Raw genomic sequence first — 70,338 nt, 5'->3', positions numbered from 1 at the left:
GGTAGGTCTCACCTCTGTTGGGATAGCAGGGAGTGCGTCCCCCTGCCCATGCCCATGACCTGCGAGGCCGCAGGTCCCTCCCCGGTCCGGGACAGCCCGCTGGTGTTGAGAGAGATGGAGCCCAAGGACCAGCCACTCATGGTGAGCACCCTCCCTCATGTCCCCGCCCCCCTACACTGCGAGTGCCCGCTGCCCGCCGCCTCCCAAGCCTGCAACCCCAGCAACCCCTCTGTTATCAGCCCAGTCTACTCCCCAACTTTTCCTCCCTGGAAGCTAGCTGCCTGCTCTTCCCCACCGCCTCCCCATTCTCGCCTTAAGCCTCCAGACACCCTCTCTACCCTCATCCCCATGCTGCTGGCACCTGGGCGTGTGGGCTCCGGGCTCCCCAGCCCCCTCCCCGGGCCCAATCCAGGCCGTCTGTGGGGGACTCAGAGCCTCTGCCAACTGGACACCGGTGAGCTGAGCTGGTGACTTGCCCCAGTCCTGTAGCTGGGTAAGAGATGCCAGTCATGACTGTCCCTCAGTCACAGCTGCTGTTTCTACCAAAAAACTGTGTCCCTTTTACAGAGGGGGAAACGGGCATCCTGGGGCCACAGCTCCTATGCAGCTGGGGTGGGTTTGAGGCCGCGATCTGGCCTTCAGAATAGGGGAGTGGGGAGGGCAAGGCCCACAGTTTCCCCTCAGGGAAGTTTCCCCTGAAGGAGCTCAGCGTCTCTTCTGGAGGTGGCAGGACCGGGAGATAAGGCCTTGGGCAGGCATTCCCCACCGTGTGCCCCAGCCTCCCCAAATGCTCAGTGAGGGAAGCCACGTCTTGTTGGGGGCATGGGCAGCCCCGTGGGAGTGAAGTCAGAGCCCACTCTGAGGGGTGCAGGGCTAAGCTGCTGCCTTTGCCTCTTCACGGAGACTGAATCCCAGAGCCAGAGGGCCGGGGGGGCGGCTGGGCTTCAGGGATGGGGGCCCGAGGATGAAGAGGGCCTGTGCAGCTGCCCTGGTGACCGCCTGCAGGTGGCACTTTGAATCCGCCCACCCAATGACGCAGAACTGGAGGAGGGAGCCGCGGTCATCACCCACAAAGTGGGGGACCAGGTGAGGCTGGGGTTCAGAGGGCTCTGTGCTGTCACAAGCTCACAGACAGGGCTCTGTCCCCAGGGGTGCTGCTGAGACTGACACCGGGCCCACCCCACTGGGCCCAGTTTCTAGCCAGGGTTGGGGACACACAAAGTCAGGGAGAGATGAGTGCCACCAGCAGAATACAGCAGAGCCCGCGGGGTGGGCAAAGTCAGGGCAGGGGAGCGGGCTGGAGCCCCCCAGCAGGAGCATGCGGGGAGCCACAGAGCGGGGAGGGGGCTGGGAGGAGGGCAGAGGCTTCAGCGGGCCCAGCTCTGAAACTGTGTGGCTGGAAGGGGCCTGGGTGGCTGCAACTCAGCAGGGAAGGGCGCCAGCATGCTGTCCGTCACAGAGATTTCTGCTGCTTCGAAGCAGGCTCAGAAGTCAAGCTGTTGCCACAGGTTAGGGATGTCTGTGCCCTCGGTGGTCACTCACAAGAAGAAATGCCCAACGTGGGGTGGAACTCAGTGTCGCCAAGTGGATCAGGTTTTCCCGTTTGTCATTAGAGAGGCCACTTCACAAGGAATGAGACATGGCCCCTGGGAGTCGTGTGCACTCAGGGGCAGGGGACCCTGGGTGTGTCAGAGGGAGCTCCCCGCTGAGCAGGGGGGCACCAGTCCTGGTCCCACGTCAGGAGGCTCCAGGGAATCGTTGTCTGCAAGAAGATTAAATGGACAGAAGGTCAGGTGCACAGACATCTCCAGGGGGAGTGGACTGCAGAGAGGGCAGGTGAATCAGTGCTGAGTTCATGGAAAAGCAAACCAAAGAAACCAGACAGGCATTTAAGTCTAGGGGAGACAGGCTCTGCAGGAAAGGACACGGGAGAGGGGGTCGAGACCCAGGGAATCAGCTGAGAGAGTGGGGACAAGTAGGATGGGAGAGGACAGTGACTTCATAGGATCTTTGCAGAGATCCTGAAGCTTTACATTGATATACCTGCATCATGGATAAAAACAATGGAAGTTGGCCAGGCACGGTGATTCACACCTGTAATCCCAGCACTTTGGGAGGCTGAGGCTGGCGAATCACCTGAGGTTGGGAGTTTGAGACCAGCGTGATTGGCCGGGCGCAGTGGCTCAAGCCTGTAATCCCAGCACTTTGGGAGGCCGAGACGGGCGGATCACGAGGTCAGGAGATCGAGACCATCCTGGCTAACACGATGAAACCCCGTCTTTACTAAAAAATGCAAAAAACTAGCCGGGCGAGGTGGCGGGCGCCTGTAGTCCCAGCTACTCGGGAGGCTGAGGCAGGAGAATGGTGTGAACCCGGGAGGCAGAGCTTGCAGTGAGCTGAGATTGCACCACTGCACTCCAGCCTGGGCGACAGAGTGAGACTCCGTCTCAAAAAAAAAAAAAAAAAAAAAAAAAAAAAAAGACCAACCTGACCAACATGGGGAAACCCTGCCTCTACTAAGAATACAAAATTAGCCGGGTGTAGTGGCGCACGCCTGTAGTCCCAGCTACTCAGGAGAGGCTGAGGCAGGAGAATCGCTTGAACCCAGGAGGCAGAGGTTGCGGTGAGCTGAGATCGTGCCATTGCACTCCAGCCTGGGCAAGAGTGAAATTCCGTCTCGGAAAAAAAAAAAAAAAAATGGAAATGGAACTCACAAGAAGGAACAGAGTCTTGCTCTTGTTGCCCAGGCTGGAGTGCAGTGGCGCGATCTCGGCTCACTTCAACCTCTGCCTCACGGTTCAAGTGATTCTCCTGCCTCAGCCTCTTGAGTAGCAGGGATTAACAGGCATCCACCACCACGCCCTGCTAATTTTTGTATAAAAATTACAGAAGTACTTTTAGTACTTTTTGTACTAAAAAGTAGAGACGGGGTTTCACCGTGTTGGCCGGGCTGGTCTTGAATTCTTGACCTCAAATGATTCTCCTGCCTTGGCCTTCCCAAGTGCTGGGATTACAGGTGTGAGCCTCCGTGCCTGACAAAGCCTGCTTTCTTAACCACCAGTGCCCTCCTGCTTCCCGTTGGACTCCTCCTGCAGCCCAGGCCTGGCCGATGGCCGGCACGCACGGTAGGGCTGTGTGGACAGGAGCTGCCCCGAGTCATCCTGCCTTTTGATTGTCTCCATCTTTGGAAAGAGAAAAGCATAAAGAAAAGGGACTTCACTTAGGTCGTGGAAAAGTGCTGGCTAGAAGCCAGGAGAGCCCTGGGGAACTGGCCCTAGCCCTGCCACTGACTCCCGAGAACCAGTGGCTGGCCCTGGTCTCCTGGGATCTCAGTTTACAAAGTTGTGAGCTGAGGTGGGGTGGGGTGGTCTGCCCGACAGTGGGGTGCTTGGTCCCACTCAGTGGTGCCTCCCTAGACCCTGTGGTTCCTCTTGGCCACTGGGGTCCCCAAGGTCCTCCCAGCCAGGAGCTCCTTGCTGGATTAACCAGCTGAGGGCGAATTTGGTTTCCAGTTGTCCTGTGTCCTCCTCCCAATTTCCTGGGAAAGGCTCCTTTGAACCTGTCTGTCCCCCAGGGACCCGAATACACTTTGCGTCATAATTAGGTATTTATATGAGATGGCCCTGGGGGCGACTGGGTGCTCAGAGAAACAAACAGCAGGGCTGGGGGTCTTGGCTGGGTCCTTTTTTATTTTATTTTATTTTATTTTATTCTATTTTATTTTATTTTAAGACGGAGTCTCACTCTGTCATCCAGGCTGGAGTGCAGTGGTGTGATCTCGGCTCACTGCAAGCTCCGCCTCCCGGGTTCACACCATTCTCCTGCCTCAGCCTCCCAAGTAGCTGGGACTACAGGCACCCACCACGACACCCGGCTAATTTTTTGTATTTTCAGTAGAGACGGGGTTTCACCGTGTTAGCCAGGATGGTCTCGATCTCCTGACCTCGTGATCTGCCCGCCTCGGCCTCCCAAAGTGCTGGGATTGCAGGCATGAACCACTGCGCCCAGTCGACTGGGTCTTTTATTTTTGAGTGAAGATCTCACTCTGTGGTCCAGGCTGGAGTGCAGGGATGCGATTCCAGCTCACTGCAGCATTGAACTGCTGGGCTCAAGCAGTCCTCCTGCCTCAGCCTCCCATGTAGCTAGGACCACAGGCATGCACCACCATGCCTGGCTAATTTATTTTTATTTTTATTTTATTGTTTTGAGATAGAGTCTAGCTCTGTCGCCCTTGTTGCAGCTCACTGCAAGCTCCACCTCCCGGGTTCGAGCGATTCTCCTGCCTCAGCATCCTGAGTAGCTGGGATTATAGGAGCCCGCCACCACGCCCCGCTAATTTTTTGTATTTTTAGTAGAGACAGCGTTTCACCATGTTGGCCAGGATGGTCTCAAATTCCCGACCTCAGGTGATCCACCCGCCTTGGCCCCCCAGAGTGCTGGGATTGCAGGTGTTATTCACCGTACCCTGCTCGGTCCTTTGTTCTCCCATTTCCTGTGTGTTGTGCTCAGCCCCAGTGAGCCACAGGAGACAGGGCCAGGAGTGGAAACACTCAGGGTCGTGCGCAGAAACCCCGAGCACAGCAGCTGGGCGCCAGCTCGGCACTTCCCATCCCCTTCCCATTCCCACCCCATGGGTTCATCAAAGGAAGCCCTGGGCCCCGAGTGAGGCTGGTGGGTGCCTGGGCTGCTGTCCTCGATGTGGTTTGACCAAGGCAGTGTTTCCCAGGTGTCGGTGTGGGTGCTGGGCTGCAGAGCCCAGCAGGCCCGGAGAGCTTCCCGCTGTGCTTTGAGGGTGCAATAGCGGTAAGCACTGCTCCTTAAAAGCAAGTGCAGAGAGTGCTGGGCTGGTGGGTGGGTGCAGGTCCCCAACCCTACTCCTGGCTCAACCACAGAGGTCCGCAGCCCTTCCTGGACCCGGACCAAGCCCCTTGGAGGGGTCCAGGGTGGGTGCTGGGACCAAGCCCCTTGGAGGGGTCCAGGGTGGGTGCTGAGCCTGGGGTCTGTCCAGGGTACAGACCCTGCCCTATCCTGACCAGCCTGGTCGGCTCGTTGCTTGCAGATGGTGGTACTCATGGATCCCGGGGAGGCGCCAGAGGATGTGGCGGGCACACACCGGTCCCGGGAGCGGACCTTCGTCTTCGACAGGGTGTTTGACCAGCACGCATCTCAGGTCTCCACCTGCCTCTGCCATCCCTGCGTCTCCCTCTGGGGCTGGAGCCCCCTGGTGAGGATATGGTGGCCAGGCAGTCTCGGCTCCATCTTCTCGCAGGGACAAGGAGACTGTGCAGAAAGCCCATCCCGGGGGTGGCAGCAGGAGGCCCTTTCACAGAAAGTCCATCCCGGGGGTGGCAGCAGGAGGCCCTTTCACAGTGCAGTGGCCACCAGGTTGCTGCTTTGCATAGGCTCATTTTTTTTTTTTTTTTTTTTTTTTTTGAGACGGAGTCTCGCTCTGTTCCCCAGGCTGGAGTGCAGTGGCGCGATCTCGGCTCACTGCAAGTTCCACCTCCCGGGTTCACGCCATTCTCCTGCCTCAGCCTCCCGAGTAGGTGGGACCACAGGCACCCGCCACCATGTCCGGCTAATTTTTTGTATTTTTAGTAGAGACGGGATTTCACGGTGTTAGCCAGGATGGTCTCGATCTCCTGACCTCGTGATTCGCCCGCCTCGGCCTCCCAGAGTGCTGGGATTGCAGGCTTGAGCCACCACGCCCGGCCACATACGCTCTTTCATTCATGCTCTCAGCCCTTCATTCCACCAAGCGGCCCTGTGTTCCGTGGGGCTAGAGTGTAGCCCTGCCTACACGCCCACATCCTGGCAGGGGGGCCGACCAAATGGAGAAGCAGGCGTGTTGTGAGCACACATGGTGTCAGCCAGAGCCTGCAGAGAGGCTGGACACTAGACCCGGGGGAGGAGACAGCCAGAGGGACGGGGATCCGGGCGGAGGCTTAATCGTGCCCATTTCACAGAAGAAGCCCCCGACAAGAGGTCGCATGGTGAGACCCGGAGCCGAGCGTTTGGACCCAGAGTCAGATCACACTCTCTCCTGGTCCTCCATGCCACCACCCTCTACTAGCGACAAATGCTGACACCTGACCCCCACCTGGGAGGGGGGCCACAGAGGGGAGCCAGGACCCAGGGAGGGGTGGTGGAGTGAGAGGCACCCCCCACTGAGCGGGGCAGGTGGAATTTGAACCCTGGCCTCCTGAACTAGGAGCGACAGACCATCACCAGGGTGAGCAGTCGGGGGATGTCTGGCCCCAAGACAAAGCCCAACGGAGGATTTCATGCTTCCTCCAGGCCCTGCAGCCAAGTGACCTCCCTTTCCGTGGTGAAGGGTAAAATCAGGGCTCCCTGTGCCCTTTGAACCCCACCTTTAACTTCTTTTTTTTTGTTGTTGTTGTTGTTTTTTGTGACAGGGTCTCACTCCATCCCCCAGGCTGGAGTGCAGTAGTGCGATCTCAGCTCACTGCAACCTCCGCCTCCTGGGTTCAAGCAATTCTCCTGCCTCAGCCTCCCGAGTAGCTGGGATTACAGGCACCTGCCACCATGCCTGGCTAATTTTTGTATTTTCAGTAGAGATGGGGTTTCACCACGTTGGCCAGGCTGGTCTTGAACTCCTGACCTCAAGTGATCAGCCTGCCTCGGCCTCCCAAAGTGCTGGGATTACAGGTGTCAGCCACCATGCCCGGCCCCCATCTTTAACTTCTGAGAAGCCACAGGTCCCAGGTGTGCACAGCTGTCCCCTAGTGATCAAAGATGGTTGCAGAACAGATCACTCCAAAGCCAAGTGGCTTAGAACTGCCATTGATAATCGTCTTGCACAGTTCTGCCAGCTGACCAGGACCTGCTGGGCAGATTCCCACCCGGCTGCAATCTGATGTCAGGGGGCTGCAGTCGTCTGGGCCACTTGTCCGTGGTGGTCCGTTCACATGCCTCTCAGTGGATGCTGGAGATGGCTTGGAGATCCGCTGGGACTGTCGACGTGAGAACACTCAGGTGTCTCCTCTGTGTGGCTTGAGCCTCCTCAAAGCATGGCGGCCTGCGGGCTCCAAGAGGGGCCAGGCAGAAGCCACCAGGCCTCTGGGAGGCATGGCCTTGCCTCTGCCGCCCTTTGCTGGCCAAGCCAGTCCTAAGCCTGGCCAGGTTCAAGGAGAGGAGAATGAGACTCGGCTTCCTGGTGGAGAAGTGGCAAAGAAGCTGTGGCCATCGTTAACCTACCACCCACGTCCTCTCTTGTCTTCCCACTGGAGCCTGGCTGCCGAATTCACACGGAGAGCTTCTTGGGAAGGATGCTGGGTGCAGGAAACGGGCCTGCTTTGAACACCCGGGCCGCCTATTGGCACCAGGAGCTTACCCCTGGATTCAGGACTCAGCATGAAGCTAGAGGATTTGCTCACCACGGCAGCTCCAGCTGCTGTCTCAGAAAACAGCTTCTCTCACTCTCCAGATCTGAACGGCGTGGAAAGTTACAGGCGCTCGATCGTTGACATTTATTAAGGCCAAGTGCAGTGGCTCACGCCTGTAGTCCCCACACATTCGGAGGCCAAGGCGGGAGGATCACCTGAGCCCAGGAGTTTGAGATCAGCCCAGATGACAGAGAGAACTCATCTGTACAAAACAATTTTTTTTTAAAATTAGCTGGGCACTGTGGCACGTGCCTGCAAGTCCCAGCTACTTGGGAAGCTGAGGTGGGAGGATCTCTTGAGCCCAGGAGTTCAAGACCGCAGTGAGCTGTGATTGTGCCACTGCACTCCAGCCTGGGTGACAGAGCAAGACCCTGTCTCAACACAAAACAAAAACATTGTGTGTTTTACTTACTTACTGAGTGGCTGCAACACACCAAGTGCTGTATTCAGGGCCTGGCACACACTACTTCAGAAGCCCCACGGCCACCCGATGACTCACACAGCAACAGGCCCTTGCTTCACAGATAAGGGAGCTGAGGCTTGGGGAGGCTGACGCCCTACCCGAGTCTCTACAGCTAGAGGGCTGTGGACCCAGAATTTGGTCCCAATCATGTATGTCCAAAGCCAGAGGTAAGCTGTGCCAGCCTCGGAGCCTGTGCAGCCCGGGCACAGAAGTAGCCTCTTCCTTCTGCAAGCTCAGTGACCAGACAGCGCTTCTGGGACATTTAAATGAGACAAAGGCCCCGGAGGGGGCGCCAGAGATGCAGAGGAAAGGACTGCTGCTTCTATCAAGTCCAGCCAAACCTACACACCCTCATGCACCAGCCCTGGAGGTGTCCTTGCTTGAATGCCCCTGTGGACGGGGAGATCACTACCTATCCTTCTAGTGCTGGGTATTGCTGCCTATGTCAACTTCTTCCAGCCTGAAACTTTCACTCCCTGGTCCTAGTTCTGTCCCAGAAAGAGGAATCATGGTGCTCTTTCCAGACTCACAAGTCTGTTGCCACCTTGAGCCCTTTGCCACTCTCTTCTGTTCTTTTTTGAGATAGGATCTTGCTCTGTTGCCCAGGCTGGAGTACAATTGTGCCATCACAGCTCACTACAGTCTGAACTCTCAGGCTTAAGCAATCCTCCTACCTGAGTCTCCTAAGTGCCTGGGACTACAAACCTGCACCACCATGCCGGGCTATTTTTATTAATTAATTTATCTATTTTTTGTAGAGACTTGGTCTGGCTGTGTTGCCCAGGCTAGTCTGGAACTTCTGGGCTCAAGCCATCCTCCCACCTTAGCCTCCCAAAGTGCTGGGATTCCAGGCGGGAGCCTCCGCACCTGGCCTCTTTACATTCTTTTTTTTTTTTTTTTTTTTTTTTTTTTTGAGACAGAGTCTCACTCTGTTGCTAAGGCTGAAGTGCAGTGGTGCGATCTCGGCTCACTGCAACCTCTGCCTCCCAGGTTCAAGCAATTTTTCTGCCTCAGCCTCCCAAGTAGCTAGGACTAGGTGCACACCACCACACCCTGCTAATTTTTATATTTTTAGTAGAGATGTGGTTTCATCATGCTGGCCAGGCTGGTCTCGAACTCCTGACTTCAGGTGATCCACCCGCCTCGGCCTCCCATAGCGCTGGGGTTACAGGTGGGAGCCACTACGCCGGCCTCTTTGCATTTTTTGGTTTTTCTCAATTCTTAGAGAAGCCCTGGAAAAAACTCATGTGTTTAGTACCTAATGCGTGGCAGGCCCCACGGAGGAGACATCACACACCTTCTCATTTAATCCCTCGAAACCGCCCTGCAAGGTCAGCCTCGTCTCACACCGTGAGGCTCAGCACAGCCAAGGCAGCGCGCCCAAAGTCACACCCGCAGGATGGGGACTGAACTCAGGGGCATTCAGTGCCTGCGCTGTTTTTAGCCTTCCCTTGCCTGAGTATGGCCCTGTATCTATCTGGAGGGATTGGAACCTGTGCAGACACCACACACCTGTCCTCTCCGAGCGGCCAGGCCCCCTGTACCTGTGCAGGCACCACACACCTGTCCTCTCCGAGCGGCCAGGCCCCCTGTACCTGTGCAGGCACCACACACCTGTCCTCTCCGAGCGGCCAGGCCCCCTGTACCTGTGCAGGCACCACACACCTGTCCTCTCCGAGCGGCCAGGCCCCCTGTACCTGTGCAGGCACCACACACCTGTCCTCTCCGAGCGGCCAGGCCCCCTGTACCTGTGCAGGCACCACACACCTGTCCTCTCCGAGCGGACAGGCCCCCTGTACCTGTGCAGGCACCACACACCTGTCCTCTCCGAGCGGCCAGGCCCCCTGTACCTGTGCAGGCACCACACACCTGTCCTCTCCGAGAGACCAGGCCCCCTGTATCTGTCCGGAGGGATTGGAACCTGTGCAGACACCACACACCTGTTCTTTCCGAGCGGCCAGGTCCCCTGACTGTGGCGGGGCTGTCCGTGTGACTGTGGGTCCTCTGTCTCTCCACAGGAAGAGGTGTATGGTGCTACCATCCAGCATTTGGTGGAAGGTGTCATCTCTGGGTACAACGCGACGGTGTTTGCCTGTGGCCCCTCAGGTACCATCAAGGGCAGTGTCCCAGGAGTAATCGGGGACTGTGACAGCAGGGTCTCGCTCTGTCGCCCAACTGGAGCGCAGTGGCATAGTCACAGCTCACTGAAAACCTCGACCTCCTGGGCCCAAGCGATCCTCCCACCTCAGCCTCCCAAGTAGCTGGGACTGCAGGCGTGTGCCACTGTACCTGGTTGACTTTTGTATTTTTTGTAGAGACTCACTCTTGTCAGGCTGGAGTGCAATGGCATGATCTCAGCTCACTGCAACCTCTGCCTCCTGGGTTCAAGCTATTCTCTTGCCTCAGCCTCCTGAGTAGCTGGAATTACAGGCATGCACCACCACGCCCAGCTAATTTTTGTATTTTTAGTATAGATAGGGTTTCACCATGTTGGCCAGGTTGGTCTCGAACTCCTGACCTCAGGTGATCCACCCACCTCAGCCTCCCAAAGTGCTCCCAAAGCATGAGCCACTGCACCGGCTTTTTTTAAAAAAAAAAAAAAAAAAAAAAAAGAAACAGGGTCTCTCCCTGTAGTCCAGGCTGGAGTGCAGTGGTGCAATCATAGCTCACTGCAGCCTCCAACTCTTGGACTCATGGGATCCTCCACCTCAGTCTTCTGAGAAGCTGGGACTACAGGCATGCAGCAATATAATATGTCCAGCTTTTTAATATATACACACACACACACACACACACACACACACACACACATACATACACATACACACATACACACACACATACACACACGTACATACGCACACACATACACACATACACACACATACACACACACACACACACACACACATACACACACATACACACACATACACACACACATACACACACACATACACATACACACACATACACACACACATACACACATACACACATACACAGACAAACCTGGGCAACAAAGTGAGACCCTACCGCTACAAATTTTTGTTTTAATTTAAAAATATATTAGCTGGGCTGGGCACAGTGGCTCACGCCTGTAACCCCAGCACTTTGGGAGGCTGGAGTCCTGCCATGCAGGGTGTGGAGCCAACAGCAGCTTGTACAGCTGGCAGTGGCTGAGGACAGGAACTTCAGGCTCTGGTTGGCTGCCTGAGGCCTTTTGCCTGCACCACAGTGGGCCCAGAAGAGTCAGATTTTACAGCCTCAGGGGCAACCCTCCTTCCAAAGGCCGGGAGGCAGTAGATTAAAAAATAGCCAGGCCAGGCGTGCTGTCTCATGCCTGTAATCCCAGCACTTTGGGAGGCTGAGGCAAGCAGATCACCTGATGTCAGGAGTTTGAGACCAGCCTGGCCAACATGGTGAAAACCCACCTCTACTAAAAATGCAAAAATTAGCCGGATGTGGTGGTGGGCACCTGTCATTCCAGCTACTCAGGAGGCTGAGGCATGAGAATAGCTTGAATCCAGGGGGTGGAGGTTGCAGTGAGCTGAGATCATACCACTGTACTCCAGTCTGGGCAATACAGCAAGACTCAGTCAAAAAACAAAACAAAACAAAACAAAAACAAACAAAAAAACCCAAAACAAACAACAACATAACCCAGCCAGGAATATTTGGAGCTCTGGCGGGACCATTCCAAGGGGGTGATCCACATAGTCTCCCGTAGCCCCAGCAGTCCCCTGTTCCCTAGCTGCACCCTACACTGGCTTTTCATGGTGCCACTCCCACATGGAGCTTCCCCAGTAAACTATCTCTGAGTCTGCTTTTGGGGAGCCCACGCTGAGACAGGAGGTCTTCGAGGAGGACCCTCTGTTCCAGGGGAGGCAGCCTGGTGCCTCCAGGGGACACTAAGAGCTTTAAGTACATCCAAGAGGTCACACTGTGAGCAGAAATTTATGCTGAGTTTCGCAGTCTGGGTAGAAATAGCGCTTCCAGTTTTCCTTCCCCCACATGCTTAGAATTGTCTTGGGCTACTGCTCAGAATCAGTGGAGGATTACCCAGTGCCGAGGCAAGAGACTGAAGGCACACACTGTTTCAGTATAATACAGAAAATAGTTAGAATAAGAATAATCATAATACAAATTAGATATAGAGATGATCAGGGACAATTATCAATCATTATTATAAACATTATTGGCTGGGCGCGGTGGCTCAAGCCTGTAATCCCAGCACTTTGGGAGGCTGAGACGGGCGGATTACAAGGTCAGGAGATCGAGATCATCCTGGCTAATACGGTGAAACCCCGTCTCTACTAAAAAATACGAAAAACTAGCCAGGCGAGGTGTCGGGCACCTGTAGTCCCAGCTACTCGGGAGGCTGAGGCAGGAGAATGGCGTAAACCTGGGAGGCAGAGCTTGCAGTGAGCTGAGATCCGGCCACTGCACTCCAGCCTGGGTGACAGAGCGAGACTCCATCTCAAAAAAATAAATTAAAAAAATAAATAAACAAACATTATTAATCATTCGCTTTTAACATGACTCTGTTGCATTACTGATATAACCTAGGAATAGCCGGCGGGTATAGGGTCAGGTGCTGAAGGGACATGGTGAGAAGTGACCCAGAAGGCAAGAGGTGAGCCCTCTGTCACGCCCGCATAAGGGCCGCGTGAGGGCTCCTTGGTCAAGTGGTAACGCCAGTGTCTGGGAAGGCCCCCGTTACTTAGCAGACCGCAAAAGGGAGTCTCCTTTCCTTGCAGGAGTCAGGGAACACTCTGCTCCACCAGCTTCTTGTGTATTTGTAGTAGAGACAGGGTTTCACTATGTTGGCCAGGCTGGTCTCGAACTCTTGACCTCAGGTGATCTACCCGCTTCAGCCTCCCAAAATGCTGGGATTACAGGTATAAGCCACCAGACCCGGCCTCCCCTGGGTTCAAGACACAAACATCCAGTGGTCTCCTGATAAGTGTGATGTCCTGTGGGTGTCTCTAACTCAGCACATACACCACCAAGTTCATGAAGTTTCCTCCCCAAAACCATTCTCCTCTGTGGTCTCCTATTTCTCACGTGGTACAACCATCCACTCCACTGGCCGCCCAGAAATCGGGTTATCACCCCAGCTCCTCTCCCTTCCTCCTTCAGCTGATCCCTAAACCTGCCCTATCCATTCTAGCTGCCGTCTCCCCACTCTCTATCAGCTTGGTCCTCTTCCTGTACCACTGCATAAACCTAAGTCACCATCACCTCCATGGGGACCACAGCAGCACCTGCAGCCCCTCTCTGGGTGCAAACCTGGTAGGTGCTAGCACTTTGCACATCTCTGATCACATGCATGGCCATGGCAGTGGGAGGGACAATTATTTCAAGCATTATGCAGAGAAGGAAATGGAAGTCCCAGGTCATGCAGTGGCTGAGTAACGGTCCTGGGTTCTCACCACCTCCCTCTTACCTGACACTGCACGAAAGAATGCAGCCAAGAAAGACAGGGATGGGGTGGGGAGGAGTGAGCTCACGGTGAATCAGGAGGGCTCCTCAGTCCATTCTCTTGGTTGTTTTTATCTCATCTTATCTTATCTTATCTTATCTTATCTTATCTTATCTTATCGGTTTTTGTACGGACAGGGTCTCATCTTATTACCCAGGCTGGTCTGGAACTCCTGAGTGCAAATGATCCTCCTGTCTTGGCCTTCCAAAGTGCTGGAATCACAGGTGTGAGCCACCATGCCTGGTCCTCTTGGATTTGCTTTCCTTTTATTTTTTTGAGACAGATCTCACTCTGTCGCCCAGGCTGGAGTGCAGTGGCACGATCTTGGCTCACTGTAAGCTTCACCTCCTGGGTTCACGCCATTCTCCTGCCTCAGCCTCCCAAGTAGCTGGGATTACAGATGCTCGCCACCACACCTGGCTAATTTTTGTATTTTTAGTAGAGACAGGGTTTCATCATGTTGGTCAGGCTGGTCCTGAACTCCTGACCTCAGGTGATCCGCCCACCTCGGCCTCCCAAAGTGTTGGGATTACAGGTGTGAGCCACTGTGCCTGGTCCCTCTTGGATTTTCATATCATCTACATGGTTAATTGAATTTTCAATTCACAGACCTTGTTTTGTTTGGTTTTCATATCCTGTTGATGGTGCTTATATGGGTCCCAGGGCTAGAGGTCATCAGGATCTCCCAGCAGCAGCCTGGCCAGCATAGTGAGACCCCCATCTCTACAAAAAAAAAAAGAAAAATAAATTAGCAAGGCATGATGGTGTGCACCTGTAGTCCCAGCTACTCAGGAGGCTGAGGCAGGAGGACTGCTTAAGCCCAGGAGGCTGAGGCTGCAGTAAGCCATGATGGTACCACTGCACACTCCAGCTTAGATGACAGAGCAAGACGTTGTCTCTTAAAAAGACAAAAAAAAAAAAAAAAAAAAAAAACCTCCCAGAACTTCATAGCTACTACTATTAGTAGCAGCTGATGTTTCCTGGCTGATCGCTTGCCTAAGCCACAGTTACTTCTATTTTTCCTCTGCTGCAACCCTGGTTATGAAACCAGAAATAGTTGTAGCTGGTAGAGACACTGAAATACCTCAAAGTAAAATCCAGAGGCTGGGCCAGGCTGTGGTCAGCCCGGGGGAGACCACAGCCATTGCAGAGGGGCCCAGGGTCCCTGAAGGTGGGTGGCAGCCAACGGAGCTGCTGGGTGGGGAGGGATGGGCAGCCAGCTTGAAGGAGCCTGGAGCCCAGAAGAGGAAGAGATGAAAACCATCACAGAGAGGTGTCTCCAGGGCCGAGCTGAGGCCCTGGCCAAGGAAGTCACGAGACTGTAGCGTGGCTCCATCTTTGGGGCCCACAATTTGGATTCAGGTCCTGGCTCTGTCACTTACACAGCTCTGTGTCTCTGGCTAGTTGGTTACCTTCTCTGGTCCCCTGCTTCCTTATCTGTAAACCAGGAGATAAGGTACAGCCACTGCAGAGTGGGTAAGCAAAAGGTATCTGCATGTTGCTGATACAACAGGTGAAGTTGACATAAGGTAAAAGTAACCATTTTAAAGTGAACATTTAGGACACATTCACAATGTTGCTGATGTAACAGGTGAAGCTGAAGTAACACAACAGTAGCCATTTTAAAATGAACAATTCAAGGGTATTTAGTGTATTCAAAATGTTGCTGATGTAACAGGTGAAATTGACATAACACAAAAGTAACAATTTTATTTAATTAATTAATTATTTTTGAGACAGAGTCTCACTCTGTCACCCGGGCTAGGGTGCAGTGGCATGATTTCCACCTCCAGCCTCCACCTCTCAGGTTTTTGTTTGTTTCTCTGTTTTGAGATGGAGTCTTACTTTGTTGCCCAGGCTAAAGCAACCTCCAACTCCTGAGTTCAAGCGATTCTCCCGCCTCAGCCTCCCGCGTAGCTGGGATTACAGGTGCCCGACACCACACACAGCTAATGTTTTGTATTTTTAGTAAAGACGGGGTTTCATCATGTGTTGGCCAGGTTGATCTCGAACTCCTGACCTCGTGATCTGCCCGCCTCAGCCTCCTAAAGCACTGGGATTACAGGTGTGAGCCACCAAGCTCAGCTGACCTCTCAGGTTTAAGCGATTCTCCCACCTCAGCCTCCCGAGTAGCTGGGATTGCAGGCGCCCGCCAACACACCTGGCTAATTTTTGTATTTTAATTTTTAGTAGAGACAGGTTTCACCATGTTGGCCAGGCTGGTCTTGAACTCCTGACCTCGGGTGATACCCACCCACCTTGGCCTCCTGGAAGTGCTGGGATTACAGGCATGAGCCACCGCGCCCGGCCTGGCTTTTGTTTTGAAAGTGGGAGAGGCCTGATACTGTTTAAATCTAAAGAGAAGAGGCTGGGTCATGCCTGTAATCCCAGCATTTTGGGAAGCCGAGGCAGGAAGATTGCTTGAGCCCAGGAGTTGCAGACCAGCCTGGGCAACATGGCAAGATGCCATCTCTACAAAAAATACAAAAATTAGCCTGGTGGATGGCGTATGCCTGTAGCCCCAGCTGAGGTGAGAGAATCACTTAAGTCCAGGAGATCGAGGCTGCAGTGAGCCATGATCACGCCACTGCACTTCAGCCTGGGCGACAGAGTGAGATCCTGTCTCAAAACAAACAAACAGACACTAAAGGGAAGGATCCAATGGAGAGGAGACAGAGGTTGAATGTGTAAGACAGAGAAGAAAAACTGATAGTGAGAAATTTTTTTCTTTTTTGAAACAGAATTTCGCTCTTTTTGCCTAGGCTGCAGTGCAATGGCGCGATCTCGGCTCACTGAAACCTCTGCCTCCCAGGTTCATGTGATTCTCCTGTCTCAACCTCCCAAGTAGCTGGGATTACAGGCATATGCCACCATGCTCAGCTAATTTTGTATTTTTACTAGAGACGGGGTTTCACCATGTTGGCCAGGCTGGTCTTGAACTCCTGACCTCAAGTGATCCACCTGCTTCGGCCTCCCAAAGTGCTGGGATTACAGGCATGAGCCACCATGCACGACCGATAGTGAGAAATTTCTAAGCTGAGACAGGCATCATAGGGAGACATTGCCAGTGGCTGTCATCTTATTTACATACATGCAATTACATATATGTATGTATACAACATAGACATATTATACATGCATAGTTGTATATGTATGTGTATAATATATAAACATATATACTACATACATACACATAGTAGGTAACATGTATGTATTACACATACGTATAAACGTATTATCCACTGTGAGTGTGTATATAATATACACATACATTTTGTGGTGAGTGGTTGTTGCTTTTTCCCCCCACTAGAATATACGCCCCAGGAGGGCAGGGGCCTTGCCCATCTCCCTCACTTCCGGTGGGTGGGGACTCCTTTGTGATTGGCTGCAGGGAGTGGAAGAGTGAAGAGATGACCTTGGTTGGAAGGCTGCCTCGGGAGTCCATCAGAAGGGGCCGCCTAAAAATATCATGGATTGAAAAAGTTCTGGGGGCGGATGGTGGTGATGTGAATGTGCTTAATGCCACTGAAGGGTGTGATTAAAAATGGTTAAGATGGTAAATTTTATGTTATATATATTTTACCGTATTAAAAAAAAAAATCACTGGGCCTGGTGCGGTGGCTCACGCCTGTAATCCCAGACCTTTGGGAGGCTGAGGCAGGAGGATTGCTTGAGTCTAGGAGTTCAAGACCACCCTGGGCAACATAGTGAGACCCCCTCGTTTCTATTAAAAATTAAAAATTAGCCGGGTGTGGTGGCACCTGTCTGTAGTTCCAGCTACTCGGGAGGCTGAGGTGGGAGGATGACTTGAACTCAGGAGGTTGAGGCTGCAGTGAGCTGTGACTGCACCACTGCACTCCAGCCTGGGCGACACAGCGAGATCCTGTCTCTAAACAAATAAACACACACAAAACTACACTGATGCCAAGAACAATTACTGCATGCTCACTATGCATTAGGCATCTTGCTAAGCTCTTTACCCGTGTCATCTCATTTGTCTCACATACTCCTTGCAAGGCCGGGTCACTAACCTATTGTATTTTACGGATTGGAGACAACCTCAGAGAGGTTAAGTCACTTGCCCAAGGTCACACAGCGAGTCTCAAGCCCCAGCCGGTGAGCATCACGATCCTTTGCCAATGAGCCGATGCTCGAGAAAGGGTTGGGTAGACAACAGGCACTGCATAAAGGCTGGTTAACGGGACCGTGTGTGGCTGCGGCGTGAAGCTCCGGGCTTGGACGGCTAGACAGCTACGCGCCCCCGAGCCGCCGCGTGCCCGCCCTGCCGGGGCGGACTCAACGCCGCGGATTGGCCGCTGAGGAAGGGGGCGTGGCTCGGGCGGCCGGTGGGCGGGGTCGATCTCTGGCCGTAAATACGGCGCCACATGGCACTGGCTCGCGAGGGCGGGGGCGGGCTGGCGGGGCGCAGGCGCGCTGAGGGCGGGCGCCCCTCGGCCTCCGTGGCCCCTCCGGCGGCTGCGACGTCTCGCGAGAAGACGAGCGGTAGGCGGGGCTCCGGCGAGGGGGGCGGGGCCGGCGAGGGCGGCCTCTGGAGGGACCGCTAGTCGCGGGGCGGCGGCGGCGGCTGCGGGCGCGAGGTGAGGGGTGCGAGGTGAGGGGCGCGGCGGGCGGCGGGCGGCGGGCTCGGGGCGCGGCCTCCCTCCCTCTCGGCCTGTGCGGGGCTCCCAGAGCCCGGGCGGTGGTCCCGGGCGGCGCTGAGGGGAGCGGGTCGGCTCTCCTTAGCCCGGCCTGGCGGACGCGTCTTGGGCCCGGGTTCGAGTCCCCGCGCCGGCGCGCTGTGTGACCTTGGCCCTGCGCGCGCCCTCTCTGAGCCCCGCTCCTCGCCCTCGGCCAGGGGGACCCGGCCCTGGGGCCCTGATCAGCGCGTTCTGCGGCCCCTCGGGGTCTGGATGAGAAATCTGTGGTTCCGATTCAGCGATGGCAGAGGCTGCAGCGGCCCCGCCGGCCCCCAGTAGTCTCCCTGCCCGGCGTCAGCCTCTGCCGCCTGGCAGGGACAGGACCGCTTCCCGGGCGTGGAATTCCAGGATCCTCAGCCCCGGAGGGTTCCCCCCCCCCGTGCCTGCTGTCACCTGAACGGGGCTCCCCGGCCCCCCAGACCCCCTCCTGTGCCTGCTGTCACCTGAACGGGGCTCCCCGGCCCGGCCGACCGCAGCCCTGGAGCCTGCAGACGCCAGCAGCACCGGCAGGTCGCTCAGGGTATCCCTTAAATGACCTCTTACTCCAGAAGCCGCAGCCCTGCCTCTCTGCGAGAGGAAACCGTGCATTTAGTCCGGGAACAGTGGGACTTAGACCTCCTCTGCGGGCTCCCGGCCACCGAGACACCGCCGGCAAAACCTTGGCTCGGGCAGAGGCTCCGTCTGGCAGGCAGCACAACAAGCCGTAGTGTTTCCAGCATTATTAAATTATTTAGTTCATAATCGGGGCTGTGGGGACTCGGAAACCCGGGGGTGAATAGGAATGTGGGTTGCAGGCGCCGTGCTGGACGCAGTACATCTTCCAGGACACCAGGTCCTACGGTGCTGCTCCCGGCTGTGGGTGGCTGGGGACAGCTCAGCGGGTTCCCCTCCTACCCCCACGCGGGGACGCAGGTTAGCCCCTCACCGTGAGCATCTGGGGTTGGGAGTCAGGGCTGGTGTCTGAGTGAGGACGGAGAGAAAACAGGGGTAACGAGGACATTGCTACACGAAAGTGCAACGCTTGAGATCTGAAGGAGCGCCTGCCTGGAATGGTATAGAAGTTTTATTTCCCTGCAAAGGAGTTTATGGGACTTTGGGCTGAGGCTTTGGGGCCAGCCTCAGCCCAAACTGTCTGCTGCCACTCAGCAGACTCCAGCTTTTTTATCAAACCTCCAATCGAGTGCAAAATGCCCAGCTGGGGTAGATGGCGATAATAGTGCGGGCCTTGCCCTGGGAGCTCACGGCCAGCCTGGCTACGACAGTGTGGGGTTGGGGCTGTGGTGCAGGCGTTAACAGAATGTGGAGACATTTTCCGACGTTTTCCACAGTGGAGAGGACCTATGAATTGGGCCTTTGGAGGCAAAGGGCATGCGGAGATATGGAAGTGAAAGCGATGTTTAGGGGAGATGGTGGGTCACTGTGTTCTTGGTGAGGTGGGGTTTGAGGATTGGGTTGGAAGCTAAGACCGGAAGGCCGGGCAAGGTGGCTCGTGCCTGGAGGTACAAGACTGGAGGCACTTTGGCGAGCACTTTGGGACGCTGAGGCGGGTGAATCACCTGAGGTCAGGAGTCCGAGACCAGCCTGGCCAACATGGTGAAACCCCCTCTCTACTAAAAATACAAAATTTAGCTGGGTGTGGTGGTGCACACCTGAAGTCCCAGCTGCTTGGGAGGCTGAGTCAAGAGCATCGCTTGAACCCAGAGGCAGAAGTCACAGTGAGCCGACATTGGACCACTGCACTCCAGCCTGGGCAACAGAGTGAAAGAAAGACTGTAAAGATGGATTTCTGATTGTGCAGGGGCCTGAATGCTGTGCCAGGGAGTTTAAGCTTTTATCCCTTTGGTGGTGGTTTGGGTGTGATGCGATTAGATGTGTTTCAGAAAAGTGATCCTGGTGAGAAGATGAGAGGTGGGTTTTGCCTCTGGGCAGTGGTGGAGCTGAGTTGAGTAACCTTGTGGGGCGTGGGTGTGGGACAGTGAGAGAGTGGGGGTGGGCGCGGAGCTGAAAGATGTTGCCAAATCCACTGGGGGGTGGCGCTTTGTGAGATGTGGTGACCTGTAGCAGCAAGGGCAGCCGGGACCTCTAGCCTGAGATGAGGAGCGCTGGGGCCGGGTGGGGGAGGAAGGGCCAAACACACGTGGGTTTTAGACCTGCAGGGTTGGCAGTGTTAGTGGCCATCCTGGAGATGTGACCTTGTAGAGAAGAGACAGCCTGTACAAGGAGGGAATCCCCAGGAACCCCAGTGGGAAGGGATCGAGAGCTGAAGAGAGGCCTGTTGGTTGGCTGACCTTGGGCTTGCAGTTCCTTGACGACGCACAGTCATTGAGGCTGGCGGGTGATTCTCTTCTAGAGTGGGTCTGGGGCTGAAGGAGCCATCGGTGGGAAAAGATGGGTTATTGATGATACTGAAACACATGCGGTTTGTCGTTTAAAAAAAACCTTACATCTTGAGTTTCGATTCTTGAATTGTCTTTCTCTTCAGAGAGTAGCTGTTAGTTTCATACCTACTTAGTGGGTCTGTGGCTGCCAGCAGGGCTGTAGGCCCGCAGATGTGCCTGGAGATAATTGACTCTCCAACTTATTACTTCCTGCTGTTAACCAAGGTGGTGGTTTCTGTAACTGTTTAAAACTTTGAAGATATTTCAGAGAAGAATGGGAAACAGGTACAGTTGAGTATGGGGTGGGGGCACAGTTGAGTACGGGGTGGGGGTGCGGTGCTGTACAGGGCACAGGAGGAGGAAGCGAACAGGGCCCCTTTGGCTCCCAGAACATGACCAGCTGGGACTTTTCCCTCTAGACAGGAGGATGGATGTGTCTTTGGGGAATCTGAGTAGCCCAAGAGAAAAGACTAAAATTAATGACATCAGGAGGTCCCCAGTCAGCAGGCCCAGCTGGATCCCTTGCTAACGAATTAATAACCCCCTCCCAGTGTTCAAGGCATCAAGCTTCAAAAATCCCCATCCCTTAAATATGAGCAGATAACCGAGGACATCTGAAGAAAACCTCTGCTACAGGAGATTGAGACCGGAAAACACACTGGGAAACAAGAGAGTGTACAGGAAGGAGCCTTAGAAAGCAGGCTGTCATTAATGTCCACACAGAGGTAAGAGAAAATATCGCAAACGTGAGGCAAGAACAGGAAGCTCTTAAAAAAAAGCCACCAAAAGGAGCATTCAAAGATCCAAAAAGAGAACTCTCGTATATCTATAAAAAAAAGCAGAAATAAGAAAATCAGTTAGTGGGTGAAAGATAAAGTTGAGGAACTCCCTCAGAAAGTAGAACAGAAAAGCAAGGAGGTGGCACATGAGAGAAAAAAGAAGCGGAAAGGATCAGATCAGGAAGTCGGCAGCTGAATAGTAACAGTTTCAAAGCTGAGGTGAGAGGATCGCTTGAGGCCAGGAGTTCAAGACCAGCCTGGGCAACATAGCAAGACCCCATCTCTACAACAAAATTTAAAAATTAGCCAGGTGTGGTGGTGTGCACCTGTAGTCCCAGCTACTTGGGAGGCTGAGGTGGGAGGATCACTTGAGCCCAGGAGTTTGAGGCTGCAGTGAGCTGTGATCATGCCACTGTGATCCAGCCTGGGTGACAGAGCAAGACCCCATCTCTAAAAAATAAAATAAAATACTTTTTAAAAAGTTTCCGCAAGAAAACAATAGGGAAAACAGGATGAAATTCAAAAAATAATTTCCTAAAACCCAAAGTTTCTGGGTTAAAGAGGCTGGGTGTGGTAGCTCATGCCTGTAATCCCAGCAATTTGGGAGGTAGGTGGATCACTGAGGTCAGGAGTTCAAGACCAGCCTGGCCAACATGGTGAAACCCCATCTCTATGAAAATAAAACAAATTAGCTGGGCATGGTGGCAGGCGCCTGTAATCCCATCTACTCAGGAGGCTGAGGCAAGAGAATCACTTGAACCCAGGAGGCAGAGGTTGCAGTGAGCCAAGATCTCACCACTGCACTCCAGCCTGGGTGACAGAGCAAGACTCTGTCTCAAAAAAATAAAAATAAAATAAAATAGGCCAGGCACGGTGGCTCATGACTGTAATCCCTGCACTTTGTGAGGCTGAAGTGGGCAGATCACTTGAGGTCAGGAGTTTGAGACCAGCCTGACCATCATGATGAAACCCCATCTCTACTAAAAATACAAAAATTAGCCAAGCATGATGGTGGGTGCCTGTAATCCCATACTCAGGAGGCTGAGGCTGGAGAATTGCTTGAACCCAGGAGGCAGAGGTTACAGTGAGCCCAGATCGTGCCACTGCACTCCAGCCTGGGCAATAGAATGAGACTCTGTCTCAAAAATAAAATAAAATAAGATAAGATAAGCCTGGGCAGCAGACTTGGATAGTGAGAGAGGCTGAGTTTCAGATAAACACTAGTGAGAGCTTTTGAGGGGAAGGATTTATTTGAAAGCGTGTCTGCGGCTGTTGACCCCAGAATTTGGATAGTGAGAGTTTGGAGGCCAGGTGCAGTGGCTCACGCCTGTAATCCCAGCACTTTGGGTGGCCGAGGTGGACAGATCACTTGAGGCCAGGAGTTTGAGACCAGTCTGGCCAACGCAGTGAAACCCCGTCTCTACTGCAAATACAAAATTAGCCAGGCGTGGTGGCGGGTGCCTGTAATCCCAGTTACTCAGGAGGCTGAGGCAGGAGAATTGCTTGAACCTGGGAGGCGCAGGTTGCAGTGAGCCGAGATCATGGCATTGCACTACAACCTGGGCAATGAGAGCGAGACTCCGTCCCAAAAAAAAAAAAAAGATACTTGCGTTCCCACTCCAGGACGTACTGTTGTGAAATCTCAAAACAAGAGGAAAAAGTAAAAACAAATCACAAATAGGTCATCACAGGTCAAGAGGCAGAAGGTTAGAACATGTGGAAAAAGGCAGAAGAACGAACTACAATTAAAATGAAAAGAAGCAGAAGGGCCGGGGCTTTTTCGAAGCAGCACTGGATGGCAGGAGACGGGAGGGCCTTGCCTGAGAAATTCTGAAGGGTGCGTTTTCAGCCTGGAAGTCTACACTCAGGCAAGGGAGGGTAGGGTAAAGACACCTTCACACTTGCTCCCAGATTTGTGCCTCATGCTTTTAAGGAGACAGTTGGCAGATGTAGTCTCCCCAGACGAGGCAGTAAGTCTAGACTGAGAGAGACTGGCTGGCGGAAACAGGATTTCCTCCAGGTTAGAGGTGAAAAGAGCCTGCCGAAGGGAGATCCCAGCCAGGTGCTGGCGAGGAGAGCAGACGTGTCCTGACCCCAGCTCGTCAGAGACTCCTTGAAGAGATTCTTTGGGAGAAGGTGAAATGACAGGACACCTGACGTGCTGGAACATCTGGAGAGGACTTGAAGCAGTTGGCAGAGTTGGGGCGGGATTAGTGATAAGTACTAAACAAAGCAAATGAAAACACAAGACTGTTATTAGTTCCAGGGAAAATAAACCATCGTGCGGGGAAAAGAAAAGAAAAATAATTATGGTGTACTACAAGGCGCAGCTGTGAATAGCCTCTCCGCAATGATGATAATTTATGTAAACACTGACTGCTACTCTAATTGAAATTACGATGCGCCTGAGCAGAGAAGGTGTGGGGAGCGCATTTTCTCCTGGTTGCCTCAGGAAGTCAGTCGCTAATGCCCCAAGTTGAACAACCAAGGTTCACTCTGAAGGCAGACGTTAAAAGAATTAGCTAAAAAGAATTATAGAGATGGTAGGGTGCAGTGGTTCCCACCTGTAATCCCAGCACTTCAGGAGGCCGAGGCACGAGGATCGCTTGAGTCCAGCAGTTCGAGACCAGCCTGGGCAACATGGCGAAACCCTGTCTCTACTGAAAATACAAAAATTAGCCAGACATAGTGGCCTGTGTCTGTAGTCTCAGCTCCTTGGGAGGCTGAGGTGGGAGGATCACTTCACTTGAGCCCGGGAGGCGGAGATCGCAGTGAGCAGAGATCGAGCCATTGCACTCCACTCTAGCCTGGGTGCCAGAGCAAGACCCTGTCTCAAAAAAAAAAAAAAAAAAAAGGAATCCTGGAGAAGGGCCGAGGTGAGAAAGGGAAGCAGAGACAGAGACTGCTGAGTTTCCTAATAAACCTCACCTCACGGAGTGATTTCACTCTTTCATCGATATGTATGTGTAGCATTGAACTGACACAAATGGGAACGGTCTCAGATGAACTTTCTGCTCTGGCGGAATGAGGGCCCTCGCCTGCCTCTGTGCATCGGCCTGTTGAGAGGGAGGATTTCCTTGCTGGTTTCCTCTTGGTTCTTGTCATTGTTCTCCATATCCTGTCTCCTCGTTGTGTCATTTGTCAGAGATTCTGAGCGCTTTCTTTTTTTGTTTGTGTTCTTTGAGGCAGAGTCTCGCTCTGTCACCCAGGCTGGAGTGCAGTGATATGATCTCGTTGCAGCCTCTGCTTCCTGGTTCAAGTAATCATGACTACAGGCATGAGCCTCCACGCCTGGCCAAGCGCTTTCGTTCATCATTTTGTAAGGGGGTTTTAAAATATACCCACCAGGGCCGGGCGCGGTAGCTCAAGCCTGTAATCCCAGCACTTTGGGAGGCCGAGACGGGAGGATCACGAGGTCAGGAGATCGAGACCATCCTGGCTAACACGGTGAAACCCCGTCTCTACTAAAAAATACAAAAACCTAGCCGGGTGAGGTGGCGGGCGCCTGTAGTCCCAGCTACTCGGAGGCTGAGGCAGGAGAATGGCGTAAACCCAGGAGGCGGAGGTTGCAGTGAGCTGAGATCCGGCCACTGCACTCCAGCCTGGGTGGCAGAGCGAGACTCTGTCTCAAAAAAAATAAAATAAAATAAAATAAAATATATATATATATAATATATATATATAAAACATATATATAATATATATATATAAAATATATATATATACACACACACACACACACCAGGAGAGAGAATATATTATAGGTCATTCTTCACCTGTCCCCACCTTTCAGAAATGAGGCAATCAGAGTCCGTCACATTTGTCTGGTTTATGTTAGAACAACACCTCTTTCTTGAGCAAGTACTGAGTGCCAAATGCTACTGTACGCCTTGAGAATACCCACTGTGAGACAGGACGAGGACCTCCCTTTTAAGGTTTCAGTACGGGAAGACAGTGAGCAGATTAACCAACCAATCTGAGCTATTTGAGGCTGGGCACGGTGGCTCATGCCTGTAATCCTAACACTTTGGGAGGCTGAGGCAGGAGGATCACTTGAGCCCAGCAGTTCAGGGATTCTGTGATTGTGCCCCTGCACTCCAGCCTGGGTGACACAGTGAGACACTACTCTAAAACTAATAAATACACAATGTGAGGTAGGGATGGGATAAATGCTGCTAGGAAGAAAACTAGGGTATGGGGCTGCAAAGTGCAGGGTAGAGGCGAGACACTACTCTAAAACTAATAAATACACGATGTGAGGTAGGGATGGGATAAATGCTGCTAGGAAGAAAACCAGGGTATGGGGCTGGGGAGTGCAGGGTAGAGGTGAGACATTACTCTAAAAATAATAAATACATGATGTGAGGTAGGGATGGGATAAATGCTGCTAGGAAGAAAACCAGGGTATGGGGCTGGGGAGTGCAGGGTAGAGGCGAGACACTACTCTAAAAATAATAAATAAATGATGTGAGGTAGGGATGGGATAAATGCTGCTAGGAAGAAAACCAGGGCATGGGGCTGGGGAGTGCATGGTAGAGGTGAGACATTACTCTAAAACTAATAAATACACGATGTGAGGTAGGGATGGGATAAATGCTGCTAGGAAGAAAACCAGGGTATGGGACTGGGGAGTGCATGGTAGAGGCCAGGACCTACTTTCTCAGGGTGGTTAGGGAAGGCCTTGCTGAGGAGGTGAGCGTGGAGCAGAGATCTGAAGGAAGTGTGGGACTGCCCTGGGATTCCCCAGCTGAGGGATGGAGATGCAGAGGCCCAGCAGCAGGAGCCTGCTGGATGCGGTGAATGAACGGCAAGGAGACTGTTGAGGCTGGAGAGGATCGCCAAGGGGGACTGTGACAGGAGAGGAGATCAGTGGAGTCCCCATCACGGGCCATTGCAAGGACTCGAGATAGGAAGCCACTGGACTCCAGTGATCAGAGATGACGTGATCCGACTTTTAACAGAATAACCAGGGCTTTGGGATTGAAAATGGATTCTGTGGGCCTGAGAGCAGAAGCAGGGAGACCGGTTTGGAGGCTGTTGCAATAACACAGGTGAGAGCTGATGGTGATTGGGGCAGGATGGGGTGTAGGTGGGGCAGAGGGGACTTGACAGGTTAGAGCCTGGATACCTGTTTGCTTTATTTAATTTTAAATTTTGAGACGAGATCTCACTCTGTCACCCAGGCTGGAGGGCTGGAGTACAGTGGTGTGATCATAGTTCACTGCAGCCTTAGCCTCCTGGGCTCAAGAGATCCTCTGACCTCAGCCTCCTGAGTAGCTGGGACTACAGGTGTACACTACCATACCTGGCTAATTTTTAAATTTTTATACAGACTGCTTCTTGCTGTGTTGCACAATCTGATCTTGAACTCCTGGTCTCAAACAATTATCCTACCTTGGCCACCTAAAGCGTTGGGATTACAGGTGTCAGCCACTGCACCTGGCCTGAGCCTGGATATATTTTGCATGTAAAGCCCCAAGCAGGTTCTTATGATCATAGTGAGATTTATTATCATTTTCTTCTGAAATAATTTCTTTGAGTTGACTTAAATCTTTTTTTTTTTTTGAGATGGCATCTCGCTCTGTCGCCCAGTCTGGAGTGCAGTGGGGCAGTCTTGACTCACTGCAACCTCCACCTCCTGGGTTCAAGCAATTCTGTCTGCGTCAGTCTCTCAAGTTGCTGGGATGATAGGCACCAGCCACCACACCCAGCTAGTTTTTGTATTTTGTAGAGACGGGGTTTTGCCATGTTGGCCAGGCTGGTCTCCTGACTTCAGGTGATCCACCCAGCTTGACTTCCCAAAGTGCTGGGATTACAGGAGTAAGCCACTGCGCCTGGCCAAGAATTGACTTAACTCTTAAAGTCAGTTGAGTCAAATGAGTTATCATTTGTATTCTAGAGTCAAATGTCATGCAACAAATATTTGAGCCTTATGAGGAATACAGAAGGTACATGAGGTATGATCCCTGTCTTCTAAGAACTTGAAACCCAGTTTGGGAATATTGGACTGGTATACGTGCGTGGATTTCCTGTCTACTTGGGAAGTGCTGACCTAGCTGATGGCCTCTGTGCCCTAGGACCAGCTCTGCCGGGAAGTTACTTTACTTCAAAGGCTAAGTTTGGGCTCGATTTTCATTCAGGTTTCCTGGGATATAAATTAACATTCCGTTCTCATCAATGTGACCATTTATTACATATTTTTATTTGGATATACTGTCAGATGTAGTTGACTGAACACAAATGAAGTAATTTTACAAGCAAATAAACTATAGTACTACAGGTACCATGTGAAAATGTGTCTTCTGATGGGGGTTTTAATGAAGCACCACTGTGTGTAAGTTCCAGGCAGCCCAGGACATGCAGAGAGCAAATATTGACACCAGTAACGGAAACTTTCCACATTTTTGTTGACTCCAGCGATGGGAACTGCAGTGAATTATTTGCCTTATATAACATCTGTAAAGCTGGACGAGAAGTAGGTAGTTTCTGGTCTTCGTGCCAGTAGCATAAATAAATAAACTTGAAACGTTCTTGGACTTCTTAATGAAGGTCATGTCACTCGATTTAGTGCTCTAGAGCTTGGTTCTTTGGACACGAAGAAGCAATAAAGGAAATAGAAATTTGACTGTCTAGCAAAACCTACCAATTCTGTATAAACATACACCGTAGAGGCCAGCAGAGCAGAGTGGCAAGGAGGGGGGGCTCTCCAACAACGGCACAGCGTGAGTTCCCATGCCTGCTCTAAACACTGCTAGCTCTTGTACTCGTGCAACCTACGAGGTTGACAGTAGGGGGTAAGGCAAGATTGGTAAGATTTACTGTAAACCACCAGAAGGCTATTAATGGAAGTAGAGTTTGGAGCCCTCGGGAGAGTATTATGATGCGGCTATGAGTTCGTTCATAGTTGGAGTTTGCTAGGCAAAATAGTGTGGATGAAGTGAGTCCATGGGCCATTATGCGGATAATTGCACCAGTGAAGCTTCAGGGGGTTTGAATGAGGGAAGCTATAATTGCTAAGGCTATATGACTTACGGAGGAGTATGCGGTGACTGATTTTACGTCTGTTTGTCATAGGCAGGCTGAGCTTGTTATAATCATGCCTCATAAGGATAGTATGAGGAATGGGTAGGCTATGTAATTCTGTTCATTTTTTGTCCCCATTTCATCCCAGTTCATGTGAGGATTAAACAAAGTAATATGTGCAAAGCCCTTAGAACATCACTTTTAACAACATGTTAGCTATTGGTATTGTTATTTTAAAATCAATTTGCACATAGTGTTTTTTTTTTTTTTTTTTACTATTGATAACTGGCTCTTGGTAGAAAGCATGAGTAATAATAAAAATGACACATATTTGTGTAACAAATATTTGAGGGCCTGATGAAGACAGAGAGATAAGTAAAGCCAGGAGCAGAGTCTAAAGAAAGTGCTTTACTATTTTATCAAACACTTAGCTGTATTTTCTTGTTTTTGTACTCTCGGTAGCTCTGCTTAGCAGAAAGGCCTAGTTTGTTCTTCTTTTGTAGATGGACTGACAGTCAGACATAAAAATGACTTGGCCCAGGCCACTCAGCAGAGGCCGGACTTGGTCCCGGTATCCCTCCCCTCTTCCTCCCCGTCCCTCCATGTCTACGCGGAACTCTGCACTGGTGTTTTCTTCCGTATTGTGGAAATCGGTGAGAGCCAGACCGTTGCATTCCTGTTAGAGAGAGAAGTGTTAGCCTCTGGAGATCAGCTTCATAAAACCACAAACATTTTCTTTTTAACTTTAAATCAGATGTATTGAGGTATGATTTACATGCAATAAGATGTACCCATTTTAAGTATGCAGTTTGAGGAACGTGGCCAAACATATTCACCTTATACCTAACTCTGCAATCAAACAGTAGAGCATTTCCGTTGCCTCGAGTTTCCTCGTACTCCTTTGCAGTCTATGATTTTCATCAGAATTTTGGCCTCTTTTAAGAGTTGTATAAATGGAACCATTGAACATGCAGTCTTCTACGTCTGGCTCCTTTTTCAGCGTGCGACCTGTGGCATTCACCCATGAATCAGCCATTCACCCTTTGCACACTCACTTGCTGATGGACATTGGGGTTGTTTTCAGGTTTTAGCTTTTTTTTTTTTTTTTTTTTTGAGACAGTCTTGCTCTGTCGCCCAGGCTGGAGTGCAATGGTGCGATCTCGGCTCACTGCAACCTCTGCCTCCTGGATTCAAGTGATTCTTCTGCCTCAGCCTCCTGAGTAGCTGGGATCACAGGCACCCGCCACCACACCCAGCTAATTTTTGTATTTTTAGTAGAGACAGGGTTTCACCATGTTGGCCAGGCTGGTCTCGAACTTCTGACCTCAGGTGATCCACCCGCCTCAGCCTCCCAAAGTGCTGGGATTACAGGCGTGAGCCACCGAGCCCGGCCAAGTATCTCATATTAATTTGCATTTCTTTGATGACCGGTGATGATGAGCACTTTCCTGTGTGCTGTCTGACTATTTGTACTTCTTTTGTGAAATGTCTGCTCGATTTTTTTGCTCATTTTTTAGTTGGGTTTATTGTATTTTCAGTTGTAAGAGTTCTTTATGTATTCTGGATATAGGCACTTTGTTAGATTTACATATTGAGAATATTTTCTTCCAGTCTATGGTCTGTCTTTTACTTTCTTTTTTTTTCTTTTTCTTTTTTTTTGCCTCTCTGAGACGGAGTTTTGATCTTGCCACCCAGGCTGGAGGCGTGATCTTGGCTCACTGCAACCTCACCTCCTGGGTTCAAGCGATTCTCTTGCCTGAGCCTCCCGAGTAGCTGGGATTATAGGCACCTGCCACCACGCCCGGCTAATTTTGTGATTTTAGTGGAGACGGGGTTTCACCATGTTGGCCAGGCTGGTCTTGAACTCCTGACGTCAGGTGATCCACCCTTCTCGGCCTCCCAAAGTGCTGGGATTACAGGTGTGAGCCACCGTGCCTGGCCTTGACTCTCTTTAATGGTAAAATTTCAAGATCCTAAGTTTTAAATTTTGATGAAGTCCAGTTTTACCACATTTTTCTCTCATAATTTGTGCTTTTGGTATCCCAACAAATCTTTGACTTCTCCAAAGTCATGGAGATTTTTTTCCTGTTTTCCTCTGAACGTTTTAGTTTTAGTGTTTATATGTAAGGCCGTGATCCATTGTGAGTTAATTTTTTGTGTGAGGCTTAGGGTTGAGGTTCATTCTTTTTCATACAGATATCCAGTTGTTTCAGCACCATTTGTTGAAAAGACTGTTTATTCCTGATTGAATTACTTTGCCACCTTTTGAAAATAGCCACATACATGTGGATCTCTTTCGGGACTTTATGCCGTCTCATTTATCTCTATAGACATACTTCAGAGATGTTGCAGGTTCAGTTCCAGACCACCACAATCAAGTGAATACCACAGTAAAGCGAGTCAACAAAGTTTTTGCGTTTCCCAGTGCATATAAAATTATGTTTGGCCGGGTGCGGTGGCTCACGCCTCACTCCCTGCACTTTTGGGAGGCCAAGGAGGGTGGATCACCTGAGGTCAGGAGTTCAAGACCAGCCCAGCCAACATGATGAAACCCCATCTCTACTAAAAATACAAAAAATTAGCCAGGCGTGGTGGTGGGCGCCTGTAATCCCAGCTACTCAGGAGGCTGAGGCAGGAGAATCCCTTGAACCCCGGAGGCGGAGGTTGCAGTGAGCCACGATCGTGCCACTGCATCCCAACCCAGATGACAAGAGCGAAACTCCACCTCAAAAAAAAAAAAAAAAAAAGTTATGTTTACACTGTACTGTGGTCTATTAAGTGTGCAATAGCATTATGTCTAAGAAACAATGTACATACCTTAATTTAAAAATACTGCTAAAAAATGCTAACAATTATCTGAGCCTTCAACGAGTGGCAGTCGTTTTGCTGATGGAGGGTCCTCTCTTGATGTTGATAGCTGCTGATTGATCAGGGTGGTGGTTGCTGAAGGCTGGAGCGGCTGTGGCAGTTTCTTAAGACAGCAATGAAGTGTGCTGCATTTATTGACTCTTACAAAAGCTTTTCCCGTAGCACGTGATGCTGTCTGCTAACATTTAATCTTCACAAACCTTGCCACTGCGTTTTCATCTAAGTCTATGGAATATTCTAAATCTTTTATGGTCATCTCAGCAGAGTTCACAGCGTCTTTTCTCAGAGTAGATTCCTTCTCAAGAAACTGCTTCTTTTTGTTCCTTCGTAAGAAGCAACTCTTCATCCGTTCAGCTTTGAACATGAGATGGCAATGATTCAGCCACATCTTCAGGCTCCACTTCTAATTCTACTTGTCTTGCTGTTTCCACCACATCTGCTGTTACTTCCTGCACTGGAGTCTTGAACTCCTCAGCGTCATCCATGAGGACTGGAATCAACTTCTTCAAACTCCTATTAATGTTGCTATTTTGATCTCCTCCTGCGAACCCCGAATGTTCTTAAAGACATTAGAATGGTGAATCCTTTCCAGGTTTTCAGTTTACCTTGCCCAGATCCTGCAGAGGAATCGCTATGGATGGCAGCTTTAGCCTTACAAAATGTATTCCTTTAGTAATAAGACCTGAAAGTCGAAATTACTCCTTGATCCATGGGCTGCAGATGTTGTGTTAGCTGGCGTGGAAACAGAAACAGATCTCAGTCGATTTCTAGGTGGATTTTGCCAAGGTTAAGAAAGAAAGAAGTCATCGTAGGATCTGTGGCCTGTGCTTTTTCCAAAGAGGGTTTTGGGAACTTCAGTATTTAAAGAGGAAGAAGTAGGCAGGAGGGGAAGAGGGGAAAAAAAGGAGGTGGAGTAGGCAATGAGGCCAGTAGTCACATTTTTGTGAAGCTTTGAGTACCATTCAGTGAATCTACATTTTACACGTGAAAAGAAGGGAGTGGGGCAGAGTCACATTCGCCTCCTTCTCCGCACAGTAAATCTGCATTTTACATGCGATAAATAAGCGTGTAAATTACTTTATCAGGGAAAGAAAAGAAGGTAGTGGGGTGTGTGTGTGTGTGTGTGTGTGTGTGTGTGACTTGGTTGCTAAGCATAACTTTCCCTTTAGCTTGGTGAATTTGGGGTCCTGAGATTTTATTTTCCTTTTGCAATGTGTATACAAAGAGATTGATGATAAGGAATTGGCTCACACGATTACGGAGGCTGAGAAATTCAGACACTGGAGAGCCAATGGTATAACTCCAGTCTGAGATGGAGTCCAAAGGCGGAAGACCAGTGTCCAGCTCAAAGACAGGCAGGCAGAGACAGTTGATTTTCTTACTCCGCCCCCCCCTGTTTTTTTTTTTTTTTTTTGAGGCAGAGTCTCACTCTGTTGGCCAGGCTGGAGTGCAGTGGCGTGATCTCAGCTCACTGCAACCTCTGCTTCCTGGGTTCAAGCGATTCTCCTGCCTCAGCCTCCTGAGTAGCTGGGATTACAGGCGTGCGTCACCATGCCTGACTAATTTTTTTTTTTTTTTTTTTTTTTTTGTGATGGAGTCTCGCAGTGTTGCTCAGGCTGGAGTACAGTGGTGTAATCTTAGCTCATTGCAACCTCCACCTCCCAGGTTCAAGCTATTATCTTGCGTCAGCCTCCTGTATAGCTGGGATTACAGGCATATGCCACCAGGCCCGGCTAATTTTTGTATTTTTAGTAGAGACAGGGTTTCACTATGTTGGCCAGGCTGGTCTCGAACTCCTGACCTCAACTGATCCGCCTGCCTTGGCCTCCCAAAGTGCTGGAATTATAGGCATGAGCCACGATGCTTGGCCTTATACCACCTTTCTGTTGTACATAGGTCTTCAGTGGACCGGTTGAGGCCCTCTCATACTGGAAGGGCATCTGATATCTCAGGCCAGCCATTTGGATGCTACTCTCCTCCAGAAACACGCTCACAGACACACTCAGAGTATGCTTAACCAAATATCTGGGTACCCCATGGTCCAGTCCAGTTGACACATAAAATTAGCCACGTATTACGTGACCTTTTTGTATGATAATGTCAGTTCTGCTGTAAAAATGTGGAAAATGCCCTTCTGGGGCGCTTAATACAGGTCTGGCCACGTGGCAGCGTCTTCCAGAGCAAGGATGGCTGTGGTCGCGTCAGGGTGACACACGCTGAATACCGGCGAGCTAAGGCCACAGCTGTCTGCTGCCAGCCGCCTTTTCTTTCCCCAGTGTTTTGCCCACAGTTAGCAAGAAGGGCGTGATTGGACCAGTGGCCTTGCGTGGGCAGCCGGCATGGGCTCGCTCCCTGGGGCTGCAGAGTCTGCCCCTGGCTTCATGCCCTGCATGTTGTGTGTGAGCAGAGAAACATTTAACAGCCCCACCCGGCGCTAAGACGCAGCTCTGTCAGCCTAACCGCAGTGTTTGCTTTTAAACCTAACCTAATAATTTTCAGTGCCATTTAGGAGGGCATCTGACACAGCCCCTGCGGAGAAGCACCCCCGACCCCTGCAGTTTCCTGGCGGACGATGCTTCTCGGTGAAACTTGGCTTTGTGGGTTCCCTTGCTGGAGGCAGGAGCCCACGGTTGGTGTGCGGCAGGCGGGTTATACGTCTGTTCATCTGAGATGCCTCTGCGTGCTCTGCTTCAAATCACGGGGGTCTTTTTGTGGAAAGAGTGGGAGATTTGCATTTGGAAATCATGTCCTGTTTCTTTTTAATGAAAAATTACTTTATGGGTTCAGTGTTGTCCGTGATGTGTTTTGGAAGCAGGTGGGATCATGACCACAGTGCTCAGCCCAGAGGTTCTATCAGACTCTTCCCTGAATGCTTCTCTCATGCCCAGAAGGTAGCAAGAGTCACGTGGGCTTCAGGCCGGAGCCGCATCAGTCACTGGGCCAGACATTCCGGTATGTCTAAGCTGTTGTTCTGTGGTTTTTTTTTTTTTTTTTTTTTTTTTTGAGACGGAGTCTTGCTCTGTCGCCCAGGCTGGAGTGCAGTGGCCGGATCTCGGCTCACTGCAAGCTCCGCCTCCCGGGTTCACGCCATTCTCCTGCCTCAGCCTCCCAAGTAGCTGGGACTACAGGCGCCGCCACCATGCCCGGCTAATTTTTTGTATTTTTTAGTAGAGACAGGGTTTCACTGTGTTAGCCAGGATGGTCTTGATCTCCTGACCTCGTGATCCGCCCGTCTTGGCCTCCCAAAGTGCTGGGATTACAGGCTTGAGCCACCGCGCCCGGCCCATGGTTTTGTTTTTTGAGATGCGGTCTCACCCTGCCACCCAGGCTGGAGTACGGTGGCACAATCATAGCTTACTGCAGCCTTGACCTCCTAGGTTCAAGCCATGTTCCCACTTAAGCCTCCAGAGTAGCTGGGACCACAGGTGTGTGCCATCATGCCCAGCTAATTTTAAAAATTATTTGTAGAGATGAGGTCTCACTGTGTGGACCAGGCTGGTCTTGAACCCCTTGGCTCAAGCAGTCCCCCTGCCTTGGCTTCCCAAAGTGCTGGGATCACAGGCATGAACCATCATGTCTGGTTGTCCAAACCACTTTTTAAAGTTAAAACTTGGCTGGGTGCGGCCTGTATTCCTATCACTTTGGGAGGCCGAGGCAGGTGGATCACTTGAGCCCAGGAGTTCAAGACCATCCCGGTCAACATGATGAAACCCCATCTCTACTAAAAATACAAAAATTAGCCAAGCATGGTGGTGCACACCTGTAACCCCAGCTTCTCAGGAGGCTGAGGTGGGAGGATCACTTGAGTGGGGAGGTTGCAGTGAGCCAAGATCACACCACTGCACTCCAGTCTGAATGACAAAGTGAAACCCTGTCTCAAAAAAAAAAAAAAAAAAATAAGAAAAATGGCCGGGCGTAGTGGCTCACGCCTGTAATCCCAGCACTTTGAGAGGCCAAGGTGGGTGGATCCCCTGAGGTCAGGAGTCCAAGACCAGCCTGGCCAACATGGTGAAACCCCATCTCTACTAAAAATACAAAAATTAGCCGGGTGTGGTGGCGGGCGCCTGTAATCCCAGCTTCTCGGGAGGCTGAGGCAGGAGAATCACTTGAACCCAGGAAGTTGCAGTGAGCCGAGATCATCTCTGCACTCCAGCCTGGGCGACAAGAGCAAAACTCTGTCTCAAAAAAAATTTTTTTAAATACAAAAATTACCATTGTAACCATTTTTAAGCATGCAGTTCGGTGGTATTAAGCACATTCACGTCGCTCTGCAGCAGTCATCACCGTCCGTCCCCAGAAGTCTTCATCTTGCAGAACTAAAACTCTGTCCGCATTGAACACAAGCTTCCCATCCCCCCTCCCCTGCCCCCACAACCGCCATTCTACCTTCTGTCTCTAGGAATTTAACTGCCCTGGAAAGCTCATCTAAGTGGAATCTTGAAATATTGGTCCTTTTGTTTCTGGCTTATTTCACTGAGCGTGATGTCCTCAGGGTTCATCCATGTTGTAGCGTGTGCCAGAATTTCCCTTCTCCTGAAGGCTGAGTAATATTCCACTGCCTGGGTTGGCCACAGTTTGCTTGTCTGTTCTTCTGTTCATGAACACTTGGGTGCCTTCCACCTTTTGGCTATTGTGAATGATACTGCTGTGGACATGGGGGTGAAGCATCTCTTCAAGACCCTGTAAGTTGGGTCCTGTGGCTCATGCCTGTCATCCCAGCACTTTGGGGGGCCAAGGTGGGAGGATCACTTGAGGCCAGGAATTCAAGACCACCCTGGGCAACATAGCAAGATGCTGTCTCTACAAAAATTTAGCTGGGCATGGTGGCAACCACCTATAGTCTCAGCGACTCAGGAGGCTGCTTGAGCCCAGGAGTTCAAGGCTGCAGTGAGGTTTGATGGCACCACTGCACCCCAGCCTGGACAACACAGTGAGACCCTGTCTCAGGAAAAGAACAACAATCTTGCTTTCAGTTATTTTGGGTATATACACAGAAGTGGAATTGCTGTATCATATGGTAATTTTATTTTGTTAATATTTTTTAAGACGGAGTCTCACTCTGTCGCCAAGGCTGGAGTGCAGTGGTATAATCTCAGCTCAGTGAAACCTCCACCTCCTGAGTTCAAGCAATTCTGCCTCAGCCTCCTTGAGTAGCTGGGATTACAGGCGTGAGTCACCACACCTGGCCCCTCATATGGTAATTTGATATTATAATTCTGTGTTAATTTTTTTTTTGAGACGGGGTCTCACTCTGTCACCCAGGCTGGAGTGCAGTAGTGCCATCACAGCTCACTGCAACCTCCACCTCCTGGGCTCAAGCGATCCTCTTGCCTCAGCCTCCTGACTAGCTGGGACTGTAAGTGCACACCACCATGTCCCGTTAATTCTTTTTTTTTTTTTTTTTTTTTTTTTTACATTTTTTTTGTAGAGAAGCATCTTAGTATGTTGCCCAGGCTAAGATGCAGTGGCAACATCATAGCTCACTGCAGCCTCAAACTCTTGGACTCAAGCGATCCTCTCACCTCAGCCTCCTAAGTAGCTGAGACTACAGGCACACACTATCATGCCTGGCTAATTTTTTTGGGTTTTTTTTTTTTTTACTTTTTTTTTTCTTTTGAGATGGAGTTTTGCTCTGTTGCCCAGGCTGGAGTGCAGTGGCACGATCTTGGCTCACTGTAACCTCCACCCACCAGGTTCAAATGATCCTTCCATCTCAGCCTGTCAAGAAGCTGGGATTACAAGTGTGCGCCACCACACCAGGCTAATTTTTTTATTTTTAGTGGAGACGGGTTTTGCCATGTTGGCCAGGCTGGTCTCAAACTCCTGACCTCAAGTGATCTGCCCACCTTGGCCTCCCAAAGTGCCAGGATTACAGGCATGAGCCACTGCACCCAGCCTTTTTAAACATTTTTTATAGAGATAGGGTCTTGCTATGTTGCCCAGGCTGGTCTTAAACTCCTGGGCAGTTCTCCCTGCTCAGTCTCCCAAAGTGGTGGGATTACAGGCATGAGCCACCATACCTGGCCCAAAGATATATTATTAATACATAGTTATAATCCTAAAATATTTTTCTTGTGATTAAACTGAAGTCTTATTAAATTATCAATAAAAAGTCATAGTTTTTTGTTTTTTGTTTTTTTTGAGACGGAGTCTGGCTCTGTGGCCCGGGCTGGAGTGCAGTGGTGTGATCTCTGCTCACTGCAAGCTCCGCCTCCCGGGTTCACGCCATTCTCCTGCCTCAGCCTCCCGAGTAGCTGGGACTACAGGCACCCGCCACTGCGCCTGGCTAATTTTTTGTATATTTTTAGTAGAGACGTGTTAGCCAGGATGGTCTCGATTTCCTGACCTCGTGATCCGCCCACCTTGGCCTCCCAAAGTGCTGGGATTACAGGCGTGAGCCACCGCGCCCGGCCAGTCATAGGTTTTATATAATGATGTAGTCACTGGCATTGGTTGTGTGTATGTAATGTTTCTTGGCTAAAAAATAAGCAGAAGTGCTTAGGCTGGCTCAGTAACGCCCTTATCTAGTTCTTATGTACAGAATTCGTGGATGGTGGGAGCATCCTGGCCTCTGGTGTCTGCCTGTGTCAGCGATGTGACCGTCCTGAAGCTTCACTCTCCTCATTAGTCTTCATCTTAATTGGCAACTTCCCTCTCAAATTCTTTGACATGTTAACTTTTGCCCTTTGCTACTTTCTTTTTCTTTCTTTCTTTTTTTTTTTTTTGAGACGGAGTCTCGCTCTGTCGCCCAGGCTGGAGTGCAGTGGCCGGATCTCAGCTCACTGCAAGCTCCGCCTCCCGGGTTTACGCCATTCTCCTGCCTCAGCCTCCCGGGTAGCTGGGATTACAGGTGCCCGCCACCACGCCCGGCTAGTTTTTTGTATTTTTTTTTTAGTAGAGATGGGGTTTCACCGTGTTAGCCAGGATGGTCTTGATCTCCTGACCTCGTAATCCACCCGTCTCGGCCTCCCAAAGTGCTGGGACTACAGGCTTGAGCCACTGCGCCCGGCCCGTTTTTTTTTTTTTTTTTTTTTTTTTAAGACAGAATTTTGCTCTTGTTGCCCAGGCTGGAGTGCAGTGGCATGATCTCAGCTCATTGCAGCCTCCGCCTCCCAGGTTCAAGGGATTCTCCTGCCTCAGCCTCCGGAGTAGCTGGGATTACAGGCATGTGCCGCCACGCTCAGGTAGTTTTGTATTTTTAGTAGAGACAGGGTTTCACCATGTTGGTCAGGCTGGTCTCAAACTCCCGACCTCAGGTGATCCACCCGCCTCAGCCTCCCAAAGTGCTGGGATTACAAGCGTGAGCCACTGCACCCGGCCCCTTTTTTTTAGATGGAGTCTTGCTCCGTCACCAGGCTGGAGTACAGTGGTGCAATCTCGGCTCACTGCAGCCTCCGACTCCCGGGTTCAGGTGATTCTCCTGCCTCAGCCTCCCCCGTAGCTGGAACCACAGGCGCGCGCCACCGCACCCAGCTAATTTTTGTATTTTTAGTAGAGACAGCGTTTCACCATGTTGGCCAGGCTGGTCTCGATCTCTTGACTTTGTGATCCGCCTGCCTTGGCTTCCCAAAGTGCTGGGATTACAGGTGAGAGCCACAGTGTGTGGCCCCACTTTGCTACTTTCTTAGCCTTCAGAAAACCTTTTTTTTTTTTTTTTTTTTAATGTGGTTTCATTCACTGTCATCTCAAGAAAGTGTTGATTGTTACACATCCTTGAGAGGGGTTGTCCTGAAAACTTGGACAGCACAGGTACTTAGGATCTAGTTTTAAAAATAGGCTGCAGTGGCTCATGCCTGTCATTCCAGCACTTTGGGAGGCCGAGGCACTTGGATCACTCGAGGCCAGGAGTTCGAGACCAGCCTGGCCAACATGGAGAAAGCGCCTCTCTACTAAAAATACAAAAATTAGCCGGGCATGATGCGTGCCTGTGGTTCCAGCTATTTGGGAGGCTAAGGCCTGAGAATCCCTTGAACTTGGGAGGTAGAGGCTGTACTGAGCCAAGGTCTCACCACTGCAGTCCAGCCTGGCTGACAGAACAAGACTCCGTCTCAAAAAAAATAAAAAACAAAAAGTAAAAAAATAGGCTGTAACGTCGTGTGGTTCTAACCGTTCAGAGGGTACTGAAAGCTGGTACAGGCCTGCTTGTTCTCGTGCCACTCACACCCTGAACACACCGGGAGGGCAGGCGGGGAATGCGGTGGGGGCCATGGAGAGACAGCAGCAGGCCCTCTGATCCTCATGTTTTTGTGATTTCTGTAGCGGGTCATTGCCTTTCTCGGGTTTGACACGTATTAGCCGTGCGTGACGCTGGTGCACTGCAGGCCGCAGGGCGGGAGGAGGTGTGGTCTGCCCCTCCAGGTTGGAGTCCGCTGGATGCAGCCAGCGCAGCGGCTGTGGGGACGAATATTCAGAGACTGGGACTCATTTCTGTAACGGAACCAACGTCTTTAGCAAGAAGCTAAGGCAGGAAGGTGGCCCAGGGATGCCCCAGAAGAGTTCCTGGCATGGAACCTCAGGGGCTTGGTCACAAGGATCTTCAGAGCCAGGCTGATGTGATGGGGGCCTCTGAGCCTGACATTCACCCAGTATTGACTGCACCCTACCACGTGCCTGCACGTGGTGAGCACAGCCAGACGGAGCCCACCCTCCCCGGCTGTGTGAGCGAGAGCGGGAGTAATTAAAAATGCACACCCCAAATAAGTACACAGTTACCGACGGGATCGATGGAGACCGCATAGTCTGGGATTTGACCAGTTGGGAAAGGCTTTGCTGAGCTGGGGATGAGTAGGTGTCTACTGATGACGGGGCAGGGGCAGGTAGACAGACGTCCTTGCCTTGTCATGGTCTTAGAGGTAAGGTACTCCCTTTTGCACCCTTAAATATGAGGTTAGCTGTGAGGTTTTTTTTTTTTTTTTTTTTTTTTTGCACGCAGAGTGTTGCTAATATTAAAAAATGTAACATACATGATAGGAGAGACATACAGGCCAGGCGCGGTGGCTCACGCCTGCAATCCCAGCACTTAGGAGGCTGAGGCAGGTGAATCACTTGAGGTCAGGAGTTTGAGACCAGCCTGGTCAACATGGTGAAGCCCTGTCTCTACTAAAAATACAAAAATTGGCCAGGTATCAGGGCGGGCACCTGTCACACCAGCTGCTCGGGAGGCTGAGGCAGGAGAATGGCGTGAACCCGGGAGACGGAGGTTGCAGTGAGCTGAGATCATGCCACTACACTCCAGCCTGGGTGACAGAGCAAGACTCTGCCTCACAAAAGAAAGAAAATGAGAGAGAGAGAGACATACAAATGAAAAAATACTCAGTTTAAGAAAGTCGTAGCACTTTGCGAGGCTGAGGTGGCCAGATTGCTTGAGCCCAGGAGTTCAAGACCAGCCAGGGTAACATGGTGAGACCACAGCTCTGTAAAAAATTTTTAAAAATTAGCTGGGCCCAGTGCTGTGTATCTGCAGTCCCAGCTACTTGGAAGGCTGGGACGGAGGCTCACTTGAACCCAGGAGGTCAAGGCTGCACTGAGCTGTGATTGTGCCACTGTACTCCAGCTTAGGCGACAGAGCAAGGCTCTGTCTCGGGGGAAAAAAAAAAAAAAGTTAACACATTTGTTTGAGGATGAAAAGTTCAACACAGTTTGGGCCTCCTATTCCACCCCCCGCACAGAGATGACAGAAAAAGGGTAAGGCTGTAGGGTTTCTGTAGATGCCCTATCAAGTTGAGGATATCCTCCTTTCTAAGTTTGCTGAGAGTGTTTCTAGTGAATGGATATGGGTTTTGTTGTTGCTTCCTATAGGAGTTTATTTTTTAGCTTGTTAATATGATAGATCACATGGTTGATTTTTGAATGTTGAGCCATTCTTGCACACCCTACTTGGTCATGCCATGATTCTTTTGTGTTTGTCTGTTTTTTGTTTTTTGAGACAGAGTCTCACTCTGTCTCCCAGGCTGGAGTACAGTGGCACGATCTCGGCTCACTGCAACCGCCACCTCCTGGATTCAAGTGATTCTCCTGCCTCAGCCTCCCCAGTAGCTGGGACTACAGGAGCCCACCACCATGCCCAGCTAATTTTTTGTACTTTTAGTAGAGGCAGAGTTTCACCATGTTTCCATCTCCTGACCTTGTGATCTGCCTGCCTCGGCTTCCCAAAGTGCTGGGATTACAGGCGTGAGCCACTATGTCATGGTTCTTTTTATACACTGCTGGATTTGGTGTATTAATATTTTGAGCATTTTTGCATCCAAGTTCATAAGTGATACTGGCCTGTAGCTTTCTCTTTTTTTCTTTTTTTGGAGACGGAGTCTCGCTCCGTCGCCCAGGCTGGAGTGCAGTGGCACAATCTCGGCTCACTGCAAGCTCCGCCTCCCAGGTTCAAGCGATTTTCCTGCCTCAGCCTCCTGAGTAGCTGGGATTACAGGCATCCACCACCACGCCCAGCTAATTTTTTGTATTTTTTAGTAGAAACAGTATTGCAGGATCTGGCCAGCAGCCCGCAGTGCAGTGGGGCCCTTTCTTTGTTCCCAGGGAGATCAGCAGGTTGAGACACAACATAGTGAAAGCTGGGTCCAAGGGGGTCACCATCTTCTGGTCGCACAGTGCCAACAATGCACTGGATATGTCCGCCTTTATTATTAAGTTTAGTGAGGGCGGGGGTAGGTTAGTGGGGGATTTAGGGTCATTTGATTATGAGGTGAGATGGTCACATGGGGATGAACTAATTATTTAATATAACGTCTGTACGCAGAAGTACAGTATACAGAGATATGAATTTACCGTGTGTGCATCAGTAATTTCTAACAGAGCCTTAAAACAGAAACACAGTCTTTCCATAGCCTATGATTAGCAAGATATTAATCAGCAGTAACAGTTGCAGCAAAAGCTGGTTACCAACAATCCATAGAAACAGCACATGAAGCTAGACAACCGCTTAGACCAGAAATTCTCAGAAGGGAGTATGCCTTAACCCTAAAGAGGCCTAGAAAAGCCGTGGCAAGATGAGGGCGTTTATCTTATCCATATGGACACACGTCCGTTTATAGGCTCCCCTCAAGGGTTGCATCCATTCCCAGAGCTATGAACATCTGCTTTTCTGGGATAGGAGTCTTGGTGATGTGAAAACCTCCCTGACTGCACATCCGTTCACGGGCTGTCTACAGGGGGAAGCACATCACGCGCGGTTGGCTCATTCTGGCAGCCCAGCCTGGCATTGTCTTTACACAATCCTGCATGCAATTTTGTATTTACAATAATCAGGGGCATTTCATCTTTTATTCCATAGCAATAGTTTCAGGGGGTCTCCCTACAAGACGGAGTTTCGCCATGTTGGCCAGGCTGGTCTTGAACTCCTTGACTTCAGGTGTTCCACCTGCCTCGGCCTCCAAAAGTGCTAGGATTACAAGCGTGAGCCACTGCACCCGGCCTCTTATTTTTTTATTTTATTTTTTTTTGTACTGGTTTTCACTGGTTTGGGTATTAGAATGATGAGTTGGACGTGTCCTCTCTTCTCCTTTCTGTAAGAGATTGTATAAAATTGATGTTGTTATTCTTTGAGTGTTTGATAGAATTCTTCAGTGAAACCATCTGGGCCCAGAGATTTCTTTTTAAGGCGCTTTTACATTACAAATTTAGTTTCTTTAATTAGTATAGGATTATTCATTTTGGTAGTTTGTGGTTGTCAAGGAATTGGTCTGTTTCATCTAAGTTGCTAAATTTGTGGGCATAAACTTGTTTGTAGTAGTTCCTTATCCTTTCAATGGCTGCAGGATCTATAATTTCTTTTTTTTTTTTTTTTTTGAGACGGAGTCTCGCTGTATTGCCCAGGCTGGAGTGCAGTGGCCGGATCTCGGCTCGCTGCAAGCTCCGCCTCCCGGGTTCACGCCATTCTCCTGCCTCAGCCTCCCGAGTAGCTGGGACTACAGGCACCCGCCACCTCGCCCGGCTAGTTTTTTGTATTTTTTTAGTAGAGACGGGGTTTCACCGGGTTAGCCAGAATGGTCTCGATCTCCTGACTTCGTGATCCGCCCGTCTTGGCCTCCCAAAGTGCTGGGATTACAGGCTTGAGCCACGGCGCCCGGCCAGGATCTATAATTTCATTCCTTGTCTTGTTCTTGATAAAGATAATTCTTGGGGTTTTTTTTCGTTTTTTTTTTGGTTGGTTGGTTTTTTTTGTTGTTGTTGTTTTTTGTTTTTTTTTTTCTTTTTCTTTTGAGACAGGGTCTTGGTCTTGCCAAGACCAAGGCTGGAGGGCAGTGGCACGATCTCGGCTCACTGCAGCCTTGACCTCCTGGGCTCAAGCGATCCTCCTGCCTCAGCCTCCAGAGTAGCTAGGACTATAGGTACACGCCACCATGCATGGCAGATTTTTGCATTTTTTTTTTTTTTTTTTTTTTTTTTTTTTTTTGAGGCGGAGTCTCGCTCTGTCGCCCAGGCTGGAGTGCAGTGGCCGGATCTCAGCTCACTGCAAGCTCCGCCTCCCGGGTTTACGCCATTCTCCGGCCTCAGCCTCCCGAGTAGCTGGGACTACAGGCGCCCGCCACCTCGCCCGGCTAGTTTTTTGTATTTTTTTAGTAGAGACGGGGTTTCACCATGTTCGCCAGGATGGTCTCGATCTCCTGACCTCGTGATCCGCCCGTCTCGGCCTCCCAAAGTGCTGGGATTACAGGCTTGAGCCACCGCGCCCGGCCGATTTTTGCATTTTTTATAGAGATGGGGTTTTGCCATGTAGCTCAGGCTGGTCTTGGACTCCTGGGCTCAAGGCATCCTCTCGCCTCTGCTTCCCAAAGTGCCAGGATTACAGATGAGAGCCACCGTGCCCGGCCTCTTCTGCTTTCTAATGCTCTTGGCACCACAGTGACTGTAACATATGTTGTATTTTCATTCTCATTCTGTTCTATGTACTTTAAATTTTTCCTTTGCCATTATTTAGAAGTGTGTCATTTATTTTCCAGGAATTTGTGTTTGTGGATTTTCCTGTTGTCTTTTCTGTTACTGATTTCTAGTTTTATTCCTTTATAGCTAGAAAACTCTTAAAATATTTCAATTCTTTTATTTTTATTTATTTATTCATTTTTATTTATTTTTTTTTGAGATGGAGTCTCGCTCAGTCACCCAGGCTGGAGTGCAGTAGTGCAATCTCGGCTCTCTGCAACCTCTGCCTCCTGGGTTCAAGCGATTCCCCTGCCTCAGTTTCCTGAGTAGCTGGGATTACAGGCACCTGCCACCATGCCCAGCTAATTTTTGCATTTTTTTTTTGTAGAGACGGGGTTTCACTATGTTGGCCAGGCTGGTCTTGAACTCCTGACCTCGGGTGATCCACCTGCCTCAGCCTCCCAAAGTGCTGGGATTACAGGCATGAGCCACCACACCCAGCCTAAATTTTGTACTTTTAGTACAGACAGGGTTTCACCATGTTGGCCAGGCTGGTCTCCAACTCCTGATCTCAAGTGATCCACCCGCCTCAGCCTCCTGAAGTGCTGGGATTACAGGTGTGAGCCACCGTGCCCTGTCAAGATTTCAATTCTTTTAAATTAGTTGAGGTTTGGTCTGCCATGGTGAATGTTTTGTGGACACTTAGAAAAAACTGTGTTCTCTTGTTAGGTGAGTGTTCCACGTATGTCGGTTAGGACCTGTTGGTTGCTGGTGTTGACTTCTTCTGTATCCTTGCTGATTTTATGCCTAGTAGTTTTGCAATTATCAAGAGTAAAGTGTTGAAGTCTCCAGCCATAACTGTGGATTTGTCTATTTAGCTCTATCGATTTTTGCTTTTTGTATTTTGAAGCTCTGGGGTTTTTTTTGCTTTGTTTTGTTTTGTGTTTTTTGAGACGGAGTCTCGCTCTGTTGCCCATGCTGGAGTGCAGGCAAACTCTGCCTCCCGGGTTTATGCCATTCTCCTGCCTCAGCCTCCCGAGTAGGTGGGACTACAGGCACCTGCCACCTCGCCTGGCTAGTTTTTTTGTATTTTTCAGTAGAGATAGGGTTTCACCATGTTAGCCAGGATGGTCTCGATCTCCTGACCTCGTGATCCGCCCGTCTCAGCCTCCCAAAGTGCTGGGATTACAGGCGTGAGCCACCGCGCCCGGCCGAGGCTCTGTTGTTTGGCGCATACACGTTTGGGATTATTATGTCTTCCTGGGGATTGAACTGTTTGTCATTATGTAATGTCCCTTTGTCTCTAGTAGTTTCCTTCCTTCTGAAGTTTGCTTCATCTGGTATTAAAGACTCCTGCTTTCTTTTCATTAATGTTTGCATGATTAATGTTTCCCATTCCCAGGAGAGAGGAGGTGAGAAAGTAGAGGGCCAACTCGCCCCTCCTCTAACCACCTCACGCCATGTCGTGGGTGCCAGGTAGGGGTGGGGTAGAGTTGGAGTTCACCTCCCACTGGGCCCTGACCTGGCCAGGGGAGAGGGAGTCAGAGTGTGGACTCCCCTGCCCCACACCATCTCCTTCTGCCTTGTGGATGCCAGGTGGGGTCAAGGCTTAGTCCCCTGCTGGACCACACTGACAGTACCCTGGTGGGACGGACAGAGGAAGCACCTCTACTTCCATGGGCAGAGGAAGGCGGATCAGCCCCCGCCTCAGCCCCACCAACCCCCCCTGGTACCTGGCAGGGGAACGGGAATGTGCCACCTACTTTTGGGAAGCCAGGGTGGTGTGGAAGGTCAGCTCTCAGCGTGGCCCTGATGGAGCTGTGGGGTGCAGTTTTTCCATTGGCATTCGACTTAAGTAAAGTGGGTGTTGCCAAAACAATTTTCCTGTTGTTGGGTCACTGTGAAGTTAAGGAATGGTTCCCAAGACGCCTCTTACTTATGACACCAATAGCAAATGCAGGCGTCCCTGAGACCACTGTCGGGTTTGATGATTTGCTGGAAAGATTACAGAGCTCCCTGATCGCAGTTACTCTTGTGGTTATGGTTTATTATAGGAAAAGGAGATGGATTCGAAGATTAAAATCAACCTTGGCAGGAGAATGGCGTGAACCTGGGAGGTGGGGCTTGCAGTGAGCGGAGATCATGCCACTGCACTCCAGCCTGGGCCACAGAGCCAGACTCTGTCTCAAAAAAAAAAAAAAAAAAAAAAAAAAATCAGCGTCAGGAAAAGTTGCAGAGGGCAGAGTCCAGGGGGACTCACACCTGGAGCTGGTCTCCACTCCCCGGGAGGCGTCCTCTTCTCTTGAGTTGTGAGCAGCATTACTTGCCCAGTGGTGGTGAGTGTCAGCACGTGTGGAGTATTGCCAGCACCCGAGCCTTGGCGTCCAGGGTCGTTATTGCTGCTCGGCCACATGAATGTGTAGACTCCCTGCACTGCTGACCTCAGCCTCCAGCCCCTCTGGAGGGCGAGCTGATATCACGTGGCCCAGTGCTCCTGCTCCTCTGGGCCCGAGTCCCCCACTGATGAGAAGGCAGGAGTAGGAGCCCCAGGACACCTCAGTCATTAACTAGTGCGTCACTGCCTCTGCAGGTTCCCAGCAGGATGCCCCGGCTCTGCAGGAAGCTGAAGTGAGAGGCCCGGAGAGGGCCCGGCCCGCCCGGGGCAGGATGACCAAGGCCCGGCTGTTCCGGCTGTGGCTGGTGCTGGGGTCGGCGTTCATGATCCTGCTGATCATCGTGTACTGGGACAGCGCGGGCGCCGCGCACTTCTACCTGCACACGTCCTTCTCCAGGCTGCACGCCGGGCCGCCGCTGCCCACGCCTGGGCCGGACAGGGACAGGGAGCTCACGGCCGACTCCGACGTCGACGAGTTTCTGGACAAGTTTCTCGGTGCCAGCGTGAAGCAGAACGACCTTCCCAGAAAGGAGACGGAGCAGCCGCCCGCACCGGGGAGCATGGAGGAGAGCGTGAGAGGCTACGACTGGTCCCCGCGCGACGCCCGGCGCAGCCCCGACCAGGGCCGGCAGCAGGCGGAGCGGAGGAGCGTGCTGCGGGGCTTCTGCGCCAACTCCAGCCTGGCCTTCCCCACCAAGGAGCGTGCGTTCGACGACATCCCCAACTCGGAGCTGAGCCACCTGATCGTGGACGACCGGCACGGGGCCATCTACTGCTACGTGCCCAAGGTGGCCTGCACCAACTGGAAGCGCGTGATGATCGTGCTGAGCGGCAGCCTGCTGCACCGCGGCGCGCCCTACCGCGACCCGCTGCGCATCCCCCGCGAGCACGTGCACAACGCCAGCGCGCACCTGACCTTCAACAAGTTCTGGCGCCGCTACGGGAAGCTGTCCCGCCACCTCATGAAGGTCAAGCTCAAGAAGTACACCAAGTTCCTCTTCGTGCGCGACCCCTTCGTGCGCCTCATCTCCGCCTTCCGCAGCAAGTTCGAGCTGGAGAACGAGGAGTTCTACCGCAAGTTCGCCGTGCCCATGCTGCGGCTGTACGCCAACCACACCAGCCTGCCCGCCTCGGCGCGCGAGGCCTTCCGCGCCGGCCTCAAGGTGTCCTTCGCCAACTTCATCCAGTACCTGCTGGACCCGCACACGGAGAAGCTGGCGCCCTTCAACGAGCACTGGCGGCAGGTGTACCGCCTCTGCCACCCGTGCCAGATCGACTACGACTTCGTGGGGAAGCTGGAGACGCTGGACGAGGACGCTGCGCAGCTGCTGCAGCTGCTCCAGGTGGACCGGCACCTCCGCTTCCCCCCGAGCTACCGGAACAGGACCGCCAGCAGCTGGGAGGAGGACTGGTTCGCCAAGATCCCCCTGGCCTGGAGGCAGCAGCTGTACAAACTCTACGAGGCCGACTTTGTTCTCTTCGGCTACCCCAAGCCCGAAAACCTCCTCCGAGACTGAAAGCTTCCGCAGCGCCCTTCCCCGCGTGCCCGGAACCTGCCGCAGTCGCACTCCAGTTTTTTTATGGCCTACGATGTTGCAATCTGGGCTTCTTGTTTACTCCACTGCCTCTGTCCATTGAGTACTGTGTCGATATTGTTTTTTAAGATTAATATATTTCAGATATTTAATACGAAACGTGGAAGGGAATGCCGGAGTAAAATCTCCCCTCTGCCCGCCCGCCCGCCCCTGTGGTTTCTCTGTCTGAGCCCGTGGGCGCCGGGAGGGGATGCTGAGGCTGTGGGAACTGCCTCCAGGGCTCTGGCCACTCAGGAGGAGGGCGGGGCCTGCACTTGAAGTCAGGCCGCACTTGTCTATTTTTAAAACGGTAGCCGACGAATCCTTCCAGAGGGCAAGTTAAGTGTTGTACTTGAAAAGGTCAATCTTCAGGGTTTCCTGTTTGAAATCAAGTCCGAGGTAAACCGGTCAGTTACAGAAACAGGAGTTCTAACTCCAGCTGTTCCCATTAGTGGCTAGTTTATATTATGGCTGTTGAGGCCGGGCGAGTGACTCAGGCAGGTAATTGTAGCACTTTGGGAGGCTCAGGCAGGAAGATCGCTTGACGTCAGGAATTTGAGACCTGGCCAACATGGTGAAACCCTGTCTCTACTAAAAATACAAAAAAAAAAAAAAAAAAAAAAAAAAATTAGTCGGGCGTGGTGGTATGCACCTGTAGTCCCAGCTACTCGGGAGTTCTGAGGTGGAAAGATTGCTTGAACCCAGGATGGAGAGGCTGTAGTGAGCTGAGATCGTGACACTGCACTCTAGCCTGGGTGACAGAGTGAGACTTCTTCTCAAAATAAATAAATAAATAAATATATAAATAAATATTAATGAACACATTATGGCTGGGCACGGTGCTCATGCCTGCAATCCTGGCACTTTGGGAGGCTGGGGTGGGAAGATCATTTGAGCCCAGAAGTTCAAGACCAGCTTGGGCAACGTAGCAAGGACCTCATCTCTACAAAAAATAAAAAGGGGCCGGGCGCGGTGGTTCAAGCCTGTAATCCCAGCACTTTGGGAGGCCGAGACGGGTGGATCATGAGGTCAGGAGATCGAGATCATCCTGGCTAACACGGTGAAACCCCGTCTCTACTAAAAAATACAAAAAACGAGCCGGGCGAGGTGGCGGGGGCCTGTAGTCCCAGCTACTCGGGAGGCTGAGGCAGGAGAATGGCGTGAACCCGGGAGGCGGAGCTTGCAGTGAGCTGAGATCCGGACACTGCACTCCAGCCTGGGCAACAGAGTGAGACTCCGTCTCAAAAAAAAATAAAAAATAAAAAATAAAAATAAATAAAAAGGGTGTGGTGGCACACATCTGTAAACCTAGCTACTCCGGAGGCTGAAGAGGATCACTTGAGCCCAGGAGTTCAAGATCAGTTTGGACAACATAGCGAGACCCTGTGTCTACAAAAAATAAGAAAATTAGCCAGACGTGGTGGTGCACACCTGTAGTCCCAGCTACTCAGGAGGCTGAGACAGGAGAATAGCTTGAGCCCAGGAGTTCAAGGCTGCAATGACCTATGATCGTGCCCCTGTACTCCAGCCTGGGCAACAGAGCGAGACCCTGTTTCTAAATAGACAGAAGATAGATAGGTAGATAGGGAGATTAAATCAATAAAATAGAAAGTAAACTGGCAGTTGAGGTTTACAGTTAGCAGGAGTGGAGCAGGTTGGGGTTTATCTCTAGACCATGTTGGGTGACGGTACCCAGCGTCACTGAGAAGAGGCTCCGTGTGACTGCCTCTGTGGCTTTCTGGTGGGTTTAGCTCCAGTGCCTTCACCCTCAAGGACATGACTGACCTTGAACCCTCAGGTTTGATGGGCCCCATCTTGGTAAAAGTGTCAGAGGAGGCTCTGGAAACATCTGGCTAAAACTCCTTTGCTGTTTCTGCGTCTAAGCTGTAGTTGGAGAGATGGTTGCAGTCATTTCATGGTGTCGGGCTTGACCTGTCTTCCTCGTGTGTGGTGTTTGTTGCCACTGCCCAGTTCCTGGTTGCTGGCCGTGCTCGGCTGGGATGTCTCCCCGGTGTCACCTGTGTGTGGTGTCCCTGTGTTTCCCAGGCTCAGCTGGGCTTGTGTGGGTCTTGGCCGCTGAGTGCCTGCCTGCCTCAGGTCTCCACTGTATTAGACACCTCCTGCCTTCCTTTCTGAAGCTTCACTTTCTTTTATTTTTGTTTTGTTTTGTTTTTGGAGACAGGGTCTTGCTCTGTCATCCAGACTGGAATACAGTGGTGCCACCACAGCTCACTGCAATTTCAACCTCCTGGCCTCAAGTGATCTTCCCACCTCAGACTCCCAAGTAGCTGGGGTTACAGGTGACGCCCACCCACCCAGCTAATTTTTTATTTTTAGCAGAGATGAGGTCTCACTGTGTTGCCCATGCTTGTCTCAAACTCCTGGACTCAAGTGACCCTCCTGCCTCACCCTCCCACAGTGCTGGGGTTACAGGCCTGAGCCATCACACCTGGCCCCTCCAATTTGTTTATGATGATAAAATTTTTAATTTTAAACATACCATCTTAACAATTGTGAAGTGCACTGTCCTGCCACCATCACCACCATCATCTCCAGAGCTTTCTCATCTTCCCAAACTGAAGCTCTGTCCCCATTCAGCACTCACTCCCCGTTGGTAGAAGTCAGCACCTTCTCCTCTCTGATTTCCACTGCCCGAGCTCCCTCATAGAAGTGGAGTTGCACCGTATTGGTCCTTTTGGGGCTGACGTACTTCACGTCATGCAGTGTCCTCCAGGTTCATCTGTGTCCTGGCAGGTGTCAGAACTAACTTCCTGTCTGAGGCTGAATAATGTCCCATTGTGTGAATGAGGTAAACTTTGTTTATCTGTTCATCATTCGTTGGACGCTGGCTCGCTTCTGCCTTCCTGCGAAGGTGAATCGAACACTGCTGTGAACAGGGCATCAGTGAATCTGCTGAGGGCTTGTTTTCCATCTTCTGGGCATGGCCCCTGGCGTCTGCCTCTGCTGGAGCACCTCCCCAGGATGCGTTTGTTTATAGGATGTTTAGATGAATGTCAGAACCCGCTGGGCGGTTCACTCACTGAGGGGGGCCCGCGTCCCCTCCATTTCTGCATTCCCAGTTCTCGGTGTGGTTCCTCTGAGCGTCGGTTTTCCTGAGCATCTGGGGTGTGGAGGGGTTCCTGGAGAAGACACCACCCACGTCCATGCACCTGCCCAGATTCCCGGGCTGTGGTTGGGGCCACTGCCCGTGGGGATGACTCCAGATGGGAGAGGCAGAAAAGGGCCTGCTGGACCGAGGGGAGGCGTCTCTGGGAAGAGAGGGAGGTGTGCGCAGGGAGAACCCATTTCCTTCGATTCTTCGCTGTTTCCCTGATGTGCGGCACCGCGTTGTGTAGGGACATTTGGCTCTGTTTTTTTCTTTTTCCACTGAAACACAGCAAATTACACATTTTCTAAAAATTGGCATTGTACGACTGGAAAATTTAACTGTAAACTTAAAACTCCTTTACCCTGTTGGCCCCCATCCTCCAGCTGCGTCCACACTTGGAGCACAGTCATGAGAACGACTTGGTTGGGTGTGGAGTCGTGTCCCAAAGCCCTGTCTCTCGTGTGATGGCTGCACTTCCGATCAGCGGGAGGGCACCTCGCCCGTTCACAGCCAGGCAAGGCCTGGGCTGGGCGGCCTGGCTGCTCCTGGACTCGCCTCCCGGCATCCGATGCTGTGTGTTTTCCATCTACCCCAGGAATTTGACAGAGGTGTGACTTGCAGTTGTATGGGTGACGCCTCCCTTCCTCTTTCCTCTTAAAGCATCTCATGCTTCTTCATTCGCTGATACTTAAAATCCCCAGTGGATATTTAGTGGAGTTTGCTGTAGCGCTCTTGCCTCTGATTTGGACTGTTGGAAATATCGCAGGTTTCCTTTTGGCCCCTATGCCCTGGTGGAGGGTGAGGGTTAGGATTTGAGTTTATCTTCCCAGTGAGGTCTGAGCACGTCCGTGCGCTGAGGTGGGTGGTTTGGTGAAGATGGAGCTTTAACCTAGCTCTGCCACTTAAGAATTGGAACACACACGCACACGCACACACATAAGCACGCGCACACGCACGCACACGCACGCACACACACACACAGATACACACATACACATACACACAGATACACACGTACACACACAGATATACACGCACACACATGCACACACGCGTGCACACACACATACAGATACACGCGCACACACGTGCGCGCACACACACACAACATACACACACACACACACACAACATACACACACACAACACACACACACACACACACACACACACAGGGATATTTTTCTGGTTTCCTTCTTCCAGAGAGTGTGGGAGTTGTATTCCACGTTCCCTCCTGCAAATTCTCCAACGAGACCAGCTGCATTCATTGGGTCCTGGATGGCCGCGCCTCTCTCTCCCCGCCCTGTCTCCGGCCCTCAGGTGAGAGGCTGGCAGGGCTGCTGCAGGGGTAGAGAGTGAACGCAGGGTGGCTAAGCCCTGGTCCCCGTGAGGTACAGCGACATGGATGGGAGCAGCCGTCTGAGCTGGAAGCTGTGGACGTTGTCCTTGTGTGGGTCCAAGCAAAGTGGGTGGCGCGTGTATTTTGTGGACATGTGGTCCCGCTTCCTGGTGCAGACCAGGTCTCCCCGGAGGGACCCTCCTGAGCTGAGCTGCCCGGGGCGCCTGTGCCTGGATGTGAGCTGCCGTGGTTGTACCTTGGTGGGGGGACCTTTCCTGGATCTGTTGGTTCAGCATGATGACAGGTGTTTCCCTATGGCAGGATGCTGGAGCCACACCAACATCCCTAGAGTCTTCTCCCCAGTGTCTCTGAAAGGAAGCCCGGTTTCCTGGTGGTGCTCCCCTCCACGTGTGCTCACCCGCCTGGATGGAGGCAGCCTGGGGAGTGGCTGAGACTCTTGGCAGAGAGCTGGGGACACTCTGTTCTCATTGGCAGCCCTACCCTGAAGAATAACAGACTCCCACACACAGGCTGCAGGTACCGCCCAGCCCCGAGGATGCCATGACCAGGCTGGGGCACTCCCGTGCCCATTATCCAGGGGTAATTTTTGCTCACTGATTTATAAGCCACACAACCTTTTCTACCCCACCAAACCTAAGAATATCAAAAGGGAAAGCTTGGCTTGCGTGGACATAATTAATCTAAAAGTGTTTAAACGTTTCTCCGGAATGTTGGAGTGACTGCTTGCACACATCTGTTCTGTTTTGCCTGTGTGCATTCCTCCTCCTGGTCAGAGAACCCATCTCTTCTGCCCTCTCCCTTAGCCCAGGAGGGCTGAGCCAGGCCCTCCCCACCCAGGCCCAAGGGCAGATGCACCTGAGCCGTTGCCCGCCATGGTTGATACGGGGTGGGGCTGATTTCCCAGCCTGGACCCCTGAGACCCAGTGCCCTTTGCTGCGAGTCCCTGGGAAGGGGTTTTGGCAGGTGGAGGGGATGGAAATTAACAGTGCTGTGGCCACCTGGAAAAGCCGTCCCGGGACTGAGACCAACTGCCGAGGGAGGAAGGGCCACGAGATGGGGGGCCGGGACGGGGTGAGTACCTGCAGCCGGTTCCACCTGCGCTTCTCAGCTGTGCGCCTCAAGGAATTTGCACTCGCGTCAGCTAATTCGAGTTGGATTTCTAGCGTTTCACATACAGGATCTAGACTCATGCACAACTGCATTAATACGTTGGTGTTTGATAAACTAGGGCTGAAGGAGTTCCATCAGTGAAGAGAGAAGCCGTGTGGCCTGAGGATGCAGGGCACTGTTCATCTGGACACGCGCCATTTCTTAGCATCATGAGATTTTAGAAACATGTTCTTTTTCTTTTTCTTTTTCTTTTTTTTTTGAGAAGGAGTCTCACTGTCGCCCAGGCTGGAGTGCAGTGGCGCGATCTCGGCTCACTGCAAACTCCACCTGATTCCTGGGTTCAAATGATTCTCCTGCCTCAGCCTCCTGAGTAGCTGGGACTACAGGCGCCCGCCACCACGCCCAGCTAATTTTTTTGTATTTTAGTAGAGACGGGGTTTCACCGTGTTAGCCAGGATGGTCTCTATCTCCTGACCTCGTGATCCGCCCGCCTCGGCCTCCCAAAGTGCTGGGATTCCAGGCTTGAGCCACCGTGCCCGGCCTAGAAACATGTTCTTACTCTGCCAGGGCCCAGGGATAGGTGAGGCTCTCCTGTTGGGATACCATTTCACCAGCAGAGATTAATTGGAGAATGTGTGATTTTTTTTCCCCTTTGGAAATAATTTCTTTTTTTTTTTTTTTTGACAGGGTTTCTTTCTGTCATCCAGGCTGGAGTGCAGTGGTATGAGCATAGCTCACTGCACCCTCGACCTCCTGGGCTCAAGTGGTCCTCCCACCTCAGCCTCCCAAGTAGCTGGGACTACAGGCACGCACCACCATGCCCGGCTAATTTTTAAATTTTTGGTAGAGACGGGGTCTTGCTATGTCACCCAGGCTGCCTCAAACTCCTGAACTCAAGCGCTCCTTCTGCCTCAGCCTCCCGAAGTGCTGGGATTACAGGCGTGAGCCACCGCACCCGGCAGGAGTAATTTCTCAGTGCATCTCTGACGGGGAGGTTAATGAGGAAAGGACACCTGGTTTGAAGGCTTCTCCATGTCTGTCCGTGGGTGCTGCTGATCTGAGCCAAGGCACCATTCCGCAGGCATGCCTGAAATGACTCCCGTGGCTGTCGTGGTGCCATCTGGAGAGCATTTGCAAACTGTAACGGTCCCATCACACTTGTCTGATGAGGATCTGTTGGTTGACTTTGACAGTGATAAATGAACACAGCCTACCTGGGTGTTTTTGCACTTATAGTTTGGGGGTTTGAAGTGCTGGCTAGAAGCTGACGGAGTATGTTTGTGCAAGTGTGCGTGCAAATGTGTCTGTGCTTGCGTACAAGAGTGTGTGTTTGGAGAATTGGATTTGAAAATTCTAGCTCAGCTCTTTGGGGTAGTGTTTGATCTGAACTCAGTGAAAGGCAGAGGGCCCCGGACTTTCCCGGGATGATGGGAGCTGGGCACCCCGGATGAGGCTCAGGTGTGAGTAGGAGTGGGGTGGGCCACTGAAGAGAAGACAGAGTGGGTCTGTAGGGCCAGCCCGAGGTACCCACAGTGGAGGGTCTGTAAGCTGATTTGGGAGGTGGCGTTTTATACCTGTAGTCACCTTCTATTTTAGATAGGATTTCACCTTCACACTTACAGAAACTGCCAAGAAGAACGCCACCGCTCAGGTTTATCTGTTAGAATAAGCCGTTTGAACAAAGGTCTGGAGGTTGCACAATCCTGTGTCATTCTTTTTTTTTTTTTTTTCTTTTTTTTTTTTGAGATGGAGTCTCGCTCTGTCACCCAGGCTGGAGTGCAGTGGCTGGATCTCAGCTCACTGCAAGCTCCACCTCCCGGGTTTACGCCATTCTCCTGCCTCAGCCTCCCGAGTAGCTGGGACTACAGGCGCCCGCCACCTCGCCCAGCTAGTTTTTTGTATTTTTTAGTAGAGACGGGGTTTCACCAGGTTAGCCAGGATGGTCTCGATCTCCTGACCTCGTGATCCGCCCGACTCGGCCTCCCAAAGTGCTGGGATTACAGGCTTGAGCCACCGCGCCCGGCCTCCTGTGTCATTCTTGATTTGTCTTGGGGTTGGGAGTCAACGATACTTCTTATGCCGTCATTTCTCCGGCCGTGTGAAGTTACCACCTCGTGAATGGTAATAAGTTAGTGTGTCTAAATGCACTTTGAAATCCCAGAATAAAAAAGGCGAGGCCCTGTCTTTTCCTTCTCTAAGCACCATCCTCGCTTAGCGGAGACACAGCTGCGCCTCTCGGGCTCTGGGGCAATATTCTGCTTATGATGTTTCAAGAGGTTCAGAGCGTGCCGGCCTCATGCTCCGTGAGAGCCTTGCCCTGGGTCAGCAGGGGCAGCTGGGCTTGACTCGAGAATTCCCACAGGGCCTGAGGGAAGACCAGAGCGAGAGGGAGGAGGAGTGTGTGGAGCCCTACGTGGCCTGTGATGTCAGGGTGGTATCCAGGCCCGCCTGGATGGGGGAGGGAGACAGCAGAGCTGCTACCTGCTCACCCCAGACCCAGGGGCCCAGGGAGGAGCGGCCTTCCAGCCTGTCTCCTGCCCCTGGGCTGGAGTTCATCTTGTAGGCAAATTTGGAATCGGAACCTTGCAAATGCTTTCTTCACTCGTTTAAATAATAATGATAAGAATATGGCTGTGGGGGGCGGCTTATGCCTATAATCCCACCATTCTGGGAGCCCAAGGCAGGAGTATTGCTTGAGCCCAGAAGTTCAAGACTAGCCTGGGCAACATAGTGGGACCTGGTCTCTACAAAAGCTAAAAGAAAACGCCATGCATGGCGGTATACACCTGTAGTCCCGGCTACTTGGGAGGCTGAGGTGGGAGGATTGCTTGAGTCTGGGAGGTCAAGGCTGCTGTAAGGCATGATTGCACCACTGCGTTCCAGCCTGGGTGATAGAGTGAGATCCTGTCTTTAAAAAAAAAAAAAAAAAAAAAAGGTGTTGTATTTTATCATTAGAAGGCCATCCTGTTTAGGAGAGTGAGTTTCTCATAAGAAAAAAAAAAGGTTAACCTTCTAAGTCTGTTTTCTTGGGTGAATTGCGGTGGTGGTCATGGTTTTATTGGTGTTAATTTCAATTATTTTAAAAGTTGTGGTTAAAATATATGCAACATAAAATGTACCCTCTTCACCATTTTTAAGTCAACAATTCAGTGACATTAAGCACATTCAGGTTGCCTGCCACCATTACCACCATCCATTTCCAGAATTCTCTCCACTTAGCAAAACTGAAACTGTCCCCGTTAAAACACTAGCTCCCCATTCCCCACTCCCCGCCCAGCCCCTGGCACCAACCATTCTACTTCCTGTCTCTGGATTTGACTAGGGACCTCCCGCGAGTGGATTTGTACAATATTTGTCCTTTTGTTTCTGGCGTCTTCCATGCAGCGTAATGTCTTCAAGGTTCACTCATGTTGTAGTCAGAGTCACCTTCCTTTTTAAGGCTGAACGATACCCCATTGGATGGACAGACCACATTTCATCCATTCACCCACGCACAGACACCTGGGTGGCTTCCATCCCTCGCCTCTTGTGAACAACGCTGCTGCGAATGCCGGCGTGCAGATACCTGTTCAAGTCCCTGCTTTTTTATTTTTGAGACGGAGTCTCGCTCTGTCGCCTGGGCTGGAGTGCAGTGACGCGACCTCAGCTCACTGCAAACTCCGCCTCCTGGGTTCAGGCCATTCTCCTGCCTCAGCCTTCCCAGTAGCTGGGACTACAGGCGCCCGCCACCTCGCCTGGCTAATTTTTTGTACTTTTGGTAGAGACGGGGTTTCACCGTGTTAGCCAGGATGGTCTCGATCTCCTGACCTCGTGATCCACCCGCCTCGGCCTCCCAAAGTGCTGGGATTACAGGCGTGAGCCGCCATGCCCGGCCGAGTCCCTGCTTTTAATTCTCTGGGGCAGGGTCCTTAACCCCCAGGTGATGGACCAATACCGGCCTGTGGCCCCTTAGGAACGGGGCTGCACGGCAGGAGGCGAGCGGGAGGCGAGTGGCAGGCAAGCAGCAGGTGAGCGAGCGTTCCTGCCTGAGCCCCGCCTCCCGTCAGATCAGCGGCGGCATTAGATTCTCATAGGAGCAGGAACCCTACTGTGAACACTGCACACCAGGGTTCTCCATATGACAGTCTAATGCCTGATGATCTGAAGTGGAACAGTTTGTTTTTCTTTTTTTCCAGACAGTCTCGCTCTTTCACCCAAGCTGGAGTGCAGTGGCACGATCTTGGCTCACTGCAACCCCTGATTCCTGGGTTCAAATGATTCTCCTGCCTCAGCCTCCCAAGTAGCTGGGATTACAGGCGCCCGCCACCATGCCCAGCTAATTTTTTTGTTTATTTGTTTATTATTATTATTATTATTATTTGAGGTGGAGTCTCGCTGTCACCCAGGCTGGAGTGCAGTGGTGCAATCTCGGCTCACTGCAACCTCCACCTCCTGGGTTTAAGCCATTCTTGTGCCTCAGCCTCCCAAGTAGCTGGAATTATAGGCGTGCACCACCACGCTCGGCTAATTTGTTTGTGTGTGTGTGTGTGTGTGTGTGTGTGTATTTTTTTTTTTTTTTTTTTTTTGAGACGGAGTCTTGCTTTGTCGCCCAGGCTGGAGTGCAGTGGCCGGATCTCAGCTCACTGCAGGCTCCGCCTCCTGGGTTCACGCCATTCTCCTGCCTCAGCCTCCGAGTAGCTGGGACTACAGGCACCTACCACCACGCCCCGCTAATTTTTTTTTGTATTTTTAGTAGAGACAGGGTTTCACCGTGTTAGCCAGGATGGTCTCGATCTCCTGACCTCGTGATCCGCCCGCCTCGGCCTCCCAAAGTGCTGGGATTACAGGCGTGAGCCACCGCGCCTGGCAATTTTTGTATATTTAGTAGAGGCACGGTTTCGCCATGTTGGCCAGGCTGGTGTCACTCCTGACCTCAGGTGATCCACCCGCCTCGGCCTCCCAAAGTTGGGATGACAGGTAAAACCAGTCCCTGGTGCCAAAAAGGTTGGGGACCGTGGCTCTGGAGTATATGCCTAGGAGTAGGAGTGTGGGGTCATGTGGTAATTTATCTTTAATTTTTGGAGAAATTGAATTTCAATTCTTATTATTACCAAAACTGCTTAAAATTCTTACAAATGGCGTGGGCAAGTAGCACACAGTCGGGACTCTGCAGCCGAGTTTGCCTCCTTGAATCCACACACAAGCACAGGAACGAAGACAGAGCTGCTTCCCTCCCGCTGGGTCTCTGGCGGACAGGCAGGTATGCTGAGCGAGACACCGTTCTCAAACTCCAGGCCAGGGTGGTTTCCGGAGGGTCCACCGGTGGGCTCATCGCTTCTCCCTCAAGTCATAGATGGTGCCTTTTAAAGAAAATGACACCAGCCAGGCTTGGTGGCTCATGGCTGTAATCTCAGCACTTTGGGAGGCTGAGGCAGGCGGATCACCTGAGGTCGGGAGTTTGACACTAGCCTGGCCAACATGGTGAAACTCCATGTCTATTAAAAATACAAAAATTAACTGGGCGTGGTGGTGGGCACCTGTAATCCCAGCTACTCGGGAGGCTGAGGCACGAGAATCACTTGAGCCTGGAAGGCAGAGGTTGCAGTGAGGCAAGATGGCGCCATTGCACTCCAGCCTGGGCAACAGAGCGAGACTCTGTCTCAAAAACAAACAAGAAACAAAATGCCAACCTCTGGGCTGTCCCCTCCTGGCCTGCCTTATTCCTGGGCTCACTGGGGTCCTTCACTCTGTGGCACTGGCCTCAGCCAGCACCAAGGCTGAAAGAGCCCATTCAGAGGCCAGAAAGAAACTGTTAGGCTTGGAAACTGTGGGCCAGGCCAAGACGGAGAGATTCTGAGGCATGGCTCTGGAATGGGTTTTTCCGCCTACAGGCACTCAAGGACGACGGCATTGGGAGATGGCTGGGTGGAGAGTCTGCGGGAGGCTGCAAAGCGAAAATCCCCCACTCCCCCCGGCCTCCTTCACAGTTGGTGTGTCCTCACAGAGCAAGCAAGTTCTGCGAACCTGATTCAATCATCTGAGGTTCTTCCCAGGAAAATTATAGGGGGAACTCTGGCTTTGATGAAGCTGCTTTTATTTCAAAGCAGTTTGCAAAAAAAAAAAAAAAAAAAAAATACTGGGGACTTAACAAACAATCTGGATGAAACGGTTTTTGCCGTTCCGATTGGTTCTCTTCCGGCGTGTCTTCCTTCCAGTAGGTTTCCAGGAAATTTTGGTTTCAAAATGTTGGGGCACAGATTTGCAAAGTGGATTTCGACGTGTCGGGTTTCAAAAGGGGCCGGCTTTGAAAGTGGTCTGGGCTTCTAAAAGGTTTGATTGAAAACTGGTTTGGTTCTCAGACATTCCAGAAGCTTCTCCCAGAGTCTAGAACCCCCAATGGTGCTTTGGGAAGGGGACCAGGCAGGGCGTCCTGGTGAGTGGACGCAGGGTGGGCAGGGCCACCCTTGCCCTGGGAGGTTGAGGCCTGGCTCTGGGTGGGTGTTTTGTGTCTTCAGAAATCAGCTCCTGTGGGATATTTCTCCTCCAGCCGACCTCGACCCCCAGGACATTTGAGAAAAGGGTGCTTGTCTCTTGGTGAGAGGGCCACGGTTCCTTCAGTTTCCCCGTTCCTACGAGCCCCTTTCTTTTTCCTTTTCGAGGCGGAATCTCACTGTGTCGCCCAGGCTCACTGCAACCTACGCCTCCCGGGTTCAAGTGATTCTCCTGCTTCAGCCTCCCGAACATCTGGGGTTACAGGTGTGTGCCATCACATCCGGCTAATTTTTTGTATTTTTAGTAGAGACGGGGTTTTCCCATGTTGGCCAGGCCGGTCCCGAACTCCTGACCTCGTGATCTGCCTGCCTCGGCCTCCCGAAGTGCTAGGATTATAAGCATGAGCCACCATGCCAGGTCCCTGTGGGCCCCTTTCATCCCTGCCTCAGCCTGCACGCCAGGCTCCCTGGGTACCCGTCCACGGGTGTCACCCTTTAAGGAGAAAGTGGCCTGAGGCTGGAAACAGGATGTTATGGGGAAGGACAGCGCATGTGAGAAAAGGCGTGTTGATGGGCACGCCAGCGTTTAATGGACGGCTCTTTGAAGTCATGGGCTGAGCCAGAAGGAATTGTCATGATGATCCGTCTCATTTCCAGATGGGGAAAGGGAGACCCAGGCTGCGGTGACCCGGAGAGGGCCCACAGTCAGTGGGAACCCAGGCCTGGCTTTGCCCAGGGCACTTCGTGGGAGCATTGCTGGCCGTTTTGGCATCTGTCCCTGGCCTTGCCCCCGTCCGTCTCTGCATAGCCCGAGTGGGTCCGAGCCAGCCCCAGGTCTCCAGGGTCCCAGCCCAGCCTCTAGAAGAGCCAGCAGCAGGGCTGGAAAGGAGAGCACAGGCCGGGCTTCAGGGCTGCCTTAGACCTCAGGCTGTGGACAGGGAAAAGCGGAGAGTTGGAAAAAAGGAAAAATAGCTGAGCGCCAGCCGCAGTCTGGGGGACGGGAGCCTCGTGCGACTCTTGGAGCGCTGGCCAGATTGGCAGAGGGGAGGAGAGAGGAAAAACCCAGGCTCTGAGGAGAAACCTCTCCAGCCCAGGGCGTGGCCTGGCATTAACTCACTGCAGCCCCAGGAAGTGGTTCCACCCTGGGCAGCCAACAGGGCGGTGCCTGAACTGTGTCTGTGAATGACGGAGCCACTGCCTGTCCCTCAGGGCTCAGAGCTGGGGTGGGCCCATGTCAGGCTTCCTGTTCCTTACCTGCCATGAGAATGAGATGTCCAGGGACCTCCCTGCTCCAGCTGGGGCCTGTGGGGCTTTGTCTGATGTCCCGAGCACCTTGGAGATATCATTTCTAACATTTTAACCCAGGAATCCCCCCACCAAGGGACAGAGCGCAAGGACATGATGGAACAGAAGAAGTTCTGGTACAAGATCGACCCCGTGGGGTGGTGAGTGCTACAGCCCGGGGCCTCAAAGCCTGATGTCCCTGTGGGAAACTGGAGCGGTCCCAGTGCTCACCACCAGTGCTCTGGCTCCAGCATCCCCGCCTGGTGGATCTGTCCCACGCAGCCTGGCCTGAAACATTGCCCAGCCGCTGGGTCCAGTAAGACAGAGCCTCGAGTCATTCTGCCGGGAGGATCCAGAAACACAGACATTTTCTGGGGTCCTGGAGGCTTCTGGCCCACGGGGAGCCCCTGGGTCCCAGTGATCCAGCCCTGACATGCTGTGGGGTGCAGGTCCCGGCTGCAGGGCAGAGGAGAGTGGCCCCCAGGGGCCAGCAGCATGAGAGGCACACTGAGGCACACTGGCGGGCCTGGGCTGCAGAGCGCCTGAGGGTCATGGGGTAGCTGATGAAGGCAGGAAGACCCCATACAGCAGCAACCACTGAGGCTGGTGCTGCGTGTTCCCAGGGAATTGAGTGTGGGCTGCCACCATCCTGGCCACTGGCTTCCTCCAAAGCCGCCTCCTCTTACATCAGCAAACCTCCTGTTCGGTGACACCCTCAGTGACCCTCTGTCTTGCCTTCATAGCCCTCTGCATGGAGGATTTAGGGTCAGCATGGGGGTCAGAGGTCATTTTCCATACCCCCTCGAAGGTAGCTTCTTGCTGTGGTCCCCACACTCTGACACCCTCTTGTGAAATGAACACTTTTTGTTGTTGTTGAGACAGAGTCTCGCTCTGTCACCCAGGCTAGAATGCAATGGCATGATCTCGGCTCACTGCAACCTCCACCTCCCGGGTTCAAGTGATTCTCCTGCCTCAGCCTCCCGAGTAGCTGGGATTACAGGCGCCCGCCACCGCGCCCAGCTAATTTTTGTATTTTTAGTAGAGATGAGATTTCACCATGTTGGCCAGGCTGGTCTCAAACTTCTGACCTCAAGTGATCTGCCTGCCTCAGCCTTCCAAAGTGCTGGGATTACAGGTGTGAGCCACTGCACCCGGCCACAAATACATTTTTTTTTTTTTTTAATAAGTGAAAACAAGTTTATTAAGAAAGTTAAGAAACAAAGAATGGCTACTCTATAGGCAGAGCAGCCTGAATAACCACTTAAAAAAAAATTTTTTTTTAAGCAGAGCCTCGGTCTGTCGCCCAGGATGGAGTGCGGTGGTGCAATCTCAGTTCTCAGCTCCCTGCACCCTCCACCTCCTGGGTTCGAGCGCTTCTCCCCTGAGCAGCTGGGACTATAGGCATACACCACTATGCCCGGCTAATTTTTGTCTTTTTAGTAGAGATGGGATTTCACCATGTTGGTCAGGCTGGTCTCGAGCTCCTGGCCTCAAGGGATCTGCCCTCCTCGGCCTTCCAAAGTGCTAGGATTACAGGCATGAGCCACTGCACCTGGCCACAAACATATTTTAAATTTGAACAATAGGCCGGGCGTGGTGGCTCAAGCCTGTAATTCCAGCACTTTGGGAGGCCGAGATGGGTGGATCATGAGGTCAGGAGATTGAGACCATCCTGGCTAACATGGTGAAACCCCGTCTCTACTAAAAAAATACAAAAAACTAGCCGGGCGTGGTGGTGGGCGCCTGTAGTCCCAGCTACTTGGGAGGCTGAGGCAGGAAAATGGCTTGAACCCGGGAGTTGGAGGTTGCAGTGAGCTGAGATCTGGCCACTGCACTCCAACCTGGGTTTCAGACCGAGACTCCATCTCAAAAAAAAAAAAACAAAACTGAACAATAAAGGAACTGGACCAGGAAGTGTGGAGTTGGGGAGACCCTGGTCTCGCCAGGTGTCTTCCCGGCAGGTTAGCTCTGCCTCCCCCTGCACACCTTGAATGGCAGGGGGCCCTCTGTCTCACGGCCCCTGCCAGGCTGGATAACCAACTTCACTCTTACACCCGGCTGAATCTGCCCCCTGTTAATGGCACCCACCAGTCCTCGTCCAAACCTCGAAGCTCAGGACCTCACAGAGCACCACGTCCTCTTCTATGTCAGGTGCACCCGGATCTCAGCAAACGGCAATGTCTTCTCTACCCAGGATTGAACAAAACGCATTCCTCCTATGAAAGCCGATAAGACTGGGGGCAGAACAGCCCACCTTCTGCCCCAGCGGCTTTAGGGGACACCGGCCACCCACCCTCAGCTTCTTCCTCCACCTCTTGGAGAATGTTTGGGATGTGGGTGGAGACTGGCAGAGAAAAGCTGGTGTAACCTTCTGCAGGAGTTTCGAGCAATTCTGAATCTCAGCTGGTGAGGAGGCCAAAACCCGCTCTGCTTAGCAGACTGGTCCTCCCCTCCCCTCCCCTCCCTTCCCCTCCTCTCCCCTCCCCTCCCCTCCCATCTTCTTCACTCTCGTTGCCCAGGCCGGAGTGCAGTAGTGTGATCATAGCTCACTGCAGCCTTGAACTCCTAGGCTAATTTTTATTTATTTTTATTTATTTATTTTTTGAGATGGAGTCTTACTCTGTCACCCAGGCTGAAGTGAAGTGGCATGATTTCGGCTCATTGCAGCCTCCGCCTCCTGGTTCAAGTGATTCTCCTGCCTCAGCCTCCCAAGTAGTTGGAATTACAGGAGTCCGCCACCATACCTGGCTACATTTTTGTATTTTTAGTAGAGACAGAGTTTCATCATGTTGGCCATGTTGGTCTTGAACTCCTGACCTCAGGTGATCCACCCTTCTTGGCCTCTGAAAGTTCTGGGACTACAGGCGTGAGCCACCGCACCCAGCCTTCTTTTAAAATAAATATACATTTTTTGAGACAGGGCCTTGCTGTGTTGCCCAGGCTGGGGTGCAGTGGCCTGATCATGGCTCACTTTAGTCTCCACCTCCCAGGCTCAAGCCATCCTCCTACCTCAACCTCCTGAGTAGCCGAGGCCACAGGTGCCCGCCACCATGCCTGGCTGAATTTATTTTTTGTGGAAACAGGGTCTTGCTATGTTGCCCAGGCTTGTCTCAAACTCCTGGGCTCAAGCAATCCTCTTGCCTTGACCTCCCAAAGTGCCGGGATTATAGGCGTGAGCTGCCATGACTGGCCTGGTCGCATCTTTAATGAAATCGGGCTCTGTGTTGTCCAGACACTTCACATATTAAAAAAGAACTGGGGCCAGGAGCAGTCACACATCCCAGCTCTTCCCTGAGCTTGGGCCTGGCGGGAGTGTGGAGATAGCAACACAGGGTCCCTGCGTGTGCAGACTGTCTGCAAGGCTCAGGGCTGTGCGTGCGTGCACCCGTGTGTGTGCACCTGTGTGCGTGCGTCTGTGTGCATGGGTGCACAGGCGTCTGTGTGCCATTTTCTTACAGGAAGATGTGGGCAGATGACCAGCTGGAAGTGCAGGTTCACGTGTCCTCAGACAGTGGCTGGTGCCTCACCCTGGCTTCTGGCTGTGACCAGGGTAACAGAGAGAGCAAAGAGGTCCTTTCCTCAGGTGGGTGGAGTGGGGCTTGGGCACAGCGTGCAGAGATGAGTGTGGACTCGGAAGACCCTGTCCCGCTTGTTTCAGTGTGCAGGGGAGGTCTCGAGGTCATTGCCCTACAGAAGCCCGGCTGGGTGTGGTGGCTTACACTTGTCATCCCAGCAGTTTGGGAGGTGGAGGCGGATGGATCACCTGAGGTCAGGAGTTCGAGACCAGCCTGGCCAACATAGTGAAACCCCATCTCTACTAAAAATACAAAAATTAGCTGACTGTGGTGGTGCACGCCTGTAATCCCAGCTACTCAGGAAGCTGAGGCAGGAAAATGGCTTGAACCTGGGAGTTGGAGGTTGCAGTGAGCTGAGATTGTGCCACTGCACTCCAGCCTGGGCGACAGAGTCAGACACCGTCTGAAAAAAAGAAAAAAGAGGCCGGGCGCGGTGGCTCAAGCCTGTAATCTCAGCATTTTGGGAGGCCAAGATGGGCGGATCACGAGGTCAGGAGATCGAGACCATCCTGGCTAACACGGTGAAACCCCGTCTCTACTAAAAACACAAAAAACTAGCCGGGCGTGGTGGTGGCGCCTGTAGTCCCAACTACTCGGGAGGCTGAGGCAGGAGAATGGCGTGAACCCGGGAGGCGGAGCTTGCAGTGAGCTGAGATCCGGCCACTGCACTCTAGCCTGGGCGACAGAGCCAGACTCTGTTTCAAAAAAAAAAAAAAAAGAAAACAGGAAAAGTAAGTCTAAAGAGTTCCCTCCCTGGGGCCAAGGTGCAGCTCTCCACACCTTCCCACGAGGGTGCCTGCTGGGACAGTGGGAGGGGCCCCTGCAGAGGTGGAGATGCTTCTGAGCGTTCCAGGCAGGCAGGCACAGGCGGGAGCCCCTGGAGCTGTAGCCTCCTCACCCACGGCTTCTGGCCCTTTCCTGTGTGGGGTCTCAGACACGCGACCCCCCCAAATGTCCGAGACAGTGTAGCTTCTTCATTTCTGACATGATCTGAATTTCCTCAGGGCCCCCCAACTCCCCGGGGAACAGGAAGAAAACACATTTCACTCTCACTGATGTACACAGCACACAGGCACCCATGCACACACTTGCACACGTCCAGTGTCTCAGCTCGTGGCCACTTTTGCCCCGTTGCCTGTCTTTGTAGCAGGACACAGGTGCACGCCTGGGGCCCAGGGCTCTCATCCAAGCTGGTATGTCCCCCCACATCCCACGCTGTCCCAGGCATCCAGCATTTTCGGCCCAGAATCATGGAAAACTCCCCTCAGGCCCACAAGGTGCTGAGCCCAGAGGCTGAGCCCAATCCTGCAGGGCTTGGGGGAGGCGGGCTGCTCTCAGCTTCCTCCAGCCTAGCCTGGCATCTCCTGGACCCCCACAGAGGTGGCAGCTCAACCCCTTGTGGATTTTTTCTTTGGAGGGACAGACGCTCGCTCTGTCACCCAGGCTGAAGTGCAGGGATGCGATCTCGGTTCACTGTACCCTTGGCCTCCCGGGTTCAAGTGATTCTCCTGCCTCAGTCTCCTGAGTAGCTGACATTACAGGCACCCGCCGCCACGTCCGGCTAAGATGTATTTTTAGTTGAGACGGGGTTTTACCATGTTGGCCAGGCTGGTATCGAACTCCTGACCTCAGGTGATCCACCCGCCTCAGGCTCCCAAAGCGGTGGGATTAAAGGTGTGAGCCACCATGCCCGGCCCTATTCCAGGATGTTGGCTCTCTGTCCTGGGCAGGGCGCTTCCCGGCCCCTTTGATTCTGGCCACAATGCTGAGCCTGTCCCGCAGCTTGGGAGTGGCCCCCAGACCTTCCACTGCCCCAGGAAGGGCTGATACGACTGTTCCCCCCAACCAGTGAGACCTGTGCCTGCCCGGGGAAGGTGTGAGCTGGGCCACTTAGAGGAGCTCCCTCCGGGGTGGATCTACCTCTGAGTCTTGGGCCTGCAGCCCAGCGCAGGACTCCTGGAGGGGCTGTGTGGGGCTGGGCAGGCCGGGCCCCGGGCATCTTCCACCAGGGGGCAGCCACGGCTCAGGAACGTGGCCTGCGGCACACCCTCGGCTAAACGCGGCTGCACTCTGGGCACGGGGTGGCCGGCCAAAGTGCATGTGCACCTGGTAATTGAGTGTCCCCCATGGGCCCGAGAGTCCTGAAGCCACACGAGTGAGCATCCTGCCAGCCCTGAGGCCACCCTCCCGGGCCTCTGAGACACGGTCCCTGTGTGGGTGACTGTGCAGTCCTGGTTCTAGACAGGCCGTGGGGGCACAGGAGGTGGCTGCTTAGCCCCCTGGGCGGCTGGACCAGGAGGGCACGGGGGTGATCTGCGGGCCCTGTGGCAGGGCTGGGCCCAGTCACCTAGGCTCTGACGCCCTCATGATTCCTGTCTGCTGGGCTCCACAGTGCCCTCAGCACCATGCTGGCCACACCGGCCGGAGCTGTCCTCCTCCCGAGTGAGGGCAACCTGTTTCCAGTTTGAACCGAGTTCACACTGACTCCACCACTCGCTTGCCGTTGGGGTCACCGCTCTGGGCCCCTCTGGGGGACTCGAGGAGCTGAGTGGCTCCGACTCCCCCAGGCCTGAAACCCCAAGACGCACTGCTGGGAGCATGCTGGCTGAGGCTGCTCTTTGAGCCCTTCTACCGCAAGTGGCCGAGCACACGCAGTCCAGCCGGCTGAGGTGGCCCCAAGGGCAGGAAAATGGCATCTCTTCCCACCAGTCAGTGACTCTGCCCAGGCCTCTGATCCCGAAATCCACTTTTCATGCCCTGTGGAGCCGGCAGCTGGAAGCCCCTTCAAGGATCCTTTGCTGGCCGGGCGCGGTGGCTCAAGCCTGTAATCCCAGCACTTTGGGAGGCCGAGACGGGCGGATCACGAGGTCAGGAGATCGAGACCATCCTGGCTAACACAGTGAAACCTCGTCTCTACTAAAAAATACAAAAAATAGCCGGGCGAAGTGGCGGGCGCCTGTAGTCCCTGTGACTCGGGAGGCTGAGGCAGGAGAATGGCGCAAACCCGGGAGGCGGAGCTTGCAGTGAGCTGAGATCCGGCCACTGCACTCCAGCCTGGGCGACAGCGTGAGACTCCGTCTCAAAAAAAAAAAAAAAAAAAGGATCCTTTGCTAAAGCAGAGGCCTTTCATGGGGAACAAAGGCCTCTCCCGGCAGCCCTGGGGCAGGTCCCCTAGCTCAGAACCACAGCCCCAGTGTGACTCCACAGTTTCTGCCCGAGGAGCATCTTGTAGGCCTCCATGGGGGGTACAAGGAGGTGTCGGGGGAAGGAGGCAGCAACCGCAGGTCAGAAGCTGGAAGCAGAGGCCACTCAGCAAACGACATAGCCGAGCTGGAAAACCCAGTCCCAGGGCTGTGGGGAACTGGGGCCGGCCTCATGGGGGCTCTCCAGTTTCCCCTTCCCTTCCCTTCCCTTCCCTTCCCCTCCACCCCTCCCCTCCCCTCCCCGTCCCTCCCCTCCCCTCCCCATCCCTCCCCTCCCCTCCCTTTTCCTTTCCTTCTTCTTTCTTTCCTTCCTTCCTCCTTCCCTCCCTTCCTTCCCTCTCTCCCTTCCCTTCTTCCTGCCTTCCTTCCTCCTGCCCTCCGTTTCTCCCTTCCTTCCTTTTTCTCTCCCTTTCTTTCTTTTCTTTCTTTCTTTCTCTCTCTCTCTTTCTTTCTTTTCTTTTTTCTCTCTCTCTCTCTCTTCTCTCTCTCTTTCCCTTCCTTCCTTCCCTCCCTCCCTCCCTCCGTCTCTCTCCTTCTCTCTTTCTTTCCTTGACAGAGTCTCACGTCTTCGCCCAGGCTGGAGTGCAGTGGCACAATCTCAGCTCACTGCAACCTCCACCTCCTAGGTTTAAGCTATTCTCCTATCTCAGCCTCCAGAGTAGCTGGGATTACAGGTGCCCACCACCACGCCCGGCTAATATTTGTATGTTTAGTAGAGACAGAGTTTTACCATGTTGGTCAGGCTGGTCTCAAACTCCTGACCTCAGGTGATCAGCCTGCCTCGGCCTCCCAAAGTGCTGGGATTGTATGTGTGAGCCACCAGGCCCAGCCTGCAATTTATTTTCATACATTCATCGTATATCCTGCTACCTTACTCAGCTTTATTAGTTCTAATAGCTTTGGGGGTGATTTCTTAGGATTTGCAGGACCCTCATCTGTGTGTGAAGATGGTTTTACTTCTTCCTTTCCAATCTGGATGCTTTTAATGTCTCTCTTTTGTCTTATTTCATTTTGGTTTTTCCTTATCACACCGAGTAGAGCCTGCAGTGTAGTGCTGAGTAAGAGTGGTACATCAGATGTGCCCCTCGCTTTGTCCCCCTGTTAGAGGGAAAATATTCTGCATTTACTCTTATATACTTTAGCTGGGCCAGGCACAGTGGCTCACGCCTGTGATCCCAACACTTTGGGAGGCCGAGGCGGGAGGATTGCTTGAGCCTACGCGTTTGAGACCAGTCTGGGCAACACAGCAAGATCCCATAAAAAATGCAAAAAAAAAAAAAATTTAAGTTAGCTAGGTGTGGCGATGTGCACCTGTAGTCCCAGCTACTTGACAAGCTGAGGCAGGGTGGTCCCTTGAGCCCAGGAGGTCAAGGCTGCAGTGAGCTGTGATTGTGCCACTGTGCTCCAGTCTGGGCAGCAGAATAAGACTCTGTCTCCAGAAATGTATATATATTAAATATAAACATTTTAATATATTGTATATTTTAATATATTTTTATAATATATTTTATATAATATATTTTTCTATATTCTATAATACTTTATATATAATATACATATTAGCTATGCATTTTTCATAGATGCCTTTATCAGCCTGAGGAAATTCCCTTCTATTTCTAGTTTATTGTGTGTTTCTATCTTAAATAGGTTAGAATTTCTCAAGTGCTTTTCTTGTAGCTGTTGAGATAGTCACGTGGTTTTGTCTTTTATTTCATCAGTGTGATGTATTACAGAAATGGATTGTTGAGGGCTGGGCACAGTGGCTCACGCCTGTAATCCCAGCACTTTGGGAGGCCGAGGCAGGCGGATCACAAGGTCAGGAGATTGAGACCATCCTGGCTAACACGGTGAAACCCCATCTCTACTAAAACAAACAAACAAACAAACAAACAAACAAAAACTTAGTCAGGCGTGGTGGCGGGCTCCTGTAATCCCAGCTACTTGAGAGGCTGAGGCAGGAGAATGGCATGAACTCGGGAGGTGGAGCTTGCAGTGAGCTGAGATCCGGCCACTGCACTCCAGCCTGGGCGACAGAGCGAGACTCCATCTCAAAAAAAAAAAAAAAGAAAAAAGTGATTGTTGAATATTAAGCCAACTTTGCATTCCTGGAGTAAATCCCAGTTGATCCTGGTGTGTGATCCTTTTTATGTGCTGCTGATTCAGTTTGTAATCTTTTGTTAAAGATTTTTGTGTCTATGTTCATGAGGCTAGTGCTCTGTACTTTTTTTTTTTTTTTGAGATGGAGTCTCGCTCTGTTGCCCAGGCTGGAGTGCAGTGGCACGATCTCGG

The 70,338-nt window shown here is 52.0% G+C and overlaps 1 protein-coding gene across 4 annotated transcripts; it reads left to right on the top strand.

Moving 5' to 3' along the window:
- The first annotated feature begins 17,842 nt into the window (after positions 1-17,842).
- On the top strand, positions 17,843-55,710 carry CHST12 (carbohydrate sulfotransferase 12). Of its 4 annotated transcripts, XR_012091731.1 has the most exons (3): positions 17,843-17,952; positions 46,560-52,367; positions 52,708-55,710. XR_012091731.1 is itself a non-coding variant. In XM_008018854.3 (2 exons), exon 2 carries the CDS (start codon positions 46,637-46,639, stop codon positions 47,879-47,881), a length of 1,245 nt encoding a protein of 414 aa, XP_008017045.3. In that variant the 5' UTR covers positions 17,843-17,952; positions 46,560-46,636; the 3' UTR covers positions 47,882-55,710. The 4 variants fall into 4 exon arrangements, 3 of the variants coding, with proteins under 3 accessions (XP_008017045.3, XP_037851192.2, XP_072868975.1); XM_008018854.3 differs by having other exon boundaries at positions 46,560-55,710; XM_037995264.2 differs by having other exon boundaries at positions 17,933-17,966; positions 46,560-55,710.
- The last annotated feature ends 14,628 nt before the right edge of the window (positions 55,711-70,338 follow it).

This window comes from Chlorocebus sabaeus, chromosome 28, assembly GCF_047675955.1.
Source record: "Chlorocebus sabaeus isolate Y175 chromosome 28, mChlSab1.0.hap1, whole genome shotgun sequence".
Lineage (NCBI taxonomy): Eukaryota > Metazoa > Chordata > Mammalia > Primates > Cercopithecidae > Chlorocebus > Chlorocebus sabaeus.
The sequence above is the reverse complement of the archived record's forward strand: the minus strand, read 5'-3'. Positions and strand labels throughout refer to the sequence as shown.

What these genes read in the sequence shown, in the direction of transcription:
- CHST12 (XM_008018854.3), top strand. Translation starts at nt 46,637, where the DNA reads ATGACCAAGGCCCGGCTGTTCCGGCTGTGGCTGGTGCTGGGGTCGGCG.